This window comes from Canis aureus, chromosome 22, assembly GCF_053574225.1.
Source record: "Canis aureus isolate CA01 chromosome 22, VMU_Caureus_v.1.0, whole genome shotgun sequence".
Taxonomy (NCBI): Eukaryota; Metazoa; Chordata; class Mammalia; order Carnivora; family Canidae; genus Canis; species Canis aureus.
The window spans coordinates 18366191-18438279 of NC_135632.1; the positions used below are offsets into that span (position 1 = coordinate 18366191).

Consider the following 72089-nt stretch of genomic DNA (forward strand, 5'->3'; position numbering starts at 1 on the left):
GACTCGATCCTGAGGCTGCAGGCCCTGGACTGAAGGAGGCGCTAAACCACTGAGCCACCCAGGCTGCCCCCTGTGTTTGATTTTTAAATGTCCTATACAAATATGTTGAACCAGGGTTCCAGGACCGCACTGGGGCACTGAGCATCTTCTGCTTCAGAGTGACTTTTTTTTGTCCATGTAGAGCCCTTTTTTAATTTTGGAGACAAGCTTTCTTCTCTTTTGTTGCTAAAGCCTTTTTTTTTTTTTTTTTTTTTTTTAGAGATTTTATTTATTTATTTGAGACAGAGAAAGAGAGAGAACATGAGTAGGGAGGGGGTTAGAGGAAGAAGCAGGTTCCCTGCGGAGCCCAATGTGGACATGGGGCTAGATCCTAGGACCCTGGGATCATGATCTGAGCAGAAGGCAGGTGCTTACCAGGCTGAGCCACCCAGGCACTCCCTTCTGTTGCTGAAGCCTTAACCTATGTGCCATGATCCAAGTGTTAGTTGTTATACAGACATCTGCAGTCTTCCTCCCAGATCTTCCTGCAAGCAGATCTCCCACATGGTGGTATCTTCTGTTGTGGGTAAATTCCCAAGAGGTGGGCGTATAGCTTCCACTTTTCCTGCCCCACCTCCCTCTTCTCTGTCCCTTCATTTCCCCCAAGGAAAATTTCTATTTTCTTTCTAGACACACAAAATATGGTAATTAATTTATTCCCTTCAAAGTTGTCTGAAATTTTACTTCCCTAAAGAGCTTGCTGTGGGATTGGCACATTTACTGTAGCAAAAAGGTTAAAAGAAGGAATTTAATTTGCTCCTTTTCCCATTCCTTCTGGCTGGTGGGTGGAGTATTCACCTGGGATGGGTATACCAATGGAGAGAGATCTGAGAGGGCTCCAGGTCCCAGCCCCAGCTTGGGCAGGGGAGGGCAAGAGAGGGGAGGGGAGGCGAGGGCAGGTGAGAGGAGGGGAGGGGAGAAAAAGCCCGAAAGCCTGATGATTACATAGGCAGGCATGTCTTGCTGGCTGTTCACCACAGCCCTAGTACAACTTTGCCTCTGTCTGCTCAGTCTTCCTCCTTGTCCCCATTTTTTTTAAACAGCAAAAGAGGAACCAAAATGGGAATGTGTTAGAAAGACAACCACTGCTTTAAACATAGTTAATTCTAGCTATTTCTGATGTCAGAGCCTCTCAAATTTCAATGAGCATACAAATTACTTGAGGATCTTGTTAGAATGCAGATTCTGATTCAATAACTGGGACAGCATGGAGATTCTGCATTTCTAACAAGCTCCCGGTAATACCCAACGCACTGGTCCTTGAGTAGCAAAGGCCTACGGTTTAGACGTATAGCCATGTACTAACATCAAGAGGAGGGCGTCTGGGGCCGGGGGCAGAAGCCATGTGAGATTTTTGTGATGCTTCATGGTCTCTGCCACAGTGGGACAATACCAGTGGAGGCATAGAAGGAATGAGAGGGCATGAGGTCTTCAGTTTGGGGTTGATGTCTTGGCAGCAAAACTGTACTTTTATATACTTTCATAAATCTAGTCTTTGCTTGGGTGTGATTCCCAAGGGGGAAAAGTCCAGACTGAGAAACAGAAATCTCTATGTGACCAGTATGTGTCCTGGAATTTTACCAGTTTTAAATTGATGTATGTACATACTTAGGCCAGTCTTAGGAAACAGTACAATTGCATCTGTTAGGAATACAGCCAACTTCCAGTAACAGAAAATCCAGTAACAGTGGGGTTGATTGGTTTCACATAATGGGAAGTCTGAATCCTTGAGTAGTGTGGCATTACCTCTGAGTTCTTTTTCTATATGCCTCCAGAATGTGGTTCTCAACCCTGGCCAGACCACCTGGGGAGTTTTAAAAGTTCTGATGCCCAGATGACTGCCTAGACCAATTAAATCAAAATTTCCAGGATTAGGACCTGGGCATCAGTATTTACAAAATCTGTCCTCATGCATGTAATGACCGAGAATCTCTGCTCTTGGCCTTGCTGCCACACGGCTTCCTCTAGTACTTTTTCATCATGGTTTTAACAATCTCAGCCTCTGGCATTAGTTTAGTGCCTGACAATGTTACTACCAGCATGTGATTGTTTGGCCTCTCCAGCATGGTTCCTAGATAGCTGCTACAGCCCCACTTGCTCACTGCATCTGCATTCTAGGCAGGAAGAAGGGAAGAGGGCAAAGACAGGGCCCAGACTTCCACTCACATCTCATGGCTGGAACGGTGCCATGTGGCTTCTTTTGCTAGGACAAAAGTGGCTGGAAAAGTGACTATTTGAGCTTTTCCAGCCTCTGTAGCAGAAGCAGGCAAGAGCAAAGAGGGTGGGGAATGCTATGAGGTAACAGAACTTGTGTAGGTCTTTCAAAATGTTTATTTTCAATGCAAACATAAAAACTACAAGTCCCTTACAGAAGATGAAGAAAAGTAGAATAGAAGAAAGTAAACTTACCCAAGTCTCAGCACTTAAAGACCAGGACTGTTTATAGTTTGATGCGTTTCCTTACAGATTCTTGTCTGTTTCCCTCATGATTCAGGTCATAGTGTATTTACAATAATCAATTTTACCCTTTCTTGTAACATGAAATGATGAGAATTTCTCCAACTGTTAATGACGATTTCTTAAGCACAATTTTATTTTCTCCATTATATTTCATTATGCTGGCATGCTATAGTTTAACTTCTCTCTGCTGTTAGGATCGTTTTTGTCCCTTTTCTGGCTTTATAGAATTAAAAACAACAACCCTGCACTGAACTTCTTTGCACCTTCAGCCTTTTGTTTCCTTTGTTCTATGTATATCTTTTTTTTTTTTTAATTTTTGATGGGGGAGGGGAAAAGGTAAAAAAAGTTGGTGTTTGCTTCAAAATGCTTTCCCAAACAGTGACGATTCATTTTTATTCACATCATTGTGGATGAACACTGTACTTCAGGCTTTCATGACAGTTTGAATTCAAGATAATGTGTGTAATATGTGTTTTTCTGAAATCCACCACATTCATTTGCACCTATGAGGTATGTTCCTTGTGCTCTTTTTCTCAGATGAATGGTATTGGCATTTTGGTTTCAAGAACAAATAAAAAAATCACAAATACAAATAACCTGTATTTGATTTGGGTCGGACTAATTTACTAAGGAAACATTCAGCAATAACAGTTTCAAATATTTAAAGACTTAGTGAAACTGCAATGAATTGAGGGACTGTTGGTTCTAAGAACTAGGCAACCATGGGGACTGAGGGAAGAATTTTAAGTCTAGATACCACGTTCAGAGCCAAATGTCAATAATCTCCTCTTCATTTTTGCAATTATCTATAAATAAAGTAGAAGGAGAGGATAATTAGAATTATCTGAATAATGTTAAATAATAAGTACACACAGAAGAGGGAAATTTTTTTTTTCCACTAAGTTTGCCACTCATTCCACTTCAATAAAATCCTTGTAAGGAGAATAACAATTTAAGGCAGAAGACTATATTGCTGCTCTTCAGAACTTCTTAAGAGCAAAAGAATGTAATCTTAGTTCTGGTTAACTTCCCTGGTTTAAACTTAATGGTTTATTTGAAAATGGGTTATTTTGTAACCTGGACCTCTATGTTATACCTTCAAAAGCCAAAGAGGGAAGTAAATCATATAGAAAGTCAGAAACTTCACCAATACATCTAGACAGACATTTGCTGGTGGTTTTTGGTATCTAAAACCTCCCCCCCCCATCACACACATGCCCTTTTTGTAGGCACAGCCCTGGCAGGAGTGGGAACCTGCGTAGTACACAGGATTTTTTTTTTTTTTTAACAAATTCTCCAAGTGGGGAACTTATTCTTTCCATGTGGATTGAATCCTGATTTTTTGAAGTCAAGACTTTATTTTTGTTCAGCTTTCTTCTATCACTTTCCATAGTATTCCTTGGACATGCACAGATATGTGTCTGGAATGATAGCATTATCAAGTTTCTTTTCACATTCTCCGTACCCCAGTCTTCCACCGATGATTCCCTTGGCAGGACCACAGCCAGGCTGACTTTCTCTCAGCAGATTCCCAAGAATGGAACTACTGGGTCCCAGGGAATGAGCCAGGTAGTCTTGCTGTGTGTTGCCATAGAGGCTGTGAGGGTCATCCCGACACCAGCTCTCCAAGAGCCTTCATCAGGTTCTCTCCGTTCTATGGGCTGTGCCCCTCTGCAGCCAGATGGGAGTCTGTCTGCATGACAGCTACTGGTGGGAGGGCTGTACCAGTCCTCACAAGAAGATGGTCACGTGCACTCACCACTGACATTCAAAATATCTCTACTCATATTCTGACCCCTCACTCCCACCCCTCAACATGTTTGCTTGCAGAGGGGCATTTTTGTTTTTCTCTCTCTAAATTATGATTTAACTCCTAAGACTTGGGCAAACACTCCCAGTATCATAAGGGGCTGGCTGGGCAGCCTGTGCCCTGTTAAGGTAGTTTATTCACCCTTCAGCCTCACTCCATCATCCTTTCCAGAGCCATTGCCATGGCAACTGTCCTCCTTCGGCCATTAAGTATGGGTGGCAAAGTCCTACATGCTTAACATGTTTGATATTTCATCTTTCAAAAAATTCTTTGGGGAAATTCAAGTTGGCTTGTTGAATTAAAACAAATAAGCTTTTTAGAGTCAATGAGGACTAAGGGCGGCAGCTTTGATAACAGGGAAAGATTGGAGTGGCCAAAAACCTCAGACCAGCCACATCCAGCTCTACTTGACACAACAGGGGAACAGGAAGTCTCTATAAGGTTAGTGGAGACTGACTCAGACTCCAGTGTTGGGGACTTCAACCTAAGATTAGTGCTGAGATGGCGTTCCTTGGCCCAAACCCAACCTCAAGGACCTCTGAGTGGCTTCAGCTGCCACCACTGAAGGATTTCATCTGCAGACAGGGCACTTTGGGGACCCTGGGGTTTACCTGCCCTTTGGATGGCATCATACCACAGTCTTTTCTGGTTCGGAAGCCCTTAAAGCACACACACGTCTCATAGCACACTAAGAGCTTTCTGAGGTGAATGTGACAGCTCGGAAGGGATCAGTTAGCCTGGTGTTCTCCATTCCCACCAATTGTCCACCATTTACAATAAATTTTCTCTTGTTTGACATTATTTTAAACATGAGAATTAAACATTGAATTTACAGTATATTGTTTTAGGTACTATGCTTCTTGGATTCATAGGCAGATACCTTTTTCTTTAGATTCCTTCCTTCCTTCCTTCCTTCCTTCCTTCCTTCCTTCCTTCCTTCCTTCCTTCCTTCCTTCCTTCCTTCCTTCCTTCCTTCTTCCTTCCTATGTATGTATGTAGTTTGCCTATTTAGTGAGATTCACATTGGCATAGTAGAAAGAGAATGAGATGTGGAGCCAGACAAACCTTGGTTGGAATCCATCCCCAACCAGAAGCAGCCACTTTAAAAATAACTTTGGATTCAGTTTTATTATTCTAAACAATTGGCATATATCTTTGGGCATAAATATTTATGATTATTTCCTTAGGGGAATTACAAAAAAGAGAGATTGCTCCATTAAAGAACAAATATTTTTAGCTTTCTTTTACATTACATAAAAAATTATCTTCACATTCCTCCAAAAATCTAAGTTGACAGAACAAAATATGATGTTTTCTATGAAGGGAGTTGTATGTTTCTTGTCTCCACACAGGACCTAGCTCCCCCTGAAAGGCTCTCTATGGAAGAAGTCTGTTTTCTTCCAGCAACCCCTATGATAGCGGTGGCTAAGAGATTTCATCTTCTTTGGTCATTAGGTAGTAGTTGCTTTTATTATTGAGTATTGTGGTGGTATGCACACTAAAACACATCACTGTCAGAACTTTTTTTTTTTGGTACCTAATTAAATACTTTAGTGGCATTTTGTCTCCATGATACAGTATCTTGCACTCAATATTAAACCAAAAGGAAACTGTTTATCTTCAACATTTAATACTTTTTAATATTCGCTTCATATTAATTTGAGCTATTATAAAGAGAATAATCTCTTTCTTTTTAACCTGTGGATTGGTAGGTATAAAAAATCAGCTTGGCTTCAGCTTGAGGAATGAAATAGTTCAAAAGCAGTTCTGAGGCACCTGCAATGCCTAAGATTTGAAAAATCCAAGAAATTATGGTTCCTGCTGAGGATCCTGAAATATAACTGGATATTTGAGTGTGTGTATCTGTGAGTGTGCATTTGTGTGTGTGTATGTGTGTGTGTGTGTGTGGTTGCTGACGTATGTCTGCAAGATTTGCGCTGCTCACTTTGAAAGGTCGTAGATTGGAGGTTAGTGGAGTGAGATCAAGATTGTTGGAGGATTAGGGATGAAATCAGTAACACCCTAAATGCAGTACTGATGATCACAAGAAGTTAATAAAAAAGTAATGTGAATTATTGTGATTGATCCTTCAAGTTCACATAAGCTGGTTGCCCGTGGAGTCAGGACAAGAATTTCAAGTTTCTGATTCTGAGTCCAGTGTTCTCACCAGTGGAAAGCGTCAGCGTGAGATGCCAGGTCTTTTGGAAAAAACTGTGCCTATTGCTGTGTTTGACCCTGTGTAATGTCCTGTGGAGGCAGGGCAGGGTTGCATATTACTCTAGAAAAAGCTACAAGAATTGGCCACCCCATGGAGACATTGATTAAATTTCCTTTCTTTTGGACATCAAGGTGGTGACAGAGGAATACTCAGTAGTCATCAGCTTGAGATCCCCCAGGTGATTTTTATGGATAATGGCGGTGAGTCATATTTTGAGCACATATGCTATGATTTGATTCATTTATGTCTTTGCATGGGAGTCTTCAAAATGCCCCTAATCTTAAGAAATCTAATTTAAATGACTCAAAAGTCTATAACTGAGGATAGTTTTCTACTAGCCGTTTTTGTAATCCCATTTGTTTAAAATTGAATGTAAAGTTTTTGCCATTTTTAGGTTTAATTATCCATTTTCTGTGAGAACTAGAGTAATCTCTCAGATCCTTCCTCTCTGTACTATAAATACTATGCTATTAGAAAGGTTGAGGTTGTGCCTCTGAAGCTTGTTTCGACATCAGGCAACCAAAGGGGTAATAAATGAGGCAAAGCAATGAATTTGCCCAATTTCTAAGGATTCTGGGTCCATTGTGTGTACAACAAATTTCTATATTTTGGCTGTGGGACCCAGGCTTGGCTAAGCTAAATACCACTGCTCTGGTTGTATGAAGATGTTTAGGAGTGGTTATGTGACTCAAAGAACCCAATAAGTTTTATCAGGATTTTTTTTTTCTCCTACAGTTATCAGGAAAGAGATACTTCCTTTTGGCAAGGTACCCTAGCTGAAAGATGGCATATGCCTAGAACTATGAGCAGCCATCATTATTATCCTGTGGGGACATCCTGCCTGGGAAGGAAACCAACCGAGAGGAAAGCAGAACTGAGGTGCGGACAGAAAAAAGTAGAATCTCAGTCATATCTCTTGATACAGCTATGCCTGAAGCCAATACCCCAATACTTAGGGATGTCCCACTTCCCTAAGTCAATTCCCTGTTTGTCTTAAAGTTATGCAAGTTGAGTGTTCGTCACTTAAATAGGTCCTTTACTTGCATTATTTCATTATGCTTATTATCCCCACTCTGTAGAAACTGAGACTCAGAAAAATTAAATACTTTGCTCAAGCTAACACAGCTGGGAAGTGGTGGCCTGAATTTGAGATTGGGCTGTTCTGACTCTATAGCTCATGTTTTTCCTTAGCTTGATTCATCCTCGGTGAGTACAGCTAATGAAGCCGGTGAAGCCAGACCTTGACAGCCTTAAGAAGACAGGCGTTGGCTCATGGGCAGGCCAATGACATTAAACGCTTCAGGCTGGTACACTGAGGGTCAGACAGGCTAAACATGGTCCTTGGATCCCATGCCCCATGCCTGGCTGCTCTGGAAATCCCCTTTGATTCAGGCTTCCCACCTTGTAGGAACTAAGTGGGTGGGATCAGATCTCCTTGGCCTCCCGGCAACCAGGCTACTGCCGAGTAGACAGATGCTGCAAGCAGAAACATTCCAGATGATGCCCTCAGCTTTGAGGTGCTAAGACCCCCCCCTCTATGTCTTGAAGCTTAGGACAAAAGAGCAGGAGCTGTTCAAATGTGAGATAATAGTAATTTTAATATTTAGTTCACAAAACATGCAGGTCAATAGTCAATGCATATACAATAGGATAGAGAAACAACAACAAAAATTAACGAAGCACAATCTAACTACATGGAGGCTTGCAAACAATGAAGTGCTGGTTAGAGAGTGTGCTAATTAAAAACCCAGCTGAGCCATACCTCAGTGCCTCAGATCTGACCAGGGACTTTCTGGTGGTAGGAAAGAGAGCTCCTTGTGTCCATGGCCTTCAAGTCAGATTGTGAGAACTTTTACAGTCTCCATGTCCTGGATTGCTCTGTTTTATCTTCCCCCATTCCTGCTTTTTCTTTTTTTTCCCTTTTTTTCTTCTTCTTGAATTATCTATTCCTCCTTTGTCCCATCTGAGACAATGAGTTCCATGAATACCCTTATCTGATATAGCCTAGAACCATTGCTGTCTCAGTAAGAAGGGTCTCTCTGAATTTGTTTTGGCTGTTGCTGAATAAAATTCTTCTCAGTTTAATGGGCTGTGATCTGGTTTTTCCCAGACAAACTGTCCAAGCTGAAGACCCCTATGAATAGTCCCCCATCTTCCTGGAGGCCACTTTCATACGTGCTATTGGTGTAAGGACTTTTTTCCCCAAATAATAACCTGATGGTGAGATTCCCGCAGTGTCATTGCTGCTCTCTGATTAGATAGTTTTGAGAGACTGCCCTTATTTTAGTTCTCAGGAGACCTATTCTGGCTCTGGTACTGAGATGGAATTCTGGTGGCCTGGAAGGAGTTTAGCCTTTCTGCAGCGTGATGTGAACACGGGGAAGGTGTGTGGCTGCCAAGAGCTTTCAGTTCTTGAACATCCAATGGTTCAACCACGGTAGGTGAATTTAGTGAAGGGAAGAGCTCTCCAAGTAACAAAGCTGGCCACAGTGTCAGGTAAGTGCTACTGTCAACTGACAGTGACCTCTAGCCATGCAAGTGTGCACCGGGGGTCACGTGATATAACATTATATTTAGGCTCATCACTTTGTTGTTGCTGTTTTTTGAAAGAACTGGTTTCAACTCATTCTCTAGGTTTCATCATTTGGTTTTTGCTGTACTTATCATGTATAGTCACAGTCCTGGAGAGCTCAAAGGGAAACAATTAGGATCAGGGAACATTTCATGGAATTTGAACTGAAGTGTGTTTTTACAAAGTCAATATAGACAATATCAAAGCTATTATTTTTTCATTTTCTCCTATTCGTGTGCAGGGGTGAAGCTAATTCAGAGACAGTGTGTCATTTCACTAATCTATTATTTATTTTAACTACATTTAGGATATCAAATATATTCAGATTACCCACAAATATCCTCTTCTCATTCTTGTAGGGATACTTTCTGGCCCGTGACAGAAAGAGGACCTGCAATGGAGAGCCCAGAAGACCCCTGGGGCGTCTTGCTGGAATTAGCAGAGGCCAACAAAAGCAGAAAGCTTTCCTTAAAATGAAATCGCTTCAGTCCAGGTAATGTCAAGATCACAGTGTAAGAAAACTCAGATAATGAGCTGGAGACATTACAAATATCTTTCCCTATCAGCTCTACTTCAATCAGTGTTTATTAGTAGCCAAGTAGGCTGGGGAGGTTAAAATCAAATAGTAGGAAATGATGTCTTTTGATGGACTCTCCTTTTTTACTTTCAGAATTGTTCTGGGGGATGAGTTGGGAAATAGATCATCGATGAGCTATTGTCTGATAGGAATTCAAACCACATTCTATCATCAGATTAGAAAGGTTAAATTAAAAAAAAAAAACAGAGGATTGGAAACTGTGAACTGTAGCATCTAATTCATATCTGATAACTCAGCTGTTTTTGTGATGGAACATTAGAAACACAGAGACAGTGGCCCAGACCATCTGGCCTCCTTCCGGATGAAATCAAGGTTTTTCTTACTTTCAACTGTGAGTCAAAAGCAATAAGGAGTCGAGGTAAAATTTCCTTGTTTTTCAAGCGAGCTCTAATTGGGGGGTTCTTCTGCCCATGCTGAGGTGCCTTGGAATGCTACACATAGTCGTACTTGGAGGGATGAGATTGCATCTCGTCCTCTGTGCGGGCACCCCCATCGTATATCTTCTTGTTTTTGCTGCTGGGCCCAAAGCCAGTGCTGGCCTTGAAGCCTCCTGGCTTGTAAGCGACATTGTGGCCTGAGGCATGATAAGACACGGCTTTGTAGCTGAGAGAAAAAGAAACATTCCATGACCACAGATGTATTTGGTAAGAAGGCAACCCCCTCCATTTACCCTGGGATGTCTCCTTTTTAGCACTGAAAGTCCAGTGTCCCAGTAAACCCTTAGTCCTGGGCAAACTGAGATGGTTGGTCACCTGAGGCTTTGAGACACTGGTTTTTCTGCTCCTGCACTGGAGCAGAATTTCTTGCCTTGTATTACAACTGATGATTAGCAACTAGTGAGTTCCCTCTGTTAATCAATTAAAATGAAGCTGAACCCAAAACAATGTCCATTCATATCTGATAACTCAGCTGCTATCTAATTTATATCTGGTAACTCAGCTGTTTTTGTGATGGAACATTAGAAACACAGAGACAGTGGCCCAGACCATCTGGCCTCCTTACTGGTGAAATCAAGGTTTTTCTTACTTTCAACTGTGAGTCAAAAGCAATAAGGAGTCAAGGTAAAATTTCCTTGTTTTTCAAGTGAGCTCTAATGCGGGGGTGGGGGTGGGTGGGTGTTCCTCTGCCCATGCTGAGGTACCTACGAGAGCACTATGAGGTACTATGAGAACATAGTTATGCCAAAAAAAAAAAAAAAAAATTCACAGAATTTGTGAGCTGGAAGGTACATACACAGAGCCCATCTCCTCTAACCTGCTCAGTTTATGGATGAGCTAATAGAGGCCCAGAGAAGGGAAATGACTTGCTGGATCAGGATTGGGATTTAGGTCTCCCACCTGCAGGTCCATTTAGGGAGCTATAGTGGGGTTTCTCTGCAGTAGTACTTTGGCATTTTGGAACAGATTCTTTTTTGTTGTGAGGGTCTCTCCTGTGCATTGTGGAAGGTTTAGCAGCATCCCTGGCCCCCACCCACTAGATCCCAGTATCACTTCCCTCCCTGCCCCCACTGCCCCAACCACCCAAAGCTGCAGCAGTCAAGAGCCTTCAGTTGTCAAATATCTCCTGGTGGGCAGACCTGCTTGCAGGTGAGAACCACTGAGTTACAGAATCCTGAAGTCAGAGGGAACCTAGGGGAATATTTTTCTCCTCAAACATGATCATTTCTAAATCTGCTCAGCTAAGATGTTCCTATTCTGTTCTTTAGGTTCCCCCAAAAAGAGAAGGTCCAGGATCCTTTAGTTAATAAATTCTTCCATAAACCTAGACTGATCATTCTGGCTGCAAATTATACTTTAAAATGGACTCGGATGAAATGTCTGATTGCACTGGGATGGGGAGACTCACTTGCTTTCTTCAGGAACCAGGCCCCGGCAGGCGATGCACATCATCACACCCCCAATTAGTGTGAGGCCTCCGGCGACCCAGCCCACGAACAGAGCTGAACCAAAGGTGTACCTGAGAGGGGAAATGAGGCTGTGAATGTGGGCAACTCAACTCTCCAGGCTCCACCCACGGCACTTAGCCACACCCATCCTCTCTGTCCACTCTTTTGGGTTCCACACCCATTCCCACCGGTACCGTTGAGCACACACTCATTGGGGTCACAGGAAACTGAATGAGGTGCCCTAGAGAAGAGAATTGGGACTGAAACTAGTCAGCAAAACAGCAGAGGGATTCTCAGGCCCCTAGCATCACTCAGGCATGGAATTAATTATAAGTCTCTAATCTCAGAGAAACATCTCTGGAAATCCACCTTCCTCCCTACTGGCATTGGGGAGTGTCTTAAAGATTTGGCAAGAGGAATTTGAGAGATGTGGAATCAGTCTGGAGTTATTATTTCTGAAGGAATTTGGCCCTTTGAGTTCTTCCTGTGGGCCAATAAGCTTTCATCTTATGTAATTCAAGTACCCTGGTAGGCATCCATGCAGGTAGGAGCATTATCTTCAGAAAGAACTAATGTGAAGTGACCATTCATTCTTTCATTCATTGTTTACACATTTGTTCAACATGTATTTATTGAGCTCCTACTATGTGCCCAACACTGCCCTGACACTGGGACACAAGGGTGAACAAGACAGACACAGACCCTACTTTCCTGATGCTTCTGTTTCAGCCCACAGTGGAATCTGAACCTGTGATCATCGGACTCCAAAGCTGGTGCCCTTCCCCTAAGATGTATGCCTCCGTGGGACTCGTTACTTCTGAGCAAGACTGCCTGAGAACAAAGTGTCCAGAGAATAAAATAATTCTGATTCCAAATGGACTTTTGTGGATGGTGGAGACCATGACCAAAAACTGATAGAATATCAGTGGGTGTTTCCGTGTTAGCTGGTAACTTTCCCTTCATCTCCAAGAGCCCCGCAGAAAAGGAGAGCTCAGCACAGTGGATACCTGCCCTTAGAGGCTTTCCCCTTGTGCTCATCAAGGAGCGTGGGGCTGTTTGTGGAACACCATGAATCACTGGTATGTTAAAAGTCACAAACTAAGAACACTATACCAGTAATTGAAAGACAGAAACATGTGTGCAGACCTATGCAACCTAGGAAAATAAGATACTTTCGATGTGCTTAAAAAGTGCACACATTTTGGTAGGATCAAAGTCAGTGATATAAGCCTGATGACCAGTGTAATGTACAGGGCAAAGCTAGCACACTGAGCTCAGGGCTTGAAAAAGTTCTGGGAGGGCAGCCTGGGTGGCTCAGTGGTTTAGTGCTGCCTTCAGCCCAGGGTGTGATCCTGGAGACCCGGGATCGAGTCCCATATTGAGCTACCTGCATGGAACCTGCTTCTCCCTCTGTCTGCGTCTCTGCCTCTCTCTCTCTCTCTCTGTGTGTGTGTCTCATGAATAAATAAATGAAATCTTTATTTTATTTTATTTTTAAGATTTATTTATTTATTTATTCATGATAGATATAGAGAAAGAGAGAGGCAGAGACGCAGGCAGAGGGGGAAGCAGGCTCCATGCCTGGAGCCCGACGTGGGATTCGATCCTGGAACTCCAGGATCGTGCCCTGGGCCAAAGGCAGGCACCATACCGCTGAGCCACCCAGCGATCCCCTAAATGAAATATTTTAAAAAATAAAAAGTTCTGGGAGAAAATTTATCTATAGGCTATCTTTATTTCCTTGGACTAGGAAAAGATAAGACATTTGATTTGAGGGCTGTTGGCTTGGGGTGAAGAACCCCATCCCACTCTCTTGGTCCTCCCCAGTGTGGCTAGGGGTTTAACAGCTGACCTCATCCTGGGGCTCCTCCTGAGCGGTCCCTGGGTGAATCTTCTGGGGGGGGAGTCCTGGCCCTTCTGCCCTGGCACAGAACCCCTGTCCTTGATACTCCTCTACATGGTTGAGTGACTGCATAATGTTAATGACAACAATCACTACCATTTATTGAGCCCTTACTGACATTGTGATGGACACTTTTACCACAATTCTATTTAGCTCTTCCATCAGCTCCATTTGGTGGGATTTATCACTCCCATTTTATAGATGAGGAGAGTGAGGCTCAGAGAGGCTAAGGAGCTTTTTCAAAGACCCAGGAAGGAACTGCTGGAATTCAAATACAGATCCCTTTGCCTCCAGAGGCCTCATTGTTAGTCATTAAGCTAATACTATCTTCTGTGCATGGGGAATGAGGTCCCCTCCTTTTACTTAGATCCTTTTGGTCAAGGTTAGCAAACCTAAATACCTAACTGGGACAGCTATGAAATTTAAATGAGTGAAGTGGGCTGGGTATGAGAAAATATTTCACTCTCTTAATTCTATTATATGGGGAAAAAGCCCCACAAGCATAATGATAAATGACCTCAGATTTGGGACATTTGAGTGGTTGGGGCTGTGATGAACTAGAGAGGGTGAGTCCTTGTATCTGTGTCAGCTAGAGACTGTTGCCATAGAGGGCCCATTACTGTCAGATTGGATTTTTTTTTCTTTTTTTACAAGAAACTGGAAAAACAGATTGTGTACATAGGTGTGCGCACATGCACATGTGTAGTGTGAAATATCCTTGTAGCAAACACTAATGATGTTCCTCCCAGGTTCCCTAGGTTCCTTTACCCATTTCTTCTTCAGCTCCTGAGGTCTTTGCTTTGCCTGCAGTCTCCACATCTCCCCTGGAACTTCTGCTTTGGTATAGCTACTGGAGCCATTTTGCCTGGTGCACAGAAGCTGACTGGTGCTAAAGTGTGAAAGTTTGGAGTCAAGTCATCTCTGAGGTGTGCTTCATGCCCCACAGCTCCTCAGGATTGGGCTGAGTCCCAGCCTTCATTGCACCCGCTTCTCTATCCTGGGTGCCCCACCCCCTTCCCAGTCTCCCCTTCCGTAATAAATCACTTGCACAAGGAGTCTTGGATCTGTTCCTGAGTAATCCAACCTATGACACTTCCTATTTTTAAAAGTTGATGATTAATTCAAGATATAAAATGAAATGTTTAGGCTAATATAAAACACTTCGCAAGCTGTGTATAACCTGAAGGCAGGCAGTTTGTAGCTCAGGTTCTCAGTATCGCAATAGCAGAGGAGGGGATACCAGAAAGTGCCTTCAATTGACTGCCAAGAAATATCTTTCTTGGCAGCTGTGCTGTTCTGTGTGATTTCTGGGTAGAGAGGATGAGAAGACAGAAAGAAAGGAAAAACTGCTGCCCATCCATGGAGGAAGACATTCAGGAGGTCTCTCAGAATCCTATAGTCTTGATCTAAGGACTGAAGTTAGCTGTTCAAGGGACAGGGTAGTTTCTAGGGAGATGATGTGGGATAATGATGCAGGGCATTAGTGCTGGGTGCCAATGGGATGGGTGACTCCTCTGGGCAGGGACAGTGATACTAAGCATCCAGATACTCCAGATAAGATAGCTCTTCTGAGTAGGCTGACCAACCATCCTGATTTGCCTATGAAGCAAGAGTTTCCCAGGATATGGGACTGTCAGTGCTAAAACTGGTAAAGTCCCAAGAGAAGCAAAATGAGTTGGCCAGCATACTTCTAAGTTACCCTAGTAACCAAGAGACCATGGGAACATCACAAAGGAGGATGAGGGGAGATGATGGGAATCACTTCCTTTCATTCTTGAAACAAAGCAAGAACATGGATGGGGACTGGAGTCCCAGGGAGCCAGAGAGTAACGGATTCATTGCATCCTCACCTCCTTTTGTATCCCTCGATGGTGTGGCTGGAGAAATACCAAGTGTATCCACTCCAGAGATGTTGGGTCACTTAGATATTATATTTAGATCATTCACAGAACAAGATTTTTCTTCTTCAAAAACTCACTGCTGTTTCTTACAAATATGTCCTTTTGAAATGGCTAAATGAATATGGATGTTAGAATTGCTCTTCAATCATTTAAAAGTTCTACTCTCCTTCAGATACCAAATTATAGTGTGGTTTCATCTCCCTCAGTTAGACCAAAACCTCCATGAGGATGGGGACTTAGTCTTATTCCAAGTACTCAGAACATTTCCAGACCCACCGCAGGTTCTCCATACATTTGTAGAATGAATGCATGTATGAATGAGAGGAAGAAGCAGTTATACAAGGAAGAAACATAACATCACTCTTCTCACATATATTGCACCTTGCTCAATTCCACTCAACCTTTCACCTATCCCTAGCCAGGGTCCCATCATGGCCTGGAGATGCAGGTTGATGCTCATTTACATGCCTGGCCTAATAGTGCCTGTTTCACTGCCTCCACAATGGGGCCTGTGTAAGCGTGTTAGATAAATACTGTGAACTGTCGCTGTATTTCAATGCAAATGTCAGCTCAGCCTCAAGTCATAGTACCAAGGATATTTCACTGAAATGAAGTTTATGAATTTACGGATCATTGTTGATTTATGATATGGCATGGTTGCCTCTGATAAATTTTTGCTATTTCAGGCACTGACAGTCACATTAGGCATATGTGTTTAATAGGATTTTTACAACAATATTCACTACAGAATACTAAGATTAGATTAGGAGGTTACCTGGTCTGAACGGTCTGCACCATCCCACCCAGGCCAGTGTACATGTTAGCTGTAGACATCCAGAAGTTAGTAACCAGCATGTTGGCAAATACAGATACTCCAACGATTGCACAGAGACCTGTTGGCCAAGAACAAGAAAGCTCCATAGTCAACTTTAAAGGGATCACGATGTTTGAGGCAATGTGTGCTTAAATGAGTTTAGATGAGCAAGCTGAAGAATATTCCCTTTCTTTTTTTTTTTTTTTTAAGATTTTATTTATTTATTCATGAGAAACACAGAGAGGAGAGAGAGAGAGGCAGAGACATAGGCAGAGGGAGAAGTAGGCTCCGTGCAGGGAGCCCGACGTGGGACTCGATCCCGGGTCCCCAGGATCACGCCCTGGGCCGAAGGCAGTGCTAAACTGCTGAGCCACCCGGGCTGCCTGAATATTCCTTTTCTATAACAGAATGGCTAATCCAAGCACTGATTATTGAATTCCCACTATGTGCTAGACATTATGTTAAGTGCTTAGACTCTCTTATCTTTCTAATTGTGGAAGGATTTGTATGTGTGCAGAAAGAGATTTTCCAGCATCTTGGGACAAGGGATTAATAATACAAATATTTTGGGCCTGGTCCTTTGATGGTGTCAAGTGCTCTTCCCTTAAAATCATTTTCTAGAGTCTTACCAAAATAATGCCTTTAGAGACTGAGTCACGTGACTACCTTAGGATTGAGAATCTCTTCTAATAAAGTGGTGTGGCAGCTGAGGGGGACCTTAACACTCATGGTAATTTTGTAGAGCACAATTGGGCCCTAATCTCAGATCTTGAATCCTAGTGTATAAAGCTCTGATCCATGTTCAAACTATGCTCAGTAGGGAGAAGCCATATTTTCTTTGCCAGAATGATTTTGCTTTGACATTCCCACAAGCACATTTGAGAGAGGGAACCCGGGCTCCTTGTTTACCTGAGATGATGAACATGATCCCAGAGGTCAGTGTCATGTTGGCTTTGGCGGAGTCCTCCATGCTGCCAATGCGGATGCACTTCAGGGCAAAGATGGATACTAGGAGGCCGATGGCACCCAGAACAATGCCCACGATCATCAGGGCTCGCACTGCCTGCAGCATGGCTGTGGGACAATGGACAAGACACAGGCTGACAGATAAGACCATCTCCACATGACTGATTAAGTTTTGGTTTAATGAAATAAAGCAACCATAATCAACCAGAACCAAATTGCTGAGAAATAGCAAGTCCATAAACTATGAACCTTGTCACTGCTAGGGGATGTGGAATTGTGAGAAATGCAAAACCACCATGTATAATCCTCTGATTGTTGAAGGACCTGCACACAGTTGTCTGTAGAATAAGAAAATTGTGGTGCTGGGACAGCCAATGAAATTTAGCTATTTCATTTCCTCATATTAAAGCTTGATAATCTGAGGTCTAGGTAGAGGAAATGGCTTGACAAAGGAGACATGAAAAATTATTGATAGAACTTACAGTAAAACTGTGTGGCTTTGACTTCTAACCCAAACATCTTTCTCCTCCAGTCTTTTCATATAGGCTTAATGCTTCATATCATTGTGTCCACTTTAGGAAAACCCAGTATTCATTTATAGCATGTGATGGAGCAAGGTTACTAGGGGATATAAGAAGGACACCATATTTTTGCCTCTTTCCAAAGGGACTACTAGGGTCAGGGTGAGCTGTAGGTTTTGGGTGTGTATAAAAGGACTGCTAGATCAATCAGAGGCCTTTCAACACAATCAGTTTATCAGCTATTCCTATCTCAGGAAGCAATGGAGACTGTAGGTCCAGCTAGGACTCTCCAGCCATGACCTCCCTTCCAGATATATCCAAAGTGGTTTTAGTGTATCCTTAATATGCAGTGACTCATTTCAACACTTTTTCTAAGCCCCTATGACTATTGCACAGGGATCACAGTAATTAATAGGTTAAACATGGTCTTTGCACTCATGGATCATGTGCCAAAGTAGGAAAAGACAGTCATTAAACATGCCCATAATGCATTTTTCAAAAGAAAGGCAAATGAATCCTTGGTGTTCTCCAGAGGGAAAGACCTCAAGCATGGGTATTTCTGGTAGAGAAGAACTGAAGAATTATGTGAAGTAAAGCAGAAAGCTCTGTCCTACCCTAGTTATCATGGCCAATTGCTATTTTTTGACTGAAAACTATTAGTGGCTTTTCAGGCGTGAGAAAATTTAATCCACAGAAAAAAACCCCTGCAATGTAGGTGATATGATTACCTCCATTTTATAGTTGAAGAAACTGAGAGAAGTTAAGGATCTTGCCCAAGGACACATATCAAGTGACAAGTAAGAGCCAGGGGTCAAACCTAGAACTATCTCAAAATGGGGTTACTTTTTCCATTACAGTACATTGCTGAGGTACCTAATCCTGGAAAAAACAAGCTGCCATCAATGTAAGGGGATCTGTAAGCACCTAAGAGAATGTATCCTCCAAACTTGGAGACTCAGCCATGAAATACCATCCTTTAAAATGGATGCTAAAAATGTATAAAGACATATTCTCTAAATATCATCTCAGGAATAGCCTGTCCCAGGAGATTATTTCTAAATGTGACTCTCAAGACAAGGAATCTCCTGGGAGGAATTTCTCTCTAATCTCTTCAGGAAGATTTCCATCTCAAATATGGCCAATATCACTGGAGCTGCCAGCTTATTCACTCTAAGGTGTGTGTCACAAAGCAACTAGTCATGATGGAAGAATTGGCAATCAATGAAGCATATTGAAAAAGGAGCAGTAGAGCATGCAGACCTCATTTAAGAGCCTTCTGTGTTGTCTGAGAAATGGAGGCCCTGGCAACTCTCTCCCTGTGTGGAGATGATGGTATCCAGCCACTCTAGTTCTATGCCACTTGATTCCAATTCTCTTCTCCCTGAAGAAACTTCTCTAGTGAAAAAAGAATTCTACATGCAGCCATCATCAGTCTTGGTCTTACTGCAACTATATTGGCAGGGTTAATATGTTGGCTTATGGTGTGGATCAATCTTCCATTCTTTCCTGGGAGAATTGAACTGATTAACATTGATATGTTGGGTTGCAGTTAAGTTTTCACGCTAGAGCCATGGTGTCCCCATTAGAGTGAAGAGAACTCAGGAAGGCCTTGGAGTGGCCCTTGGATCCACTCCTAATATAGGAGGGCTCTGGAGGGTCACCTACATTCCCTAAAGCTTTGCCCAGTGGCTTTGCTGGCCCTACAGGATACAGGGAGCAAACACTCTGTTCAGTCTCTTATTAACAAATGCAAGTGTACAACATCTAGTTGTATATTCATTTACATTTTTGTGTTTACATCCAGCACATTTTGGCATATGCTCATAATCATATGTTACATAACCATACAACTCATCCATGAAGTCAGTCATTCATTCGTCAATACTTTAAAGCTCAAATTCTCTGCAAAACCCTTTGTCAGATGCTGTAGGAGGTATAAAGTTTCATGAAAAATAATCACTGCCTTCAAGGAGTTTACAACCTGAGAAGATCATATTTCTACTGGAAATTCTGAACCTCAAATTTCTTTTCACTTTGGGAGTACTTGGCTAAGTAATAATAGAACCACTTTCTCATAGTTGCTCATGATGTGGTTTTAATTCTCTTTAACACATATAATTACACTACAAGCCTGGTTCAGGACTGCTATGGAAAGGACATTTGTGGGGCAGTCCCAGACTTCAGGAAATATCCTCCAGGCTATACTAATATGTATGTTACTATCAGAAAACTGGACATATGGGAAAAGGAAGGAACTTGACTTTCTCTCTATCTTGTCCCCATGGGCCTCTTGCGAACTTCAAATCCACCCAGAAGCCCACTGGAGGTTTTAAACATTGCTCTCATTCTGACATTTTAAGCCTTAAGCTATTTAGAGAACAAAATCATTTATCCCTTTTGAGAAGCACCTGGCAAGGCATCTGGTTAAAACAACCAAAAACCAATCAACCAACCAGCCAACCAAACAAACAAAAACCAAATAAACAATATTAATTAAGCAGGATAAAGGATGTCCCTTCCTCATTATACAAAAACATTACATTTCTCCTGGACTCTTGGCGAGGATGGGGTTATTGACTTTTCTGACTGAGTAGTTTTAATGTTTATTCCTGAAAACATATCACCAGGTGGCTGTGGCTGAGGCACATGGTCTTGCCTGACATTGCTGGATTAGAAAGGCTGTGGGCAGTTGCTGCTGCTGTGCCACGGCAGCCCCTGGGTATGGGAGCCCCTGCCAGCCTATCTTAGTCAGCCTTCGCCTCAGGCTCTCAGAGGCCTTCTTGCCTCTGCTGGGTCAGGTTTGCATGACAAGGCCCATTTTTTCCTGCTCTTTCTTGATCTCTGGATTTCTGATAAACACTGGTACCTACTTGGAACCAGGGGTCCACCTTCACCCTGAGTAGCTTTTTATTTCTTAGAATCTGTTTCTAGCTTACTCCTGCCCCTTTCTTTTAGCCTGTGGTTGGAAAAGACACAATACTGTTTTATATCTTGTGGGACCACTGTCCAAGTCCCAACCCTGAGCCTGGATGGATGGATCAAAGTCTTCCTTGCGCTGGAGATTCCTTGAGGGGTTCTTTTGAGAGTGGGAGCTATGATGGGGGTAAGTTCCAGGAAGTGGGAGGAAATATTATCCACCACTCATTGCCAGAAACTCCCTATGTCTAGTAATGACCATGGAGATACATGGAGGTGATCTCAACTTCCTTTCCAGCTGGAAGATTCTATCATATGAAGTTCTAATCCTTCATAGATGGGTATCCAGAGAAACTGCTCCCAAAGGAAGTAGGTTTCTCTTTTAGCCACTTTGTCCCTTATTTGCTATTCCAAGCAAGAGGCATATAGGCTTATCAGCTGATAACAGGTGAGTCAACGGCTTTTTAGACTGATTCCCCCCACCAAAGGTGTGACTACCGCATTCTTTCCAATGAACAATGAGGCATTATCGGGCTTGGAAGGGTGGGCAGGATTCAGGGCTGGCAGAAGCAAACAGAAAAAAGGGGAACTCCATGTTCCCTCCCTATTGCAAAATAGCGAATTCCCCCAAAGCAGCTATGCACTGACAGGCAAGGTGCCTTTGGATCTGGTTCCCACCCCTGGTTATACCTTAGCATCTCCTGGGGGAACTGTAAAGAAATGTTAGATTTTGCCTCCACCCTTAGAGATTTTCATTTAATTGTTTAATAACATAAAATTTCAAGGAATAATCTGGGAAAACTGCCCTCAAGAGGGCTCAGGAGGAGGTACTTAGAGTGACTCCACTCTTAGAGATTTTCATTTAATTGTTTAATAACATAAAATTTCAAGGAATAATCTGAGAAAACTGCCCTCAAGAGGGCTCAGGAGGAGGTACTTAGAGTGACGTGTTGAGAGGAAAGAGTTCCCAGTGGCTGACATCCCTGAGCTAGCTGGGGTGCGGGGATGGGACTTACGAGACAAGGGCCTGAACTTGGGGCTTTGTTGGTGGGGTTAGAGAGGACCCATACCTCAAGGTACAGTGTGACTTCAGATTGGAGGCAGGGAGGGCTGATGGAAAAGCATGATGGGGTCAGTTTCTTCCACCAGACATTGGGAAAAGACAAAAGCTGGTCTCACAAGATCATGAACATTGGATTTAATGTGAAACACTTAGCCACTAGTAAGGGAAAATAAACCAGCTGGCTCCTTTAGAAAAGATGCTGAAAAGCAATTTCATATTTTTTCCTTTATGGTTTTTTGTTTTAGATTTTGTAGAATTGTTTTCTGGGTTAAATATCATTTTGTTAAAACTCCCCATTTCCATGTATGTAAATATGATCGACAGGTTGATGGGAAACTCCTAGCTCTCCAGGAGCTGTTGTTTTTTCACATTGCAATCAAAAGGGGCAATGTGGCCAGTTGTATTAAAAAAGAAAAAGCAAGACCCTCAGTGCCTGCAAAGAGGTTGGAAACCAATGATGTGTCCAGAACACAGGTGGAATGGCGGATTGAAAGGAGAAAAAAGAGGGCCCTAAATAATCCTTACCTTGGGTATTTGGATTCATAAAAGATGCTTGATTTTGGAGAGGAAAAAAACCCTGGAGGATCAAATTTCCTGTTTGGGAGCTTTGGATGGTGTAGACAGGGCAGTAATGATTTATTGACAAGAGTCAGATCTTGTAAATGGGTTGCCGAGAATTTTCATACAGATACCTTATTGAGGCGCATTTCACAGATGGGGAAAGCAAGGTCAAGAGGTATAGCTAGCCAAGCTACGCTTTTGGTCCCAACTCACTTACCTCTAACCGTTAACAGGGCCTTGCCATGGCACCAAATTCAATCCAAATATTTGCAAACACGTTAGAAAAAAAATATTACTTGGGGTGCCTGCATGGCTCAGTCCGTTGGGTGTCTGACTTTTGATTTTGGCTCAGGTCATGATCTCGATCTGCTTGGGATGCTCTCTCCCTCTCCCTCTGCCCTTCCCTCTGCTCTTTCTTTATCTCAAATAGACAAATAAATAAATCTTAAAAAAATTACTTGACTATGATGTCATCATGGGACCAGGGACATGGTCTTTGCCAGATCTTTGCCTCTTCTCCACTCTGTTCATTAATTGCCCTTCCCCTCCCCCAACTCCACTGTCTCTAGGTTAGGGGAAAGGGAATGACATACAAGTCATCCACTTTTTAAACTTGGTACTCTGAATTGTTCATTGTGATGATATGGCTATAAATGGGTCAAGGTACTTGTACCTTCTACTTTTATTGTGCTCAAGTGCAGACAAATCTCTTCAATTCTAAAGGCGGCCCCTTCTAGCTGGAATGCAGAAGCAGGGACTGAGCACCAGGAGGAGAAGACACAGACCTGGAAGCTTTATGGCCTCATGTTCGTTTCTCTCTTTTGCCATCTTCTGTCCATGGGAGCTGGGGCACCTACTTTGTCTCCCTCTCTGAACCTCAGTTTCCACTTTTGTAAACAAAGCTAATACATATTTCCCTGTATTGCTGTGAAGATTAAACTGGAATGTCTATGTGCAGTTCAATAAATGGTAGCTGTTTTTATTTCTGGGCACTGTCCTTGGAGGACTGCATGCTGCATTAACTGTTTGGAAGACAATGAGAGGAAATCTTGGACTATTCATTGTACAGAGCTGGTCGTATACAGGTAAACAGTCCTGCTACTACCACCATTTACGTCATTAATCCATCTGTAGATTACATAATACAGCTAGTTGAATGGAATTAAATTATTCTATGGCTGTAAGTTCCAACTAAATGTGATACATTTTTATCTGATGAATGAAAGGTTATGTGAGATTTTGCAAGAAAAGAGCTTATCCTTAGGAAGAATTGAATAATTGGTAGTGATATTATGATTGTTAACAGAAGTATTACAATGATATCTGCCTCATGCTTTTATAGTACTTTAAAGCTTATTTCTCTGCTGGCGGGTGGTACTCCCCTGAGTTCTAGGTCAAAATGAAACCCTCTGCAATCTTCCATTTCTGTTTTTAGGCATTTCACCTCGATCCTCTGCTTCAAGTCTCTCTTCCCTACGTCCCTTGACATGCTCAAGAAGATGCTCTCAGCAGTGGTTCTTTCCTTTTTTTTTTTTTTTAAAAGATTTTATTTATTTATTCATGAGAGACATAGAGAGAGAGGCAGAGACATAGACAGAGGGAGAAGCCGGCTCCAGGCAGGGCGCCTGATGTGGGACTCGATCCTGGGACTCCAGGATCATGCCCTGAGCTGAAGGCAGATGCTCAACCGCTGAGCCACCCACGCGTTCCTCAGCAGTTGTTCCTGATGGCCAAGTCTCTGCTAGGTGCTAGGTCCTGGGTGGTTAATGTGTGACCCCTTTCTGCTTCCTCAGGAGCCCCACAAATATCCACCAGCCACCCACTGGCCCCTTCTCTGGCTGCTCCATCTTCTCATATGTCTGCCTTTAGTTTTGGAGTGTATTTTTAGCCTTTTCTTTCTGGAAATCATCCCACCCATCCCTTACTTTAGTCAGTCAAATCTTTTATTTATTTTATTTTATTTTTGAGAGAAAGAGAGTATGCCTATGGGAGGCAGAGAGAGGCAGAGGGAGAGAGAGAATCTTAAGCAGGCTCCACCCCCAGTGGGGAGCCCAACACCAGGCTCCTGATCTCACCACCCCGAAATCATGACCTGAGCCAAAATTAAGAGTCAGATACTTAACTGACTGAGCTGCCCAGGTGCCCCAAGTCAGCCAAATCTTAAGTCACCAAACAAATATTTGCATTTTGGGATGCCAATTTACACTGTAGTCACTTTTGCTGCACAAGGCCTGGCTATTCTTAAATCCGCACTGTTCTCCATAGCCTTACATTATCAGTGATTTAAAGTATCTCCTTTTTGGCAATTCAAGTCCAAGAAATGTCTTTCCTGGATTTTGGTGGAATCCTATTCCCCTGACCCAGACAGGCAGGACTGGGATATGCCTCTGTGATGACTGCCTGAAACTTTTCAGCTTTTCAAACTTGTGAGCAGTGTAATGAGGGTGGGTATGTTCAATGCTATCAGAGCGCTCTGGGTTTGGCACAGAGATCCATGGGATCCTATTCAATTTAGGGATGTGAAGAGGCCTCACAGAGGAGGTCATATTTGAGCTGGACCTTGCACATGAGAAGATTTGTGGAGATGGCAGTGAGGTGGTGGAGGGGGCATTGGGCACTGGGGGCAATGGGTATCCAGGACCAAGCTCAGGGTATAGCAAATGGACAGGGAGAAGCATAGGCTGGGGACAGAGGAATACTGAAAGATAAACCAGGCAAGGTGAAGGATATAGGAGGGCGTGGGTATCAGGTGTCATGTCTCCACCTAATTAAGCTGTGAGTGGGGGAACCATGAGGGGGTTTGAGTTTTAAAATATCTAAGGAGGGGCAGTCTGGGTGGCTCAGTGGTTCAGCACCTGCCTTCAGCCCAGGGCCTGATCCTGGAGACCCGGGATCAAGTCCCACGTCGGGCTCCCTGCATGGAGCCTGCTTCTCCCTCTGCCTGTGTCTTTGCTTCTCTCTCTCTGTGTCTCTCATGAATAAATAAATAAAATATTAAAAAAAATATCTAAGGAGATGAGAGCTGAGAACTAGGAGTTGGTGACTGAAAGATTCTACCCGACCTTCTGCCACAGTCCAAGGAGTCAATACTCTAAAGAGATGAAGGATGAAAACCAGACTGAGAAAGCCTAAGAGTGAGAGGCGGTAGTAAAATTAGTTCTTTTAATTTGGTTGTCAGTGACCCACGGAGGGACAGAACTTGACAATGATCAGAATCAGGAGACCTTCTAAGAAAGGAGAATATAAGCCTAATTGAGGAAGGGAGATGAAAGAGGCAAGAAGGACAGGGGCTGATCAGCAGTTTTGACCAGAGAGGACGGCATGGGGGCCCATGTGTGGAAAGAGACAGGATGAGCCAGAGACTGGTAATGCATGGTGGGGCCCTGGGTATGACGTCATGGGCTGTTATCCCTTAATTTCGAATATGAGGTCAATCTTTTCCCTTCATTTAATAGTTAAAATGTAGTGCAGCAAGCAGCTCCACACTCCACGCTTGCACCTCCGGCCTTCTGACCACTCCCTCACCCCAGAACCCCTCCTCGCTGGCTGTCTTCCCTGAGGCCAGGTCCCAGCCGCCTTGTTTCTCTAAGCAGCGTCTCAGTCAGATCCTGCAGGGCCTGCAATACAAGAGGCTTCCAAAAAATACAGTAAATACCCTGATTCTACTCTGTCACCCATCTTCTACTTCTTCCCCAAAAATGAAGATATATTAGTTGAATTACTTTCCATAATTCAATTTCAAGTACAAGGCTCTTAACAGTGCTGTGCACATTTATTTCCATCTTCTATTCACAAGGTGCTTGTTTCAGAGTGGCAAACCCAACACTATTCCCTTCCTCACCAAACTCAATATCTTGGCCACTCCTTGGAGCCACTAATAAGACTGGCCTTTTGTTTTCTTTTTTGCCCACCCTTGTTCTTTAAATACAAGTAGCTCCCGTAATATCTAGAGTTTGTATATGTATGTTTGAAATAATCTGCGTTAAAAGCAGGAGCTTGGGCAGCCCGGGTGGCTCAGCGGCTTAGCGCTGTCTTCAGCCCAGGGTGTGACCCTGGAGACCCAGACCCAGGATCAAGTCCCACATGGGGCTCCCTGCTAGGAGCCTGCTTCTCCCTCTGCCTGTGTCTCTGCCTCTCTTTCTCTCTGTGTCTCTCATGAATAAATAAATAAAGTCTTAAAAAAAATAAAAAAAGCAGGGGCTTAACCTACTTCATCTTCAGGGGTGCAAAGATGTCAGAGTTATAATTATATTTATATTATGAGATTATTATAAATTATATTTATGAGTATGACTTTATAATATCCTGGCATACATTGTTTTTTAGGAGTGCATACTAGAACTTCTCAATGCAAAGCAAGAAAAGGAATAGTTCTAATTTAATGGCAATATATATCTTCTGGCACTTACAGAGACTCCAACTTTTCAAAGAAAAATCTAATTGAATCGAAAATGCAATGAAACGAGCTCTCCTTAAACGTTTCTGGCTGGACGAAGACATTCACCATCCTGCTTCCTCACTCCCATGGATGCACAGGCAAGTCACACGCACATGCATGCACACGACTACTCCAAGTATCCCGAGCATGCAGGCTCTGACAATAGAGCCCTTCTTTTCATGACCTCGCGCTTCCTTTGACTGGAGTAGGAATTCTCCGATTTTCTCAGGTACGACTCTAGCCCTCTTTGTCACGGGGCCAACGTCTCTAATTCACACCTTTTCTTCAGAGCCAACACTGCAAGGGTCACACGCAGAGGTGGGGGGCGCGGCCGGCCCCTCCCGGGGCCTCACCTGCGCGGCTCCCGGGGCCTCACCTGCGCGGCTCCCGGGGCCTCACCTGCGCGGCTCCCGCGGCCTCACCTGCGCAGCTGCCAGGGCCTCACCTGCGCGGCTCCCGGGGCCTCACCTGCGCGGCTCCCGCGGCCTCACCTGCGGGCTCCCGCGGCCTCACCTGCGCGGCTCCCGCGGCCTACCTGGAAGGCCCAGGATGGTGAAGTAGGGCCGGCACTCGGTGAACCCTGAGCTCTGCCTCACGCAGCTCCGCCAGAGCCCCTCGTACTGGAACACGGCGGTAACGGGGTTGTCGTACAGGTCCTGGGTGCTCCACATGTCCATCCCGGTGGCGGCGATGCAGCCCGCCAGGCCCAGGAGGGACAGGAGGAAGCCCACCACCTGGCACGTGGTGGTGGACATGGCCTTGGCCTGCGCGCCTCCGGCCGCGGGCCCAGGGAGCAGCGGCGCCTTCCTCCCGGCGGCGTGTGGGTGGCTGCCCCGATCAGATGGTTTCCCTCAGCCCCGGGTGTTTGCTCACACTGTTTTCCTTAGATAGTTCAGTTTCACTCTTGGTTCAAGGGCATTATTTTTTCATTTGTTAGGGTAGTGGCCCCAAGAGGCACTTGTCCTGCCCAGCTGCGCAGGCTGCGCCGGCTTGAGAGCACAGAGATCTGAAGGGACACCCTTCCCAAAGGCCACGACGACGAGTCCGGTACCTCTGACAACCCCCGCAAGCTTTTCTTTTAGGCTCTGCTCATCCCAGGAAACCCCTTGGGCTGACCTCACTTACAGACCCCAGGAGTCCGTGTCTTAACCCAGACCGTCCCATTTTTATCCTCACAACTCATACACTCACTATTTTTCATGTACATCTTTCCATTTTGCTCTTACAGAAATGGGTAGAGTAGGTATTAGTATCCCACACCCATATATTTTGAGGCAAATGAGGGGGGAATCGATTCAGGAACTTGTCCAAGTGCTATGAATCACAGATGCAATAGAGTCAGCGAAGGTGGAGCTCCAGTCCCTGCTTCTCTAAGGTCCGGTGCCCCTTCCCTATTTCCCTGTGGAGTGGGAGAGGCAGGCAATGTGTTCTCACTTTTGAGAACAGGAAGTCAAATCCTAGAGATTTGCTTTTGTTTTACAGTATTGGAGATAGGATGAGAAGAAGGGAGATACCTGCTGACCTCCACCTCACCCTTTCACTCATGCCATGAGAACCACATGGAGACCACATGGCAGACGCAGAAGGTTCTGGAAAGGCCAGAGAAGGGATCAGGGCTGGCTGAGCCTAAGCCCCTAATCTGGTTGTTGAGCATCCCGGGATCTGCTCCTGACACCGTCACTAACACACTGGGTGCTGGGTGATTTTGAACAAACTGTTCGGCCCCTGTAGGTCACAGTTTCTTCATCTGTAACATTTGCAGACTAAAGTAGAATACTTCGGGGCCCTTTTAGATCTCACACACTGTCTTCCACATTTCGCAGAAAAGTTTTCACTATAATTGGTCAAAATATCAGGAATTATGTAATGACAAAAAAGAGAAACTTGGCCAGAAATTAACCATTGCATTTTGCCTAACCTGTTCAATTTTGTTAGAGAATTGGTTGACCTGCCACTTCCTGGGGGTCATGTGTATCTGGCCTTTGAATTCAGAACCATCTTTTTTTTTTTTTTTTTTTTTTAAAGTAGGCTCCATGCCCAGTGTGGAGCCCATAGTAGAGCTTGAACTCCCAACTCTGAGGTTGAGATTGAACTGAAATCAAGAGTTGGACACCTAACAGCCTGAGCCACTCAGGTGCCCCCAGAGCCATTTTAATTATAGTTTCCCCACCTCTAGATTTCCAGGCCTGGAAACACACCCAACATACAACTTTCTAACCCACACAGGTTCTCCAGGAAACAAGCTTTTGCATCGGACATTTCAATGTTATCTTGAGTGCACCCGGCCACTGCTCCTATTCCTTTTTTCCCAGCAAACACAGAAAGCAAATATGGAAGGTCTCCCCCTAGTTTGAATGGAGGCCACACTCCCCTCAATTGCTTATCTTGCTTTGGGTTCTGTGATCACTGTAGAGAGTGAATCATGAGCCAGAAAACTAAAAAAAAAAAAAAAAAAGTAAGCAAGAGTTCTATCACTTATGATGCAACAGCGTTGGTGTCTGTTTTCCCTGAACTGAGTTACAAGGCCAAGCCCAAAGGGTGAAGAAGAAGCAACTAGAAAAAGCACCTCTGGTCTCTGCTGCTGGATGGGGATTGATTTATGAGACTGGAAAATATTGGAATAGTTCAAGAGTGATTCATTGTTTCATTTTGCTTTTGCTTCAACTAAGACACAGGATTTTTATTTATAAAGAGTTTGGTTTCCAGTTGTTCATTTTATGACATTTGTCTAATACCCACCTTGTACCTTGACTATGATACTATGGATTGAAAATGGAAAAAAGAAAAGAAATAGGTTATTACAAGTTATCTATTCTCACTCATGGCAGTTTCCCTCTCCTTTCCCTATGCAAATGTTCTTATGCAAAATTTCAAGATCAGGGAAAAATAGTTATTCAGGCAATAATGAATTAGCTTCCTTTTTTGTTGGAAATGGTGCCAGTGACTTTATTTTTTGGAAGAAGGTAACGTTAATTTTAAAGGATAAACTAAAGCTACTTCTCCCTAGCAGAATGCTAAATGAATAAAGGGAAAATGTGAGTCCACATATTTTTTAAAAAAATGTAAGTCTATGTACTTTTTTTTGATTTTTAAGTTTGTTTTAGATTTTATTTATTTTTTTATGAGAGACACAGAAAGAGAGGCAGAGACACAGGCAGAGGGAGAAGCAGGCTCCATGCAGGGAGCCTGATGTGGGACTCCCTGCAATCCTGGGGCTCTGGGATCATGCTGTGAGCTGAAGGCAGATGCTCAACTACTGAGCCACCCAGGCGTTCCTATGTATTTTTTAAATGTGAAATACATATTGATAGGTTTTAAAACATCTGGAAGATGGAATTTGTCACTTTTTGGGTGGGTTTTCTGTGTCATAAAATGAACGACCACTGCTTTAAGTTTACTGCCAAAGAGTGAATGGGTGTTCACAGAGGAAAATCCAACTTCCTTGTTCATGCAAGAGGCTTTGTTAAAATACATTACATGTATCTCTAATAATAATAACAATTCATGGCCTGATTTTCATAATATATAATAATAATTCATGGTTAGATTCTATTTAACAATAATGGGGTTGGTATAACTTTGCTTAAAAATCTTTAAAATGGTGGATCCCTGGGTGGCGCAGCGGTTTGGCGCCTGCCTTTGGCCCAGGGCGCGATCCTGGAGACCCGGGATCGAGTCCCACATCAGGCTCCCTTGCATGGAGCCTGCTTCTCCCTCTGCCTGTGTCTCTGCCTCTCTCTCTCTCTCTCTCTCTCTCTGTGACTATCATAAATAAATAAAAATTAAAAAAAAATCTTTAAAATGAAGCAAAATCTCTTGCTGATTTCTTCAGGGAAATCATACCCTTATTCAGGTTTAAATATGGTATGGTAGTGCCATTCAAGTTATAAATGTTCAGTGGTTTATATTATTTTATGATATTGGAGAAAAATTTCTCCCATCTTTTCCTTATGTCTTCTTAGGAATATTAATATGCATAATGTCTTCTATGGTAATTAGACAAAAATGGTGGTCAAATAGCAATATAAAATATCATAGCTAGAAATACGAGGAGTAAAATGAGTATTCTAGCAAGACAAATCATTGATACATCTGTTAATTTTTTTCTTTTAAAAAATTACCACACTGTATAACTCTAATTTCTGATTTCACTTTTGGGTGCTCATAATAGGAAATTTGAAGTAGAGAAAATTTTAACAAATCACTTATAATTTTAAATCCTGAACAAAATATTTGACATATTTCCTTTTCATCTTTTCTCCATATCTATATTTTCACATGATTAAGAAATTATATAACTTGATCTTTTGCTCTTTTTACCTAATTGCATATATAGACAATTAAAGCTTCTTGTAAACATCATTTAATATGTTTACTATTAAAAATTTAATTTGATATGAGCAAATTAGTATTTTAATACTAACAGATTAATATTCCATTAGATAGAGATGCTGTTATTCAGCTAAACAGCACCTATTCTTATACAGTTGGATTACACCTTCCCCCAGTTTGTTTTTTTTTTTTTGTGTGTGTGTGTGTATGTGTGTGTAAAAAACAATGTTATGATGAACATTTTTGCATAACTATTTGCTGGAACTTCTGATTAGTTAAAATAGATTCCGAAGAATCTAGAATTAAGATGTCAAAGGGTGTGAAGTTTAAAAAAAATCTTTTTGGGATCCCTGGGTGGCACAGCGGTTTGGCGCCTGCCTTTGGCCCAGGGCGCGATCCTGGAGACCCGGGATGGAATCCCACGTCGGGCTCCCAGTGCATGGAGCCTGCTTCTCCCTCTGCCTGTGTCTCTGCCCGCCCCCCGCCTCTCTCTGTGACTATCATAAAAAAAAAAAAACTTTTTTACATGGAATCAGATTTTTTTTCTATGAATTTTATTCCAACGGCAGTATTTGAGAGATCTTGTCTCACTGCATGCTCATCTCATTTGTGAATTTGGTAAGTTATACATGATCATTTGTTTTAATTTGCATCATTTTGATTACTGAGTTTGAAGCTTTGTTTTAAAAACAAATATTTATGATGATCTATTTTTTCCCTTTTCCTACATTGTCAGTTTGTGCTTCTTTCTATTTACTGTAATTTTAGCACTTTGCCTATTGATTTATTGAATAGATTATTTGTTTAAGATCTTAATATACTGTTATAATTACTAAAAAGATCTTCTCTCATCGATTATTTGTTTTTTAAATTTTTCATGGTTTTACATATTCCATTTATTGCTTCATAGTACCTGGTGCATAATACATACTTAATAAATACTTGAATGATGTAGTCATTCACAAAGCAAATGAGTTTGCTTTTGAGTTTCTTTCATCATTTCTGTGCTTAGGAATTTATTTTCTATTTAAGGGAAGAAAACATTATTAGAATCATTTTAGAATTTTAGAAGATTTAAAAGTATTTTGTGTATTTTTACATTACCTAATCTGGAACCTATTTTGGTATACATGTTGATTGCTACTATAATCCTTTTTTCTCTTGAAAAATCTAATCAATAATTTCTGCAGTTTCTGCAATTTCTTATTGAATAACCTTTCCTTTCCCCATTGCTTTGTAAATCCTCCTCTATCTACATGAAATTCACAATATGTACTTCTAATTTTAGATTTTGTTCCATTGACCAGTCTGTCCATCTTTGGGCCAAAGTGCACTTTTAATTACTACACCTTTAGAATGTGGTTAAGTATCTGGTGGAGTTAGCTCACTATTTATATTTTATTCTGAAAAAAACTATGAAAGGTTAATTTCATCTGCTTCTTCTTACAGATTAATGACTTTGTCAAGTTCCCAAAGGAAAACTCTTGCTGATATTTTGATTAGAATTCTTGGTATGCAGCTTAGGCTCTGGAGAAAGTCTGCCTGAGTTTGAATCTTCCCCTTGCCACTTACTATTAAAATGTCATCAGGCAAATTCTTTAATCTTTCTGTGCTTCAGTTTCTTCATCTATAAAATGGAGATACTATTACTACTTACTTCATAGGGTTGTTGTGACAATTACAGTATGCATAGGTAATTTATGTAAACGTATATAATTATGTAATTTATGAAATTAATATATGCTAATTTATTAAACAAATACCTAGCACACAGTAAGGTCTCAATAAATTTTATTAATAATAATAAAATAATATTTATTACTATACATTAATTAGGGACAAATCCACATCTTCATAAATTCATATCTTTATAATATTATTATCTAGGAACCTTAATTAAGACTTAACTTTTCCTTAGTAGAGCTTGTTTTTCATTTTGATTCTTGCAAAATATTTAAAATTATCATTCCTAAGTGTTTAACGCATGTCGTTGTACTATATCACCCCCTCCTCCAGCTCATATCACATAAAACTAAGTTATTTTATTTCTATTAATACACTATGCTCTCTCATGCTTTTCCAGATGATATTCTCTCTTTCTGGAAAACCCTTTACCTTTTTACTTCCTTGAGTAACTCATATGCTTCCCTAGTAATTTGGCCTCACTGGCATTTCCTTTAGAAAGCCTTCTTTTCCTCATGTCTATACCCCATACCATACAAGACACTTACTATACTTTCTTGCACTGATTCTTAACGGGGTCTGATTTTGCCCTCCAGGGACAGGGCACAATGTTTGGAGATGTTTGGTTATCACAACTGGGTAGAGGGTGCTGCTACTCCTGTCTAGTGGGTAGAGACTAGGGATGCTGCTAACTATCCTACAAGGCACAGAACAGAAAAAAGAATTATATGGTCCAGAATGTAAATAATGCTGAGGCTGAGAACACTTGCATTACAATGGTCTGTTTACTCTTTGTCTCCTTCTAGATTTGTGATACCTATGTTCCTTAGGTGTAGACAGCCTGGGACATAATAGGTGTTCAACAAATATTTGTTGAATAATTAAGGATTCCTTCTAATGCCACAATTTCTGTGTTATTTATTTTCCTATTATTTCTGTGTGTGGGAGAGGCCCTTGCTTTTTCTTCCTTATCCCTGCCAAGACGGGCACTTGTCCAAATCTGGCCAGCCCAGACAAGTTGGCTGCTAGTTATGGGCCTAGTGAAATGATTTTACCTAGGAAGGTGACTGCCAGTCCTATGCCTAGAGTTCCTCTGGAAGGTTTGGTTGTGCCTGACTTCTTCCCTCTGAGCCTGAGAGTCTTCTGGGAAGTGTATAGCTTCTCAATAGAAATTTTAGAATTCTGTACTTTCATTTCAATGACAATGGAAGGGAAATTAAGACAAGTACATTCCAGATCCTCAGGCTGGCCTCTTATGGTTCAGGTTTTTTTTTTTTTAATTTTTATTTATTTATGATAGTCACACACAGAGAGAGAGAGGCAGAGACATAGGCAGAGGGAGAAGCAGGCTCCATGCACCGGGAGCCTGACGTGGGATTCGATCCCGGGTCTCCAGGATCGCGCCCTGGGCCAAAGGCAGGCGCCAAAACGCTGCGCCACCCAGGGATCCCCCCCCTTTTTTTTAAAAAATGTGTTTTTGTTAATGATCATGTTTATACCAGAGGACAGTGAAGTAATCTCAACTCCTACATGAAGACAAGGTTCATTCTTCCTCAAACCGAAGTTGCAATCAGGGCAATTTCTCTCTACTTTGTGGTGCTGACACTCTAAGCTAGGGCACCAATGCCTTGTGGTCAACACCACACTAGCTTCACCAGCAGCATTGCACTGTCCTGTCTTTCCACATACTTGATTGCAATAATCAGTGGTGGTAAATGTATGGCAGAGAACTTTCCCTTCCAAGTTCCAGAAATAATTGGGTTGATAACCTTAGAGCCACATTTCAATACAACTTAAACCTAAATGAACAAGACCACTGCAAAGAGCTATCAAGCCACAGACACCTTATTACCACAAGAAAGATGAGGCTGGTGTGAGATGTAAGTACCTTGAACTTATTAACACCATTTTGTAAAACAAACCTATGCAAATAAAGAATCTGCATTAATAATATTGAAGTCAAAACACTGAAACAGGGAAAATGCAAAATTGGATTTGAGGTTATATCTTTGTCTGTTAAACTCCCAATGCACATGAACACTATCCCCAACACCAACCTAATTTTGAAATTTAGATTAGTTTTTCAGCGTTACTTACATTACATTTGCAAATGTGCTTTTTGTACTTGTATAAAACTTATATGCATTAAGAATTTAAATCTACTGTTATACTTGAATAAATTCAAGTAACATTAAAATAAGTATAAGTTAAGTGAACATTGAGGGTCTGTAAGATTTTTTTTTCCTTTAAAAGGGATTCCTACAAAACTCTTTAAAAAAATAGTTCTCTAAACTAGTGACAGGATTTACACATGCGTGTGCGCACACACACACACACACACACACACATAACACTTGAAGGTTCTGAGAGAAGTCCTAAGGGGCAGTTTCAATCTGGCCCAATGTTAACTCTGTAAGCTTGGGCAAGTTGCTGGGCCCCTCTCAGGCTCCATCTGTAAGATAAATATGGGGTGTGTTGACAGATGTTGTTAATCCAGGATAGCTGCCCAAGGAGAAGTCTGTGTGGGGTTGGGGCACCAGGCTTAGCCAGGAGGTGAGGCTAGGAAGGTCCCTCCACCTTGGCGATTTTTGCTTTGGGTCGGTAGAGATTTCTGTTTGGAGCCGGAGAGTCTCAGGGCTCCATGTTAGGACAACCAGCTGGGTATCCATGAAGGCAGAACAGGGTCTGAGCCCTGACTCCATCTGTATATGACTTTGGGGAAGTTACTCCTTGTTTCTAAAAGGGTGTTAATAATAACCCCAAGCCTACAGGGCGGTTTGCAGAGGTTACATAAAGTGTTGCAAGCCAAGTGTTTACTCAAGTCCTAGTCCATGATCCGCCATTGTTATCCTCCCTTTGTGGAGCAGCACAAACTCCTCAGCAGTCACATGGGTGCTCTGTGCAGCAAGAGGTCAGCTCCAGGCTGATTTCCTCCACTAACGCCTCTAGCTCTGCATTGACCCAGGTCCTAGTCTCTGGAGAGATCTTGAGTTTTTGTATTTGAGGTGGAGGAGAATCCCAAGGACAACTGGTTAGATCAGAGCCAAGGCTGGGTCAGCAAGATACCCGGATGTGGGAGTGGCTCATCTTTGCTCCAGTAGCGGAGGGAGGCCCCACTGAATCCGCAGCTGGTCACTCACTGATCTGATTCATGTCCTATTGTTTATACCCAGTCCTGACCTCTTTAACAATGGCAATCAATGCCCTCCATTATCGTGCCTACACAAACCCTCTCCTTCAGCAAAGGTCATTCTTTGATTTTGCCCCAAGTAAGACCCAAGTGGTAGCACCCTTCTGCCCTTGCTTGTGCTGCTGCCCTTTTCAAACTCTACCTGCCTTTTGAGGGTTACTTGTGGTTTTTCCTCCTCATTGGAACCTTTCCTGAGCAGTTCCATCCTCATCTCATCTCTATAGCACTGGCCCTCTGGCCTCACTTGGTACCTTGTCATACCCAGACTGGGGTGCACTTTCATATTTTTGAGGGTACTAGCCCCAGTAATCCTGAGAGTGCAGTGAGCTCTCCATCAGTAGGTGTGGAGTGTATTAAAGAATGATTCACTCTGTGACTTAAATCTTTACTTGTCACCTTCTGTGTGTGTCTGAATCTTAACCCTACAGTCAGATGGCAAAGTTCCTGGAGGGGAGAGCCCCACTTTTTTATTTCCTGTGCTCCCTACAATGCCCATCTTGTATCAGTGTCCTTCTCAAGATTTTGATGTATATTTATGGAAGGAATGAAGCACTAAAAAATAAAAAATGACAAGTTTATTCATTGTCTTACTCTGTTACATGGGTGAAAGACACTTTTAACATCTACTCCTTTAAAAAAAAAAAAACACTTTTAATACCTACTCTTGAAACCTGATTTTTTTTTCAAGTTAAAATGACAATCACACAATCCTTGTGTGGTTAATACCAGTCTGGGGCAGTGGGCATCACAGCCCACACACCTTGCCTGTGGGGCAGATATCACTTGCCACAAAAGGCCTCTGTGCAGAGAGCACCCTGAATCTGATTCCACATGGCCAATATTATCTGGAGTTCAGGAGCGTAGAGCCACAGAGAAGGGGCCCATCTGGCGCACCCCAAAGAAACACAGCAGTCAGTTGTTTTTCTGCATGCCTTTCCTCTGCCCCTTCCTGTTGCAGCTGCCACATGCTTAGGCTTCCCTGGAAGTCCGGCCCAGGCACAAGAGGTCCTGGGATGAAACTGTTTATGAGATTCACAGACTCCATTTCAGGGAGGGGGAATCTGGGGGCTAAAGTTGGTCCCTTGAGTCCTGTTCCTGTGTGTGACTGGATCTCAATGACATTGCTCACATAGGAGTTGTTTAAACGATGTGCCCCTTGGGAGAAATTGGGCACCATCACTAGGGGAACGGGAGCCCTGACAGCTCAGAAAGCTCCTCTCCCTAAGGCTCCTGCATTCCTGTTCTGACTCTGGTGGTGGGAGCTGGGGCTTCTCATTCCCCAGCAGCCCCTCTCCGGTGCCCCAGGCAGCGGCCTCCATCTCCCTGCCAGCCCGCTGCACCCGGCCCTTACCTGGCAGCCCCAGCAGGGTGAAGTAGCCCCGGCACTCGGTGAAGCCAGAGCTCTCGCGGACACAGGAGCGCCACAGGCCTTGGTAGTTGAACACAGCTGTCACCGGGTTGTTGTACAAGTCCTGGGTGCTCCACTGGTCCATGCAGGTGGCGGCAATGATGCCTGCAATCCCGATCAGTGAAACTATGAACCCCAAGCCCTGGCAGGCAGTGACAGCCATGGTGGGGTGCAGTGTTGACACAGAGCACCACACAACAGAGGGATAGCCCAGTTTTGAGCGTGCAGAGTGTAGCGATAGAGTTTTCTCCGAGAGGTTGGTGCACACGTCACAAATGGGCCGTGTATTGGAGGAGGGGACTCAACGGTGCCACCTGAGCGTGTCCTCCTCCTTTATCTGCCCAAGTGAGATAATTTCCACAACATGGTACCAAGAGCCATTTGTTTTCTACCATATGTACACTCTACTCACTGTTTACCTTTGGAGGGAGTTTCTTCCCTGATTAGCCAGGTTCCCCTCTAAAGGGTAAAGCAGGTGCAGAGGGCACTGCCTGGAAGGGCCCACAGGTTGGTCATACCTCAAAAATACTTGGAGATGAAAGGGCTGCATCTGTGAGACCCTGCCGAAGTATCGCTGCTGCTTTAGTTCAATAAATTAAATAGAACAAAAGCATAGAACTATGAAAATTATGCAAAATGTAGACCGAAATAAAGAGATAGAAAACATGACACTGCCAATAAGAAGCATGGAGGATAGAATGAGAAGCTCCCACATATATCTACTAGGAGTTCTAGAACAAGAGAATAAAGAGACTGAGAGAAAGACACTATTTGGTAAGTGATTGCCTAAGAATTCTCTAGGATTGATGAAAAGCATTATCCCTTATTAAAGATGTCCAATAGTTCCACCAAAATAATAAATCAACATGTGGGTACATTATAGTATTGTAAGGTACAAAAGATAAAGGGGAAAAACCTTGAGAAAACCCAAAAGAAGGGAATTATAGTCAGTAATCGATTATAGTAGTAGAAACAAAAAGAGGACAGGATTCTATCTTCAAAAATTATGAATAAAAATAACTATCAACCTCAAAACAATGAGAAAACAAGCCACAGATAGAAAATGTTTGCAAAAGGAAAATATTTTCAAAGAAATATTTTGTATCCAAAAAACATGCTTGGATAAAGGACTCCTATCCAAAATCTACAAAGACCTTAAAACTCAGCAATAGGAAAATGAAGAGCCTGATTAAAAAATAAGCAAAATACCTGAACAGTACCTCCTCAAAGAAGATATACAGATGACAGATAAGCGTAGGAAAAGATGCTAAACATCATATGTCATTAGGGAATTACAAATTAAAACAATAAGATACTACTACATACCTATTAGAATGGCCAATTCTGAACACCAAATTCTGATGAGGATGTGGAACAACAGGAACTCTCACTCACTACTGGTGGAAATGCAAAGGTACAGCCACTTTGGAAGACAGTTGGGCAGTTTCTAACAAAAATACATTCTCTTAGCATATGATCCAACAGTTGTGCTCCTTAGTGTTTACTCAGATGAATTGAAAACTTACATCCTTACAAAAACCTGCAACAGATGTTTATAAAGACTTTATTCATAATTGCCCAAACTCTAAAATAACAAGATATTTTTCAGTAGGTGAATGGTTAAATAAATTGGTATATCCAGACAATGGAATATTATCCAAAGCTCAAAGAAAGGATCTATCAAGCCATGAAAAGACATGGAGGAACCTTTTTTTTTTTTCTGTTTAAAGATTTTATTTATTTACTTATGAGAGACACAGAGAGAGAGGCAGAGGGAGAAGCAGGCTCCATGCAGGGAGCCCAATGTGGGACCCGATCCTGGGTCTCCAGGATCATACCGTGGGCCAAAGGGGGTGCTAAAGCGCTGAGCCACCCAGGCTACCCAACATGGAAGAAACTTAAATGCGTATTACTAAGTGAAAGAAGCCAATCTGAAAAGGTTTCTGTATGATTCCAACTATATGATATTCTGGAAATGGCAAAACTATGGAGGCAATAAAAAAAGATCAGTGATTATAAGGGGCTCAGAGCTCTGGGAGGATTAATCAAAGGAGCATAGAAGATTCTTAAGGCAGTGAAGCTATTTTGTATGATACTACAATGGGTGGACATATGTCATTATATACTTATCAAAATCCATGAATATGCAACACCAAGAGCATATGCTAATGTAAACTATGGACTTTGGGTGATGATGAGGTAGTGTCAGTTCACCGACTGTGACAGATGTAGAACTCCAGTGCTGGACATTGATAGTCGGGGGGAGACTATGCGTGTGTGGGGGCTGGAGTATGTGGAACTCTCTGTCTGTGCTTTCCATTCAATATTGCTGTGAACTTGAAACCACTCTAACAAATAACATCTGAAGGCTGAGTTCCATATTTGGGTTGATACTGAAGTGGAGAGGGAAGAAGAGCTCTGGAAGGGCACACCAGAGAACAAGCCTTCAGTGTGGGCCGGGAGTTGGAATCAGCAGTGGGAATGAAATGTAAAATTCTGAGAAATCACGGAGTGGGCAGTAGACTTTCCCAAAGTGGAATGAGGGCTCAAAGCAATCTCATTTAGATCTTCAGGAGGAGGGGAACCACCTAGGAGAAATTTCAGGCCTAGTAGAAAAAGTGGAGACTGTATCTCGGTGATGTACTCAGTAATTGGGCAATTGTGAGGCCTTCACTGGGGAGAGAGAATTCTGACGGAATATGCCCTTCAGTGATTGTGAGGCTTGTTCCTTATAGCTGCCTTCCTGGATGCTGGATGTTCACATTAGTCCTGCAGCCAAGAGAACATTTCTTATATCTAACCTTCTTTCCAGATGATCAGAGGTCAAGGATTCTTGGAAACTTGTAGGATTGTTTTAAAATGTTCTTTTTTTTTTTTTTTTTTTTATCAAATCTGGGACTCAGAAGCAAAGCTATCTTGGTATGAATGATAATGTGTGAAGAAGTTCATGTCTTAACTCCAACATTGTTTTACCATTTCACCAAAACTGGGCCTCTGTTTCTCAGAGAAATAAGGAATATTTTTTACCTACTGTATAGGAATATTTTGAAAATAACTGGCTGAATGCCACTATGTCCAGAGGTCCCTAGCATTGAGTGTGGGCTCTGAAAAAACAAATTAAAATTTCCAGAAGTGAGAGAGTCAACCTACTATTTCCAGGTGAAATGTCCATTCCAGAATCTGGCAGGAGAAACTCAGCATGTTCTTGCCATGAGCTCATGCTGCCAAGTCAGATATGACTCAGAAAAATGACCCCTAAGCGCTGAGTTTCAGCCTAATGTGAGTGTTCCGAGGACAGGATTCAGTCACTTAGTGACTCATTTACATTTGGTTTGGCTTGTGGGAGTAGCAAGATAATAATTCCCAGATTGTGGATAGGGGGTATAAATGACCTAAGTGCCTCATGCCATTTCAGTTTTGAGACTTAATTCTAAAGCCTATAAGCATGGCTATCTAATACTGCTCAGTGTTCATTGGTTCTCTAGATCTGGCCATATTTTTGAGTCTCAGTTTGAGTGACTAATAGTACCTGAATTTTTAGTAAAAATATACCTAGCATATTTGGAAAAGAATTTGAATATTCTGCATCTTTTCAGGCTAGACAAGAATTAGGTCCCTATTTGTTTGCTGGAGTTTCAGTTGGGAAACCCAAACACTGCCCCCTTTGGTGATAAAGCAAGATGCAGCAGGAATGCACAGGATTGGACAGGATCCACAATATTTGGGTTTTTACTGTTGCCAGTACCTGTCAATATCAAGGAATACCTGAAATATAGGAGGCCCCTTTAGGGCAAAAGTTTTAAGACAGAATCAGCCCTTGGCACTAGTGCAATGATATCACAGATGAGCCTGACTGCCCTCACCAGTTTATCTTTCTTTGAGAGCATCCCTTCCTCACTGCTGCTCAGTGTTCCAGGTGCCTCATGTTCCCCAATCCCCCAGCTCTAAACTCTGCTATTAGGAAAGAGATGTGCTAAGACCTGATGAACTCCGAATAGCCCGGGGAATATTAAAAAAGAAAACCATAGTTGGGGGCATCACAATGCCAGATTTCAAGTTGTACTACAAAGCTGTGGTCATCAAGACAGTGTGGTACTGGCACAAAAACAGACACATAGATCAATGGAACAGAATAGAGAACCCAGAAGTGGACCCTGAACTTTATGGTCAACTAATATTCGACAAAGCAGGAAATACTATCCACTGGAAAAAGGACAGTCTCTTTAATAAATGGTGTGGGGAAAATTGGGCATCCACATGCAGAAGAATGAAACTAGACCATTCTCTTATGCCATACACAAAGATAAACTCAAAATGGATGAAATATCTAAATGTGAGACAAGAATCCATCAGAATCCTAGAGGAGAACACAGGCATCACTCTTTTTGAACTTGACCACAGCAACTTCTTACAAGATACATCCATAAAGGCAAGGGAAACAAAAGCAAAAATGAATTATTGGGACTTGATCAAGATAGAAAGCTTCTGCACAGCAAAAGAAACAGTCAACAAAACTAAAAGACAACCTACAGAATGGGAGAAGTTATTTGCAAATGATGTATCAGATAAAGGGCTAGTATCCAAGATCTATAAAGAACTTATTAAATTCAACAGCCAAGAAACAAACAATCCAATCATGAAATGGGCAAAAGACATGAACAGCAATTTCACAGAGGAAGACATAAACATGGCCAACAAGCACATGAGAAAATGCTCTGCATCTCTGGCCATCAGGGAAATACAAATCAAAACACAGTGAGATACCACCTCCCACCAGTGAGAATGGTGAAAATTAATAAGACAGGAAACAACAAGTGTTGGAGAGGATGTGGAGAAAGGGGAACCCTCTTGCACTGTTGCTGGGAATGTGAACTGGGGCAGCCACTCTGGAAAACTGTGTGGAGGTTCCTCAAAGAGTTAAAAATAGACCTGCCCTACGACCCAGCAACTGCACTGCTGGGGATTTACCTGAAAGATACAGATGCAGTGAAAGACCGAGACACCTGCACCCCAATGTTTATAGCAGCAATGTCCACAATAGCCAAACTGTGGAAGGAGCTTCAGTGTCCATTGAAGGATGAAAAGATAAAGAAGATGTGGTCTATGTATACAATGGAATATGACTCAGCCATTAGAAATGATAAATACCCACCATTTGCTTCAACATGGATGGAACTGGAGGGTATTATGCTGAGTGAAATAAGTCAATCAGAGAAGGACAAACATTATATGGTCTCATTCATTTGGAGAATATAAGAATTACTGAAAGGGAATAAAGGGGAAAGGGGAGAAAATTAGTGAAAATATCAGTGAGGGTGACAAAACATGAGAGACACCCAACTCTGGGAAACGAACAAGGGGTAGTGGAAAGGGAGGTGGGTGGGAGGTTGGGGTGACTGGGTGATGGGCACTGAGGGCGGCACTTGGTGGGATGAGCACTGGGTGTTATGCTATATGTTGGCAAATTGAACTCCAATAAAAATAAATAAACAAAACAAAACAAAAATAAAAAAAATAATAAAATAAGACCTGATGATTGAATGTCATTGCTTAGTTTGTAACCTCTTCTGAACTATTTGGATTTCACCCTATGAATCAACTTCTTTTCTCTCTATCTTAAAAACAAATCAAACAAAACCTTTTCTGTTTACTGATGGTGTGGTAATCTCCAGACTTTTGAATTGTATGAATAAGAAAATTTTTGTATTAAAGATTCCAGAACCCAAGATGACACCAAATTTTGATTTTGCCCAGCAAGGTGATAATTAATTATAACAATCACTCTCATTTACAAGAAAAAGAATATTTTAATAGAAAAATGTAGAAAAACCACAATCTGAGAATAAAGCATAGTCATGGATAGCTAGGACATATATATTTGTATTTATGTTCCATAGTATCCTCATCTTTTCCCTCATTTATTTTCAGATGGGAAAACCATTACCAGAGCTGGAGTCTTATAGCCAGTCAGATGCTCACCACTACGATTGTTGAAGGGGAACAATGCCAAGATACAGGGGTAGAGACATGGCTCTTGAGCTGAAGGTGACTGGAAATTTTGGTGATCCTGAGGGTGGGGGGTGGTGCTCATTTTGGGAGGAGATTAGATGGACAAAGATAGGAGATCTTGAAGCCTCAGGATGATCTGGTTGAGAGGCAGAGGCTGAGGTGGGTGGAAGAGGGTTGGTGTGTTTGGTGAAAAACATGGAAGATATGCAAGACAGGGTGAGCAATGAAAAGTCCCTATGGACAGAGACTATGACTTTATAAGGGACTCATCTAGAATGTTTTAGGGACAGAGACTAAGAAACATCACTGATTGATTGGACTCATTAATGAATGCATTTGTCTAAAAAAGCTGTTATTGAGGCAGGCAGTACATGGAAATGAAAGGAAGATAATACAAAAGTGATTGTAAATAGAAGTTCTGAAATTATCTTTCTGTACCCTAGTGGGTTGTTTGGCCCATCCCTGAGCTGCGTACATTCCCTGTTTGAAAATTATTGGCCAAGGCAGTTGTAAGTAAGTTGAGAGAGACTGGCAAATATGAGTGAGGTGAGAGAACCATTACTATAAGCCTGAGGAATAGACATGGGCTCAAAGGGACAGTGACCTTCATTCTTTAGGGTCAAGGAGAAAAGAGGGAAAAAGTGAAGAGAGAATGCCTGGGTGGCTCAGCCGTTGAGCTCCTGCCTTCGGCCCAGGGCATGATCCCGGAGTCCCAGGATGGAGTCCCACATCGGGCTTCCTGCATGGAGCCTGATTCTCTCTCTGCCTATGTCTCTGCCTCTCTCTCTGTGTCTCTCATAAATAAATAAATAAAATCTTAAACAAATGAAGAGAAGTGAAATGAATCAGGAGAAGAGAGAGGAATTTAGACATGGGCCTGGGGGAAGTACAGTAATCAAGAAACTAGTGAGTGACCCTCAAGGCAGAGCTTACCAACAGAAAGGGCACTGGAAACTCTGGTTGGAGTGGTTCAGGCTCATTTGGATCTAGCTAAGTGAGCAGCTTGAGACTGAGTCTGCAATTCACCTATCTATCCCACACTGTAGTGCACTGATGACTGACAGTGAGTGCCCAACCACAGAGGACAGGGCAGGAAGGACTTACATAAGACCTGAAAGAGGGAAAAACCATAGATTTCCAGGGAGAATCTTGTACTGCTTCAGCTATTAGGTCACAGGGCATTGGGTCTCAGTGTTAGCTTTTTGAATCATTTGATACCAGCACTAGGTGACCAGTCATCCTGGTTTGCTCAGGATCATCCCTGTTATATCACCGAAAGTCATAAGACCTGGGAAACCCCTCAGTTTCAGGCAGACTGGGTTAGTTATCGCCTAAGTTATAGCACTTTGCCTGCTCTTTTGAGTTATCACCTAAGTTATAGCACTTTTGCCTGCTCTTGTATCCTTCTCAATCTACTAGGTTCCAGTGGACTGGTTTCCTCTCTAGAGGCAGACATGTGACTGAGTGCTGGCCAACCACCAACTTTCACCTCCTTGGTCATAGTGGTTGGATCACAGATGGGCACATGAGGCAAACCAGGTCATTGAGACTCAAGTCTGGACATTTTGACAGGACTGTTGGGAAAGAAGAGGGGATTGATTGTTTGCTAGGACTTCTGGCATCGAGTCTGATGAATGCTTATAGATTCTGGAGCCTCCTATTGGAATCTGGAATAAAGCCAATTTTAGAGAAAAAGAGAAAGGAGAGATAAAAAGATACTAATTCTTGATGGTGTCTGAGTCCCTCTACTAGACCTTGCCTAAAGAGAGCTTTACTCTTAAATGTTTTCAGTTATGTGAGCCAACAAATCTCTTTCTAGCTCCACTGTCCCACTTCACCCTTTGCTTGAGCCATTTTGGATTTTTTTTTTCTAACTTTAACTGATAGAGTCCCGACAAATGTAGCTGTGCTGATCACATAGAGGCAAGGAAATACGTGTTATCCTACCCAGAAGCCATCTTTCATAGATGCATCTTTCTGCTTCTTGATGCCTGGGTATAGTGTTCCTAAGATAAAGGAAATAATCAGTAGTTGCATGGAGTTTAATGGTCAAGAATAAAAGTAAAGAACTGATATCTAATGGCACTTGGTTATTATTTCAGAAAGTAGTAAGGAGTGGTAATGTAGGACTAATGGTATAAGAGGGTTGGAAAATTTCAGAGTTTTTACTTCTATTCCTTTATTTTTATAAAGGAACTCTAGTTCCTTTGCCTAGAGTGATTAGCAGCAAAATTTTGAAAAACTACATTAAAAGCGAATTTGTGAGTATCTTTTGGGGATCACCTAAGCTAGGGGAAGACAAAATCAAGAAACATTTAGGTGAACTGACAATTTAGAGCTCTCTGTCCAATGTAAAATCTTTACATATTTGTTCAACATTTATTTAGAAGTGGCAAGAACAACTTATTTTTATGAATAATTCACTTCCATTGATTAAAGCTGCCCTAAAAATATTCCATAAAATGTTCTCACTTTTTTGGGGATCCCTGGGTGGCGCAGCGGTTTGGTGCCTGCCTTTGGCCCAGGGCGCGATCCTGGAGACCCGGGATCGAGTCCCATGTCGGGCTCCCGGTGCATGGAGCCTGCTTCTTCCTCTGCCTGTGTCTCTGCCTCTCTCTCTCTCTCTCTCTGTGACTATCATAAATAAATAAAAATTTAAAAAAATGTTCTCACTTTTTTGTAGTTCTCATTCTCCCCTATAATTTTATTATTTTCTGAAGTAGACATTTCCTTGGTAGCCTTATTAAAAAGTTTAAAAATTTAAAAATAAATATCAGAAAATGGCCTATGCCATGCATGATTCATTTTTGTAATTTCAATTCTCTGTAACAGAGTTTCAGCAACCATTAGCAGGCTGACTCTGAGTTGGAGAAGTTCAGAGAAAAGTATAGCTACTGAAGAGATGTTTTAAAATTTTTACCACAGGGCATATTCTACTTTGGAGGGAGTGGGTCTATTTAACTTTCCACAAACGGGGTAAGGCATTGTATAAGGAAACCTCAGTTAATTGACATATTTCCAATGTATTCAGTGATGGTTTAATATCCTATATGGACTGTCACACAGTCTGTTGCCTGGTTAGCCTGGCCCTAATCCAGTTCTGGAAAGAAAAAGTGGTAGCACTGACAACCACTGTACAGGAGAAGAAGCTGGATCTCTGAATCTTCAGGAATGGATGCTTTGAAAAGTATAGGGAACACCAATCTATTATCTTTAGGATGGGCAGTAGAAATGGTAGAAATGTCATTCAGGTGGAGAGGTTTCCTATTTTTAGGAATGGTGGGCTAGGTAATTTGATCAAACCTTCTAGTAGGAACTATTTAAAAAGCTGGAAAAAATTAAGAAAAAGCTTCTTGAAAACATAATTAAATAACAAGATAATAAAGAATTACCAGGCCAAAGTGAAGGAAAAATAGAACCCTGAGATATAGTGAGCATGGAAATCACTTTTAATTGAGGACATTTGCTGACACTTCAAAATTAGGACCTTTGTTTTGACAGCTTGGTAGGATATGTGCGGAAGATAAAAATCAAAGTTCCAAAAAAAAAAAAAAAAAACCCAAACAAAAAAACAAAGTTCCATGAGAACTAAATGTGGACAGATAAGACAGTATCTCACATTAAACTGGTACCCAATAGTGTAAATGCTCAAGATAAGGATTATTCAGAAGTTTAGAATTAGAACTTCTAAAAAATCCCTAGTATTATGGATAATTTGATTTATACAAAGCAACAACACTGAGCACTTGACATAAAGGAAATTAAAATTCTCCTTTGAACACTGTCTCTTTATTGTGGACCTCAAATTATTCCTTCAAATAATTTAAAAAAAACCATAATATATAACATAGGCAAAGATAACCAGGCATACACATAAATAAGACTCTATGAGGGATGCTTGGGTGGCTCAGTGGTTGAGTGTCTGCCTTCAGCTCAGGGAGTGATCCTAGGGTCCAGAATCGAGTCCCACAACCGGCTTCCTGCAGGGAGCCTACTTCTCCTTCTGCCTATGTCTCTGCCTCTCTCTGTGTCTCTCAAGAATAAATAAATAAAATTGAAAAAAAAAGACTCCTTGAAGAAAAGCCAGCAAAAGTAAAACCTAACACAATAGCAGCTTAGACAAACTCAAAGAAGGAATTAATGAACTGATAGATCCTTCAGAAGAAATTATCTAGAATATGGTATGGGGTTAAATGAGAGAGGAGGTGAGAGGAAGAAAAGAAGGAAGGGACTAGGGGAGGGAGGGAGAAAAGGAGGAAGGGAGAAAGGGAGGAAAGAAAGAAGGAAGGAAGAAAGGAGATAAGAGTCATAGAAGACACAGTGATAAGATACAAACATATATTTAACACAATCCACAAAGAAGGAGTGGGAAAGAAGGCAGCAGATGCTGTATTTGAAGACATAATCACTGAAAAATTTTCAGAACTGATGAAAGACACCAATGTACATATTAAGAAGCCCCAATTTCCCAAGCAATATAAATCAAAAGAACTATACTCCTAGACATATCATGACATTGCTGAAAATCAAAGATAAGGAGAATTTTTAATAGCAGCCAGTGAAAAAGAGATTACTTTCAAAGGAGCAGCAGCTGGATTGTCAGCAACAATGGAAAACAGGAGAAAGTGGGATGATATCTTCAAGGTGTAGCAAGGAAATAGCTCCGGGCCTATAATTTTACATATTTGGCAAATGTGTCTTCCAAGAAAGAAGTTAAAAAAAAAAAAAACATTAAAAAAGATGAGTGAGTTCTCCATCAGCAGATGTATAAAAAAGAAAATTCTAAAGGAATTTTTTGGGGGAAGTAAAAATATGACTCTGAAAGTCCTAGGTCTGATATGGGCATTCACGAAAACCCTGCAAATAACATTCTATGTAATGGTGAATGACTGAATAGTTTCACCCTAAGATCAGGAACTCGACAAGGATTTCTACCTACTTTCATCATTCCTTCAACATTTTACTGGAGGTCTAGGCAGAACAGTTAGTCAAGAACATGTAATAAAAGTCATCCAGATTGAAAAGGAAGAAGTAAAACTATTGCTATTTGCAGATGGCACAATCATTTATAGAAAATATTAATAATACTAAATCCATGAAAAAACGAATAGAGTTAATAATGAGTTGGGCAGGTTGCAGAATACAAGATCAATATACAAAAATTAATTGCATTTCTATATTCTTGCAATGAAAAATCTGAAAATGACGTTAAGAAAATAATTCCATCTAAAGTAGCATCCAGGGCAGCCCAGGTGGCTCAGTGGTTTAGCACCGCCTTCAGCCCAGGGCTGATCCTGGAGACCAGGGATGGAGCCCCATGCCGGGCTCCCTGCATGGAGCCTGCTTCTCCCTCTGCCTGTGTCTCTGCCTCTCTCTCTCTGTGTATCTCTCATGAATAAATAAATAAAATCTTTAAAAAAAAAGGCATCCAAAAGAACAAAACACTTAGGAATACATTTAATGGAAGAATTAGAAAAATTATTTCCTAAAAACGATAAGACATTATTGAAATAAATTAAAGGGACTGAAATAAATGGAAAAATATCTCCTGCTTATAGATTGGAAGACTTAATATTGTTAAGATGGCAATATTCCTCAAATTGACCTTCAGAATCAGTGCAATATCCATAAAAGTTCCAGCAAACTGCTTTGTAGAAATGATAAGCTTATCCTAAAATTCATATGGAAATTCAAAAGACCCAAACTAGCCAAAACAATCCTGAAAAAGAACAAAAGGGACAGCTCATTTTCCAATTTCAAGACTTATTAGAATCTTCATACAATGTGAGACAGGCAGAAGAATAGACATATAGATCAATAGAATGGAACTGAGTCCAGAAATAAATGCGCACATTATGGTCAACGGATTTTTGACAGAGGTATCGGAACAATTCAACAGGAGAAAGAATAGTGGTGCTGGACAACTGTATATCCATACCCAAGAGCATGAGATTGGAATTCTAACTTCCACCACTTACAGAAACTAACTCAGAGTCAACCCAAGATCTAAATGTAAGAGCTGAAAGTATGAAATTCTTAGAATAAAACACGGAAATACATCTTTATGATCTTGAAGTCAGGTAACAGTTTCTTAGATAAGATACCAAAAGCACAAGCAACAAAAAGAAAATGAGGAAATTAGATTTTATCAGAATTAAAATTTTTATGTGTCAAAACATATCTTGAAGGAAGTGAAAAGACATCGGAGAGAATGTGGTGTTGTGAGAAATCATCTTTTTAAAAAAAGATTTTACTTATTTATTTGAGAGAGAGAGATAGAACATGCACAACTGGGGGGAGGGATAGAGGGAGGGGGAAAAGCAGGCTCCCCTCTGAGCAGGGAGCCAGACATGGGGCTGGATCCCAGGATGCCTGAGAGCAGGACCTGAGCTGAAAGCAGACACTTGACTGAGTCACCCAGGCACCCCAAGAAATCATTTTATTTAAGGATTTGAAATCAAAATATCACTTTGGTCAAAACCACAATGAGACACCAGTGAGAATGGCGAAAATTAACAAGGCAGGAAACCACAAATGTTGGAGAGGATGCGGAGAAAAGGGAACCCTCTTACACTGTTGGTGGGAATGTGAACTGGGGCAGCCACTCTGGAAAACTGTGTGGAGGTTCCTCAAAGAGTTAAAAATAGATCTGCCCTACGATCCAGCAACTGCACTGCTGGGGATTTACCCCAAAGATACAGATGCAGTGAAAAACCGAGACACCTGCACCCCGATGTTTCTAGCAGCAATGTCCACAATAGCCAGCCTGTAGAGGGAGCCTCGGTGTCCATCGAAAGATGAATGGATAAAGAAGATGTGGTTTATGTATACAATGGAATATTCCTCAGCCATTAGAAACGACAAATACCCACCATTTGCTTCAACATGGATGGAACTGGAGGGTATTATGCTGAGTGAAGTAAGTCAATCGGAGAAGGACAAATCATCATATCACTCATATGAGGAATATAAGAAATAGTGAAAGTGATTATAAGAGAAAAGAGGGGAACTGAGTGGGGAAAAATTAGAGAGGGAGACAAACCATGAGAGACTCCTAACTCTGGGAAACAAAGAGTTATGGAAGGGGAGGTGGGCGGGGGGATGGGTAACTGGCTGATGGGTGCTGAGGAGGGCACTTGATGGGATGAGCACAGGGTGTTATATGTTGGCAAATGGAACTTCAATACAAACAAATAAAAAAACAAAACAAAACAAAAATCGCACTTTGGAGAGTGGAGGTATGCTGAAAGAAAATACGCTGCCAGTCCTCCTGGGCTGATTAAAGGGAGTTCAGTGCTTCACAACATTCCTGAAAGGTCCTTTGTAGTGATAGTTTTCCTAAAGAGTTTGTGTGCATAAACCGGGGAGGATTGTTTTCTTCCAGACTTTTGGTTAATGGAAATAAAAAATACTAAAATATAAAATTAAATCATCTTTAGTTAATGTACGCAACAATCCCCTATTTGGGAAGTGGTTGGGGTAAGGATCACTGAAGTTTGCATTTACCCACCAGCACGTTCCTTATCTGACCCGCCACTCAGAATCAGAAAGCAGTAGTACTTTATGTCTCCTGGTCTCAGGAGAGAATGAGGCAAGAGAGTAAACAAGGTGTGGACTGGCTGGTTTCTGTTTGCCTAATTCTAAGTCCTCAAGCCTCCCTGCCTCCTCCTGATACTCAACACACAAACTGCAGGTTCACCTTTGGGTGCTTTTGTTCAGGGTAGCTGAACAGACACCCAGAGCTTCTGAGTCACGGGGAAACAGAGCTTCAATCTGTATTTACCTTCACAAAAGGATTTCTTTCAATGTCTGTTCGTGTTTTTTTTTTTTTCTTATCATAACAGTAATATAAAATGGTAAAAAATGTTAAAGGATAAAAAAAGTTTAAAGGTCCTAAAGATGGGGCAGCCCGGGTGGCTCAGCGGTTTAGCGCCGCCTTCAGCCCAGGGCGTGATCCTGGAGACCCGGAATTGAGTCCCACATCAGGCTCCCTGCATGGAGCCTGCTTCTCCCTCTGCCTGTGTCTCTGCCTCTCTCTCTCTCTCTCTCTCTGTGTGTGTGTGTGTGTGTGTCTTATGAGTAAATAAATAAAATCCTTAAAAAAAGTCCTAAAGATGGTTAAATAGGTAGAGCATAGGATTTTTAGGGCAGTGAAACTACTCTGTATGGTACTATAATGGTGGGTACATATTATTATATATTTTCTAAACCCATAGAGTATACAGCACCATGTGTCAATGTAGGTTCGTCATCTGTAACAAATGCACCACTCTGGTGGAAATGTTGATAGCTCGAGGGGCGGGGAAGAGGCTGTGCACCTGTGGGGGCAGGAGATACACGGGGAAATCTCTGTATTTTCCCCTCAGTTTTGCTGCGAACCTATAACTTCTTTTTAAAAAGTCCAATAAAAATCTTTTAAAATAATAAAAGTTTTTTATTATTTTTTTATTTTTTTAAAGTTTTTTTTTTTTTAATCTGAGGAACAAAAGCATAGAGAATAAAATGATAAACTGTGATTCTACCTCTAAGAAGTAGCATGACTAATATTTTGGCTTTATTTCTTTCTCGTCTTCTTTCTTTAAATACATATCCTTTTTTACATAGTTGCGATCATACTACAAACACAGTTTTCATCATGCTTTTTCATTTAATTTAATATTTATCAAAAATACTTATTTCATCAAAAATTCACCACAAGCATAAATTTTAACATTTGACTATATGTAGACGTATCATGTCTGTTTAATCTTTCCTTCACTGTTGAATATTTAGGCTATTTGCAAGATCTACTTTTATGTGTAGTATGACTTTTGAGAAACCAGAACTTCTGAATTTTGGAAACTTGAGAAGTCGAAAAAATTGGCATCTAGGCTATAAGCGGTTTTCTATTTCATTAGAGATAAGGGCTATACTACTTCTTCAAGACACGTTGTGCCTGGAATGAACACTAAGTTACATCCATGTAGATTACTTACCTACTTACTATTCTTGGGGAAAGTGTGGTGTCACCACCAACCATAATAGAGATGTTTGTAGATTGAGAATCCAAGTATCCTGATGGCTAAGGTACATTGTTTGGTGTTTGCTTGAGTAGGAATTGGGTCTGCAGATTTTTTTTTTTTTTTTTTTGTAAGGAGAAGTGAATAGAATAAAAAATAAAGAAAAAGAAAAAGTTTTTTTTTTTCTCAGTTTGAAATGAAACCTTTTGCCCAAAGGCTTGTTCTCCTGGTTATGGATATACATGTCCCCTGGGTATGGATATACATGATTACCCAGGACACGCAGCCTCTTGAGATCTAAATAAGACTAGTTTTATTACTCATTCTGTAGCTCATGGGTCTCCAAAGCCCGGCTCAAGAGTTCTGCGATTTTCTAAGGGTCTTATGATCTCATTGCTTTTGCCTCTGGGATCCTGTGTCCCTGTAGCTGTTTCTGTTCTGTACCCTCTACATCCAGTGTCAAACAGAGCTGCTTCCTCAATTTCCATAATACAAACTCACAGAGAGTATCCCTATATGGAAAAAACCACTGACATTTATTGAGCATGTACAGTGTACCAGGCATTATTATAATAACTTTAGAAATACTGCCCAATTTATCTTTGTAACAACTCTATGAGATAGGAACTTAAATATCCTAACTTTACAGAAGCAAGAACTGAAGCACTGAGAGATTAGGTACAATATATGTTCAAGTATGTTCATTAAAGCATTTAATTATTTAAAAAATTATTAAGCATCCTAATAATTCTGTGAAATGCTGGGGATTCATTCAATGGTGAATGACACAGAAATAATCTTGGTCCTCAGGGACCTCATAGTCTAGAGGCAGGAAACAGACAGTTAAGAAGTTACCAAAAACACAAAGTAAATGAACTACAGAGTGATACTCTAGAGAATTTTTTTTACCTCTGTAGTTATGGAAATTCCCAGAAAAAAGTGACAACTAATAAACACCTGCAGGATGATTGGAAGTGAGCCACAAAAAGGTGGGAAGAATCATGTAAAGAATATTCCAGGTAGAGAGCAGTTTGTGCAAAGCCTGGGAATAAAGAGTAAGCATGGTGGGGTACTAAGGGGGGTTTGGAATGGCTGCAGGACAGAGTGAGGAAGGGTGGATGATGAGAGAGGGCTGGGGACTTGGGCAGAAGCCAGGACATGGAGGCTTGTAGGCCATAGAGGGTCTTGAAGGCTCATTAGGAATTTTAGACTCCAACCCAATGGTAAATAAAGGCAAGCCAGTGAAAGGTTCAAGCAGAAGAGGAACATGATCATATCTACATCTTAGAGGGTTACTTTGGTTCATTATGGAGAATGTAATTGACTGGTGCATGATGACTAAGAGCAGGAAATCCAGCAGGCTTTGGAGTGGGCCATTCAAGAACTCATGATGGCCTGGACCCAAGGAGTGGCAATACCAGTGGAGAGAAGCAAATGGATTTGAGATTTACTTATAAGATTGTATTAGTCTGGGCTCTTAGTTGCAGAAAATAGGATATAATCCAGATGATATAAACACAAAGGGATTTATTATTGGATATTTAAGATATTGTAATATGTTTATAATGGTAAGGAAAAATCAAGAAAGAAATTTTCATTTTGGAAAAAGAAATAATTAATTAAAATCTGACCCGCTTTACAAAATTAAAGGAAATCTAAAACATTTCCTGTGATTTTTGGCTGTGCTCTTAGGGGACACCAGTTTGGTCAGTTAGATCAGAGAGGTCCCCCTGGGTGAGCAAGGGGTTATGTGTTTAGGTCCCACAAAAGTTCCAAGTGGCTAGCTTGGAGAGAAAAGGAAATGCTTCCCACCCTTCTTAGGCTGCAGATGGTGGGTCTTGAGCCAGGAAGATTGCACTTCCTTTCATGGAGTCATCTTGGGTCAGGGAAGGGATAGCCCTTTGGGTAGGTTTTCTTTCTAAGCCAATCTACCTCCATTTGCCTCAAAAGTCCAGAGTCCACAGTTTACTATGTATTTTGCCATTCAACCATCCTAGTTGCTCTGGAATTTATTCATTATCTCAAACATACACTCACTATTTACCCACTCAGCCACTCATTCATTCATTCATTCATTCATGTGAATATGTGTTCATTTTGAATATGTATTCACACTTACCATGTTTACTCAACAGACCTTTTTTTAAAAAAATATTTTATTTATTTATTTATTTGAGAGAGCGTGAGAGAGAGAGAGAGAGAGAGAGAGTGCACAGAGGGAGAGGTAGAAGCAGAGCAGGGAGCCTGATGCAGGGCTCAGTTCTAGGACCCTGAGATCATGACCTGAGCCAAAGGCAGATGCTTAACTGACTAAGCCACCCAGGTGCCCCAATTCAACAGAACTTTTATATGTTAGATATTGTGGGGATAGAGGAGAGAGATGGGTCGGTTCAGAGTTTGAAATCCAGGACTGTCCTGCCTTGGCTGAGGGCTGGGCAGACCCACCTTCCTTTTCCTGTACCCCTCCACTTCACTGGTGGCTCTTAAGCTCAGTGCTTTTAAAACACTGATGTCCTCATGAATCACTTGTGATCTTGTTAAATTGGAGATTCTGGTTCAGTAGCTATGGGTGACACCCAGGATGCTGCATTTCTGACAGGTAAGACCAATGCTGCTGGTCCTCAGACCACATTCTGAGTAGCAGGAGTCTAGACTGGTGCTGTCCAATAGACATACTAGGGAGCCACATATATATAAGACACCCAGTTAAATCTGAAGTTCAGATGAACAATGAATTTGATTTATTGCATGTTCCAATATTCGTCCCAAATATTGCATGGAACATATTTAAACTAAAAATTACTAAATATATACAAAAAAACTTTATTTGTGTTTATATGAAATTCAAACTTAACTGGGCATCCAGTATTTTTATTTGTTAAATTTGGCGATCTTACATATGCTCTGAGCCACAAATGTGAGCCACATATGTAATTTTACATTTTCTTGTAGCTACATTTTAAAGTAAAAAGCAGGTGAATTAAGTAACATACTTTATTTAGCCCAGTATATCCAAAATACCATTTTAGTTTACAATTAATGTAAAATTATTAATGAGATATTTCACATTGTCTTTTTTGTTCTAAGTGTGTGAAATCCAGTGTGTATTTTACACTCAAATCTCAATTCGAACTAGCTGCATTTCAGGTGCTCAGTAGCTGCACATGGGTAGTGGCTACTATGTTGGACAGGGTAGGTCTAGATCTCCCCCAATATTTTCACTTCATTGGCCTGGGCCATAGGTATATTTTAATAGCTTCCTGGTGATTCGAATGTGTAGTCAGGTCACCACCGGTGCTACCAGGTTGTCTGGTCCCAGATCATTCAGTGATGAGCGACAGCTGCCACAAGAGGGAGCCAGCTTCTTGGAATAAAGACTTCTCAAAGCCACCTGGTCCTCACTAGGCAGGGGCTGGGGAGATGCTGGGCGAATCCACAGGCACAGCACCTGGACCTGTTCTTGTTTCCTTCCCACTTGCTTTCCCGGCCAAGGTCTCTCTCAGTCTGGCTCTCTACAGCAGATCCCTCTGTTAAGTTGCTCTGTAATTATCCCTTTCATCTGCAGTGTCTCTCCTCCCTCCTTCCCCACCACAGCAGAGTGGAAAGGCACCAAGACTGGGAAGCAGGGGTCCACAGATTGAGGTCTGAGCCCCAGCTCTGCAACTTATGGGTTAAGGGCTCTTTCAACCTTAACATAAGGTCACATAACCTCTACTGGCCTCCTCACTGTTGTGAGATCGTACCAATCTCATCACCACATCAAGGAAAGACAATGTGTGATCATATATTTAAAGCAGTACCCAGGAAATGCTCATAAGTAGGTAAAGAAGCAGGTGCTCAGGAAATCATGGATCATTCCCCCTGCTCCCTGCCTTACAGATATATATTGGAGGTAATGCGGTACACCTAATATATTAGTTCCCCAACTCGGCAGCACCGCTGGGTCTCCCAAGGAGCTTATGAATATATCCTATTTCTTGATCCTCTCTCCAAGAGATTCTGATTCTGTAGGTCTGGGATGAGGCCAGGGTTATGGATTGTGAATTTTAAAGAAGTTCTCCAGGTGATTCTGAGCAGCCAGCCTGATACTGGTTTTGTGGGTTGTTTGGGAACCATTGACATATGGAAGGAACAGAGGATTTGGAATCAGGAGTCCTGGGCATAACTTCTTGCTTTGCTGTTGGCTCAACTTCTCTGAGCCTCAATGATACCATTTGTTATAGGACAAATAAGACAGCCTACCCAGGAGGTGGTCATACATATAAGACAGAGTAAGGGCTGGGTGGTTATGGTCTTTTTCTTCCTCACTCTCTCTCTATGTTCCCTCTTTCCTAATTCCCTGAGCTACCTACTGTTTCTAGCACAGGCCATTCATTCTCACCTCCTGACGGTTGTTCGTTCTTTGCTTGCCCACTTGGGCTCTCCTCTGCTTGGTCTGTTCCTCTATCAGAGCTGGGCCAGCTATACCAATAGCCCCACACTTCCCTTGGACTTCAGATTAGATTCTCTTTGGTGTTGCATTGCTCTGTTGTTTCTGATTCAATGTCTTTGAGCAATGAGTTTACCATTGGACCAGTTCAAATAAGGCTTTCTCTATCCCCTTATCACTCCTCCCATCTTACCCTAAGGAGTCAGACTTAGCTGACAGTTCTTCCTGGGAGCAGATAGGTGCTGGAGGGGCAGGCAGAGGAGAAGTTCTGTGGGGGGTAGGGGGAACAAAGAAGACTACCCCATCTGCCTTTGCAATCATAGGCTTCTGACCTGAAACAAACTTACTTTATAGCAAAACAAGAGTGAAGCTAAAAGACAAATGGCTAATATCTTAATAGGTATTATACATGAATGATATTAAATCAAATTTGGAGTTTTGATTGATATCATGGATGCCTATTTAAAGTACTGTTCACATCCAGTATTCTGTAACCTATTTTTAATTTAATATATCATGGAATAGTTTTTTATGCCATGACATAAAAATTTTCCTCAATGTTTTAAAAGACTGCATAGGATTCCAGCATGTGACTATATTATAATTTATTTCATCAATTCCATGTCAATATATGTTCAGTTTCCAATGCTTTTTATTATAAAGAACAATGATATCTTAGAACATCAATCTTTTACCACTTTGCATTATTTCCTTAGGACAAACTCTCTGAAGTGAAATATGTAGTATAAATATAAAAAATGTACATCTAAAATTTTGATATATTGTTCTCTCAAAAAGTTAAATCGGCTTATACATTTGTTAAAAAACATTATGTTTGCATGACAATTTTCCATATCCTTGAAAACTGAGGATTATCAATATTTTTATTACTTTCAAGAAAGAATAGATGGATGTGATGTACCATTTTAACCTGTAGTGCTTTGATTATCTCCCAATGAGTAACTTTTCCCGTGTTTGTGAATATTTTTTTCTTCTCCTTTGATTTGCTTATTCATGGTGGTGAGTAAGATTTTTATCAGATTAATAATTCCATTACAAGGTTGTGTTTTAATATCTTCTTTTCATGAAATTAGTGTCAGTTTGGTGAGCAGAGGTCTTTACCCTCCAATTATATGTAAGATTAACGCCTCCAATTAGAGTACTCAGATTAGAGTACTCTTCAGATTCTTATCTTCTGTGTAACTCAAGGTTTTATGGTGTTTCTGTTTTTTAAGAAGAGTTTGAGTATAACATGAGAGTATCTCATTCAGATTGAAATAAGTTTATTAACACAGCCTTTAACCTAGGGGCAGGTACTGCTTACCTAGTTTACCTCTCGGCAGGACCCACTCATTAATTCTGGAAGTCAGGCAGTTCGGATCTACTTGAAACAATCTTGAAAATGTTTAGAAAGACTAAAAGGGGGTTTGTGAGACTGAACACAATTTTTTATTGGACTGTTAAATTTAAATATAGATGGGTTCAATGATCAATTTCAATGTTCTCTTCACTAAGGGGCTCTTTGAAAGTCTTCACCTGGGATAATGACAGCTATTTCTGGCCTGTTGGGAGTGACCAGGTTTCTGGGGACCAGCTCTCTGTGTCTCAATAGCTCTTGTTATGTCCAGGCACATCCCTACAGGAGGTGCAATAGTGCTAGAACGGCAGGTAAGCCAGTGACTGCCAAAGTCTTCTTTCTGAAAAAGCACTGATCTGAGTATCTGTGACAGAGAGGGAGGGCCTGCAACTGTAGAGAAGGAACATTTTCTCTCTCTCTCTTTTTTTAAGATTTTATTTATTTATTTATTTATTTATTTATTTATTTATTTATTTATGAGAGACACACAGAGACATAGGCAGAGGGAGAAGCAGGCCCCCCACGGGGAGCCGGATGTGGGACTGGATCTCAGGACCCCGGGATCAGAACCTGAGCCAAAGGCAGACTCTCAACCACTGAGCCACCCAGGTGCCCCAAGAAGGGGCTCTCTTGTAGAGCACAGAAATGTCTCTGAATAGCGAGACCCAATGTGGCTTTACTAATGACCACTGACTGGTGAGTGAGTCTTCAATCAGGATGCTTCTTCCATGGTGTTTCAACTAGCAATTATCTCCAGAGTCCTCAGGGGGAAGCGCAATTAGTGTGGTCCCTCATCAGGCCTGATAACTCTCCAAAGCCTCCCTGGGGGTGTGATGCCCATGCCAAGAAGGCGCTGCAGCAATTAAAGAAGGCTTTCTCCCTGAGCTCTGAGGTATATTTATCTTCAAGCTAATGGTACAGTTGGTGCTTTCTTTTGCCAAGCTTCATAGCAACTGGGCCTCCTACCCTTTCACAGCCTCAGTGTGAGAGGAGGGTTCAAAACAGCAAACCATCTTCCTTCTAGAGAGTGAGGCAGAGCGCTAGTTGAATATCCATTAGCTTCAGTGAGTCAGCTTCATTTCAAAGGCATCTTGCTGACCCATCTCTGGTCCTGCTGAAAGCTGTGACCTAGAAGAGGCGTTGGGCCTTTTGTCCCCAAGGGCTGCTGGGAGGGAGGCTGGGCAGCCCAGGATGATGCCCTGCCGGACAATGGGGAGCATTGACGAAGTGCTCGCATTTATTGGTTGAGCGGCCATATCAGTCATTCATTCACAGGCACAAGGTCTAAATTGCAGAACCAATTAACAGCACTAATAGCCCTTGCCTGAATTAATCTTTGAGACAAAAGGGAGGAGAAGTGGAAGTGCTATTAGCAAATCAAGCTGTACCATCCCTGCTTTATTGCGGAAATCTCAATGTCTGTATGTGGCTATTGTGCGCTGACTGCAATTACAGCCCTCATTTAAAAATGATTAAGTGGTTATAATTATTTTTCAATTAAAACTTGTATCTTCCATTTATGCAACATTTCAGACTTCAATTAAACTTCTTTTTAAAAGTGCCACCAAACCAAAAGATTCCTGTTTCCTCTTTTACCAGGAAGCCCTAAACTCAACCCAGACAGGATTTTGATTTCCAGCCTTCAGAAATGGTTTCGTGAAATTTAGACATCGTGTTGAGGGTTACCAAGCAACACAATAATGTGTGGTGCCTGCTGGCAGTGACCAGCATGACCATGGGTATAGGGGAGAGAGTAAGCTCCTGGATATTTGGGACTGCTGGGAAGAGAAGTGTTCTTGCCAGGGGAAGGTGATGCTACTAGAAGAGCCGACTCCAGAGGCTATATATTTAGATCAGCCCTCAGCTTTGCTCTTATGATCGTAATGATTACCATAAGAAAAGTGTGAAGTCTTTAACAATTTAATTCATTTAAAAATTAGAGTGGTTTCAGGGTTTTCCCTTCAAAATCTACCTTGTTTGCCTATAATGTGCTTTTTTTGAGGGCGGAGGAAGGAATTGCTAGAGGTTACACATAAACCATAGCCTGTTTCATCTTGCTGCTGCTTCTGATTATAGAAACAGAGCATATTCTTGGAGTATGACCCTCATGTGTGTGGTGGTGGAAAAAAGCGTTCAGGACCTCTGGGGTCTAGAGGTTCCAACCTGGATGGTTTTGTAGAGCCCTGCTTACCACCGTTGGTGAGACCCAGAGCTAGAAAAAGCAATCTTGACCTCAGAGAGGCAGTGGAAAATGTTAGTTGTTGCCCAAATACTGGCCGATATTGGCCTCCAATTTTAACTGATATTCTGAATTAATAACCTCAGTTTTATTCTGTGCTTTTGAAGGCATGCATGCCCCATGTAATAAGTTTTCTACTCACACAATTTTAAAAAATCCTTTATAATTCTTGTTCCTTAGTAATAAAGTCTTGGGTTCTCTGAAGTAATTCTAACTCTGGTGAGGAAAATTATGTCTCAAGAACTGAAAGGCAATGGCAGTAATGAAATCTGGAGCCTGGGCTGTGGACCAGACCCTGCCCACAAAACTCAGACAAAACTGATGGCCTCTTCCTGCAAGGAAGACATGTACTACTGCAATATATTTTTCCCTTAAAATATATATATATACATATATAAATATGTACAAATATGTATATGTCTATAAATAGGTATATGTATATAATCTGATATTGTTGATACCTCCAAAGTATCTTAGGTTTTTATGCTTTTGAAATAAGATGTTAACTGTAACAAATAGGAGATTTGGAAAACACATGTAGGCCCCCCCCCCCAAAAAATCAAATCAAATAACCTCTTATCACTGTTGAGTTTTATGCAATATCTTGTAATGTTACAAAAGTTATTTCTATTTAAAGTTAAATAGCAATATCCATATTAACCTGAGCATTTTATTGACCCATAGCTGGGGAAAGATGGGTTTTGTGATTCCCCCTCTGTGACAGCTTTATCTCCAGGGTCCTGGGAAAGGAGCAAGGATTTTACTGAGCCCTCTGTTTTTGTGCCCAGGGCAAAGAAACCTCTGAGAATTTCTTGATTCAGAGGAGAATGAAGAGTTGTGCTTGGTGCAGACTAGCATCAGAAATAAAATGGTGGTTAAGACCTTGTAGCAAGTGAGTAGCTGGCTCAGGAATGTTTAAATTTTTTTTTTTTTTTAAATATAGGACACCCAGGGCTTAACAGTAGAGCAAAGAGGGACCATGAAGACTAGATGAAGCTAAAACATGTGGAAGTATAATTTTCCTAATTAATGTTTTGTTAAGCTGACTTACTATTTTTGGGTTTTGGATGTTTTTCTAATTACCCTTTAGTATGTCCTACTGAACTGACCATTTCACATCAGTTCCTTATAGTTTATATAACCAACCTATGATGCAGATGTTCTAAAACTAAATTTCCAGATGGGATTAAATAATTTATTCAAAGATGGTAAGAATTTTGCACCTGAAAGACACTTATCATATGGTTTCACTCATATGTGGAATATAAGAAAAGGTGCAGAGGATCATAGGGTAAGGGAGGGAAAATTGAATGCAAAGTTATCTTATCAGAGAGGATGAAAATCCATGAGAGATTTTTTTTTTTTTTGAGCGATTCTTAACTACAGGAAACAAGCTGAGGGTTGAAGGTGGGGGTTGGGGTGATTTGGTGATGGGCATTAAGGAGGGAATGTGATGTGATGAGTACTGGGTGTTATATGCAACTGATAAATCATTGAACACTACATCTTAAACTATGTTCTTTATGTTGACTAATTGAAAATTAAAAAAAAGAATTTTGCTCCTGGTCACATAGCTAATAAGTGGCAGAGTTGGATTTACTTGTCCATCTTGGCACAGTACCACTCTTTCTTAATTACAATGGCATTATGGAAAATCTGATATCTGGCAGGGCAAGAGCCTGCCTCCTTTGCCCCTCTGTTATCCTATAGTCCTACCTTCTCCCTTTCTACCCACCTTGTTCCTCTTCTTCAAAAGAGACATTGATTTTCTTGGCCCTTTACTCTTCCAAGTGAATTTAAGGATGAGCTTGTCACATTCCATAAATAAAGCCCCTGTTGGGATATTGATTGGAATTACATTAAATTTATAGGTTACTTTGGGGGAAGACTTGACATCTTTATGAGATTAAGTCGTCCTATCTATGAACGTGGAGTATCTCTGTTTATTCAGATCTCCTTTCACCTACTTCAATAATATTTTATAATTGTTTTTTCCATAAAGCACATCTACTTATTTCAAGATTCCTTACAGAGTTTAATACTTTGGTATCATGAATGGAATCTTTTCCTATTATCTTTTCTATTTGATTATTACTATTGTATGGGATTTCAATTGATTTTTTATATATAAATCTTGTCTCTAGCAAGCTTACTGAATTCTTTTATTTGCAAATAAAGACAGTTTTGTTTCTTCTTAATTCTTACGTTTGTGTTAGAACTGAATTGCTTATATTCAATACAATGTGGATAGATGAGGTAACTGTTCGTGCCTTGATCTTGATTTTAAAGGGACAACCTCTAATGTTTCACTATGTTTTAGGTTTTGATAAGTGGTCTGTCTCAGGTTAAAGGAATTATTTTCTGTTTCAATTTTATCAGAAGTTATTTTTAACCTGACTACCACCCAATCTTTTTTGCATGTATTGAGATTATCACATAGTTTTTCATTTAATCTGTATTGTGGTATGTATATCATATTAACAGACTTCCTTGCATTCCTGGGGTATACCCTATCTTATTGTAATATACTGTTGTATTCAATTTAGTTCTATTTTGCATAAGAATTTTCCATCTGGTTTTATAGGTGAGATTGATCTATAATCTCCTTCCTTCCTTCATACTGAGAGTATTCTTACCCTGCTCCATAAGTTAACTTATATCATTCTATGTTTTTTCCATTCTTTGAGACAGTTTATGTTTGAGGAAGGTTGTTTACATAGCACATAGTGCCAGACCCTCTTCTAGTCCTAGGGACTACAGACAACTTAAAGTCTTGTTTCACACATTCCTTAACGTTTGGGCCAAATGCCCCTGGCTCTGGGTCCTTGGGAGTAAGTAGGGGGTTTTTCAACTTCCAATTCAATTTCTTTCATGGGTTTTGGTTTATTCAGGTTCCCTATTCTTCATTTTTTTTTTTTTTTTTAGATTTTTCCTAGGAACTTTTCTAATATATCTGTTTACCAATACATTGAGTTGAATTATTTATAATACTAAATTATAATTTTTAGCTGATTGTCGATGCAGCTTTGTCTTTTTCTTTCCTCCACAATATTGCTTATTTCTGCCCTTTCATTCTTGCTCAGTCTGGTTAAGGTTCTGGTTAAAAGTGTGTTTATTTTATTATTATTATTACACTAATTTGATTAGATTTTGCAAGTAGCCATCTTTTAGTTCCTAATTTCTGCCCTTAACTTTACTATTTTCTCCCATTTCTTTCTAAAGCAATTTTTACTTCTAGCTTCTTGAAATAACCACATAACTAATTTATTTCCAATCTGTCCATTAAAAAATGCATTTCTCTAAATATCATTCCCTCTGAAAGGAATCAGGGCTTCTTGAAGAATGGCTGAATCCAGATCTGGGGCAGAAAATGTACAAAATTAGCCTGGAACATCTGTCACAATAGATAACAAAGAAGCTATCAAAGACTACCAGGGTCATAACAATAGGACCCTGAAGCCTAATTAAAGGGGTTCATTCCTACTGGCCAAAGATGGGACAATATGACCATCAAAAAGAATAATATCTGCAGTGGATTGAAATACATCATGTATATTAAAATCCATGAACTCATGATGATGCTAAAAATATCCTTCATGGTAACCTTTGATGTTAGGATATCAACTCATTATTCTGAAAACCCTTTAAAAAGGGAAGGTATCAGTGTTTATCCTGCCTTTCCTATACAAATTATTCCTCAGGGTAATGAAATAGTTGATGAGGGAAAGCTCTTTTTAGAATAATTTTAGTTAATAAATAAAGGATATCAACCACCACTTTGCAGAACTTAATGATCAAATAGAGGTGGGCAATGATGCTCAGTGCCTTCTAAAGTCTCCTGAATTGAAGTTTGGGAGTACACACCTCCATCGATGATGTATTTTTGCCCCAAATCCAAACCTTGATTGAATTAGATCTCAACATGTAACTAATAGCTTATAGGAAGCACAGGGAAACAAGGAATGTGGTAAATGATCTCATGGAGAGAGAATTAAAATCTAGACTGTGGGAAATTCTGCATGAAAAATACCAGGATTCATTGTGAAATAACTAGCAAAGAGAGAGAGAGAGAGAGAGAAAATTGAATTTATAGAACAAGATACCTAAGAGACACGTAATTTTAATGTAACATATGGACAAAATATAAGGACCTTGCTTAGAATTGTGTTTCAACCTAATTAACTATATAAAAGATTATTAAGGGGTTGTTATTAGTTTTCAGTGTGATAATGGAATTGTGGTTTGCTTAAAAAAGAGAGATGCGGGCAGCCAGGGTGGCTCAGCAGTTTAGCGCCTGCCTTTGGCCCAGGGTGTGATCCTGGAGTCCCGGGATCAAGTCCCATGTCGGGCTCCCTTTGTGGAGCCTGCTTCTCCCTCTGCCTGTGTCTCTGCCTCTCTCTCTTTCTGTGTCTCTCATGAATAAATAAATAAAATCTTAAAAAAAAAAAGAGAGAGATGCTTATCTTTTAGAGATACAGACTGAAGGATTTATGGATGGAATGAGATGATATATTTTTCTCCAAAATAATCAAGATGGCCAAATGCTAATAATGGTTGAATCTGGAGAATGGGCACATAGAGGTTCATTATACTCCTCTCTCCTTGTGTTTGAATTTTTCCATAATTAAAAAGAATGCATCTCAAGTTTTAAATTTGCTGTCAAGTAGTACTTCAGTTTCTTCCTACAAGTTCTCTAGGTAGCACTTTCATTATGATTAGTTTCTAAACATTTCATAGTTTCCATTGTCCTTTCCTCTTTAAGCAATGAATTACTTATGAACATATTTCCTTTTTTTATAATAAATTTATTTTTTATTTGTTTTCAATTTGCCAACATACAGAAAAACACCCAGTGCTCATCCCGTCAAGTGCCCCCCTCAGTGCCTGTCACCCATTCACCCCCACCCGCCCTCCTCCCCTTCCACCACCCCTAGTTCATTTCCCAGAGTTAGGAGTCTTTATGTTCTGTCTCCCTTTCTGATATTTCCCACACATTTCTTCTCCCTTCCCTTATATTCCCTTTCACTATTATTTATATTCCCCACATGAATGAGAACATATAATGTTTGTCCTTCTCTGATTGACTTATTTCACTCAGCATAATACCCTCCAGTTCCATCCACGTTGAAGCAAATGGTGGGTATTTGTCATTTCTAATGGCTGAGTAATATTTATAGACATATTTCCATATATATAAACATACATATGCATTTTATAGATATAATATTTATTTTATATTTTATCAACTTGTTATTATTCCTAATTTAATGGTATTATATCAAGAAATTTTGTATTATATCGGTTTTATTCTTTGAGATTATTTGAGACTTCTCTTGTGACCTAATACAAGGTTAGAGTCAATTTTTATTTAATTTTTTATTTTTTAAAAAAGATTTTATTTATTTATTTATTCTTGAGAGACAGAGACATAGGCAGAGGCAGAGGGAGAAGTAGGCTCCAGGCAGGGAGCCTGACGTGGGACTCGATCCCAGGTCCCCAGGATCACGCTCTGGGCTGAAGGCAGGCGCTAAGCCGCTGAGCCACCCGGGCTGCCCCTAGGGTCAATTTTTAAAAAGTAATTTAAAAAATAAAGATTGCATTTGGATTTGTAAAAAGAATGTATTATTTCTTTTGTGGATTCAGAATTTTCCTTTTCTCTGTTAGATCAACTTGCTAATTGGGTTGTTCTTTATTTTTACAGTTTTTAAAATTTATTTTATCTATTTTTTTAAAAGATTTTATTTATTTATTCATGAGAGATACACACACACAGAGGCAGAGACACAGGAAGAGGGAGCAGGCTCTATGCCGGGAGCCCAATGTGGGACTTGATCCCCGGTCTCTAGGATCATGCCCTGAGGCAAAGTAGACGCTCAACTGCTGAGCCACCCAGGAGTCCCTGATCTATTGTTTTTTATTGTTTTTTTTATTTTTCTTTAAGATTTATTATTTATTTATTCAGAGAGAGCGAGAGACACAGGCAGAGGGAGAAGCAGGCTCCATGCAGGGAGCCGGATGTGGGACTCGATCCTTAGTCTCTAGGATCACACCCTGGGCTGAAGGCAGAGCTAAATCGCCGAGCCACCTGGGCTGCCCTCTATTGTTTTTTAATAGTTATTTTAACATTTCCTACTGTGATTAGAAATTCTTTAATTTTCTTTGTACTTCTGTAACTTTTTACTTTATACATATTGAGCCTATGTAGTTTATTTTTACTTGATTTAATCTTTGAGCTTATTCTGGTTATCGATCACTAAAACAGAGCATGCTTAGTGGCATAACATAATAACCTTTTTTATTATGCTCATGGGTTCTACATCAGGGATCTGAGCAGGGAACATTAGGGATGGCTTGTCTTTGCTCTACAACCTGTGGAGCATCAGTAGGGAGGATGCAAGTGGATGCAGGTGACTTCATTGGCTGAGTGTTGGAATCACCTGGAGACTTCTTCACTTGAATGTCTAGGGCCTGAGTGGTGGTGACTCAAAAGCTGTGTGCGGTTTCTGTCTGGGGCACTTACTCATGGCCCCTCCATGAGCTTGGCTTTCTCATTGCATGGCCTTCAGCTGGGTTCTGAGAGGGAGCTCCCCAAGGAGGAGTGTTTGGAGAACCAAATTCCAGGAAATCAAGGTGAAAGCTGCAAGGCTTCTTCTGACCTTGACCCTTAAAAATCTCATAGAGTCACTTCTGTTGAGTCTTACTTGTTTCAACCCAATGACTAAAGCCAACTTAGATTTAAGGGCACGGAAATCAGCCTCTACCTTTTGATAAGGGTCACACTGCAAAAGAGCTTGTGGAGTGGGAGGGATTTCTGTAACCAGTTTTGGAAAATATATTCTGCCTCAGAGCCCATGTTGTTAGGTGCATATTTGAGGCCTTTATTATCATTTATTTTTTTGTTTGAATGTTTCTTTTATTATTATGTTGTTCCTCTTTACTTTTGTTAATCTTAAAATCTTTTTTGATGCAATTAATATTGCTTGCCTTTTTTTCTTTTGGTAATATTTTCATGCTATATCTTTTTTGATTCCTTTATTTTCCATTTTTCTTGTGGTTTTACTTTATGTTGGTCTTTAAAAAAATTATAATCTCCATCAGTTAATTGATAAATGTAATGATATAATTTGTTTACATGAATTGTGATTCCTAATATACTGGCATTAATTTCACTATCTTAGGAGAATGCCTGGCATATAATAAGTCCTCATTGTTAATTCCTACTACCTACTTCTGTGATGTTGTTTCTGAGTTCCATTCTAGAGCTCTCAGTCATGAAACCAAAGAGAAACACTTCCTTACCTTCTACTTACTCATTTTCCAAACTGTTTTTTTTTTTTTTTTATGATAGTCAGAGAGAGAGAGCGAGGCAGAGACATAGGCAGAGGGAGAAGCAGGCTCCATGCACCAGGAGCCCGACATGGGATTTGATCCTGGGTCTCCAAGATCACGCCCTGGGCCAAAGGCAGGCGCCAAACCGCTGCGCCACCCAGGGATCCCTCATTTTCCAAACTTTTCTACTGAAAAATGCTCTGTCTGCATCTCTGTAAGGTAAGGGTGTTCTTCCAAAACTTTCAGAGCTTCCTAGCATTTGTCTGGGGAAAGACCGTTTCTTTTCTGGACCCATAACTACGGGGAATTTTCAGCACAGGCTCAATTTCAGATACTATTAAATACATTAGTTTAGAATCACTTTCCCACTCACTAGCTGTTTGATTTGGACAAGTTACTTAACCTTTTAGAAGCTCAGTTTTTACATCTGGAAGATGACCATGCCAAGTGCAGTGAGAATTAAATGGCGTAATGCAAAGTGCTGAGCACAGTGATTTTAAATGAAGACATGGTTATTATTCTCATTTCCAAGGATACTCTCTGAAGGCCAATTCTAAGTCAGGACCAAAGCTGAGCCCTGGGGGTACTATATCTAAGCACTTGTTAGTGGGCAGGGGAGCAAGCCTCTGATCCCATCTTCTGCACGGGGACACACACCTTGGCAGAGTTCCTCCTCACCTGGCCTGCAAGTAGACATTACTATCTTAGTTTCATGGCATGAAGTTGATCCAAACAGCTTTTTCCAGCAATGGATTTAGGGTGTGAGCTACTCAGTGTGAGGTCTCTAATCACCTTTTTTGAAAGTGGGGATGGTGGTCAGATGTGTGTAAGGACCTCTATAGATAACAGAAGAGCCAACATATTTACTTTAAAATTGAATTTTGTGTTGCCACTTGTTCTTTCTGCCTTCAGATGCTAGTGAGTTTCTTCTCCTGGACTGGGGGCACTGAGTTACCACCTCCCAGGACCCCTTCTTAATAGGACTTAATGGAAGTCCTATTATGTGCTGGGGGCATTGCAGGTAGTCAGAAATTCTTTGTCAGATGAATGAATAATTGAATAAAATCCTCCCCCAGACACTCATGTCCCATACTTTTTGGACTTTGTCCTGCCTGATTTTATCTGCTGTTCCATTTCAACTTGAACCTTATGCTGTAGCCAGCCTGGTCTTTTTCCCTACCAGAAGGCTCTTTGTTCCTCCCATTATCCGTGTTTCTTATGCTGTTAGCTATGCTTGATAAACCCTTTCCATGATCCACTAACGTAAATATATTTTCTCCACCAGTGCTGATTGCTCCTCCAGCCCTCCCATAAAGTCTTCTTTGAATAATCAGGCCATCACAGACCACCAGCTTCCCTTTTTTATGGCTATTTACTTTTATTTACCTTTTCAAGTAAAATGGCAGCCTCCTTGATTAATAACATGTAGTATTAGTTTTGTGCATTCCTCTCCAACCCATGCAGAGAATGGCTAATAACAGGCAAGTGATAAATGATGATTGAATGTACTTTGCATGTTCTACAACTCAGCAGCTGGGGGACTAAGTCAGGTTGTGCGGTGTCCCCAAGGCTACATACCCAACTATAAAACAGGGATAATAATATCTACCTTGCAATATTTTGACAATTTTAAGTGAGATAACCTATGTAAAGAACTTAGCACCTTGATTGCATTTGTTACATTGTTTACTCAGGGACAAGGCTGACAGAGGTTCATCTTGACATGTGTTTCCTTGATCACCTGGGAAGGGGGAAGACTGCTGTAAATTATACATTGATTCTTAGAGCTTATGCCTGGAAGTGACGTGTCACTTCCACTCACATTTCATTGGGCTAAGCAAGTCATGAGGTCATACCTAACTTCAGGAGTAAGTGCAATCCTACTTGAAGCCTGCACAGGTTCCCTTATTTGCATAAAGTAATGATAATCATTGTATCTATGTCATACAATTGTCATGAAAACTGAATAAGGAATGCATGTTAAGTGCTTACAAATGTGCCCAGCACACAGCTAAGTGCTTGTTGAATATTGGTGGTTAATGTTCTGCTTATGGGATGAGGCATTTAATATATGTAATTATGTGGACTCATTTACCCATTTCAAAAAACTTGACTGAGTGCCTCCTAAATATTAGAATATGTGCTAGGTGGTGGGGATAGTGGAAATGGATAACAGGCACTGCTATAGAGTAAGGATATGTTGAAAACTATTTTAGTTCTGATCCAAATCTTGACTTATGCTAAGATATACTAAAGAGGATTCTGAAATATTGCAAAGAACATAGGGTCTATCTACTAATTGGGCTTATTTTATGTCACTAATGTATTTGAGGTATTACCAAGTTTTGATGGCAGTTATGAGATTTATTTGTTCTGTTTTAAATTATCCAGGTATTTGTCTCACATTTTACCCACTGTCTGCACTTTTCCTCCGGCATTCTAGCAGTATGTGACAATAAAGCTCACTGGTTATGTGGTTGAGAGACCTAAGGACTGCTCTTTTTTTGGAGGAAAACTAATCATCTTGTAACCACCAGAGGGCAGTAGTAAATCATTGATGCAACAGGACAATCCTCCCATGATCAAGTGGGATTTATCCCTGAGATGCAAGGAGAGTTTACATTTGCAAATCAATATACATGATACACCGCATTACCAGAATGGGAGATAGAATCATGTGATCATCTCATAGATACAGAAAATGCATTTGACGAAATTCAACATCCTTTCATAATGGAAACTCTCAAAAAATTAGGTATAGAAGGAATGTACCTCAACATAGTAAAGACCGTATTTGATAAACTAACAGCTAACATCACACTCAATGGTAAAACGCTAACAGTTTTTACTTTAAGATCAAGAATAAGACAAAGGTGCCCACCCTCACCACCCCTACTCATTGTAGTACTGGAAGTCTTAGCCAGAGCAATCAGGCAAGAAAAAGAATTAAGTCACCCAAATCATAAAGGAAGAAGTAAATTTCTCTTGCTAGAGAGCCATGTTGTCTTGGGTCAAAACTTTATGGGACACCCTGACCCTGATGACTGAGCAAAGCCAGGATATAAAACTTTGACCTGACGTGGGCAATAATGACCAGCATTATTTATTCTAGATCTCTTCATTGAATTGGCTAAGATTTTTTTAGAGCTGCATTTCAGGTTGATTTCTGCCAAATCCTACTTCCTCCCTTTGAATCCTTTTATGTGGATTCAAAAACATTTTGTACCTCTACTCCATCTCAGATGTCTGTGACATCTGGACAACCCAACTAGTAATATTTTGCCTCTCATCTTTACATGTACCAGTTGTATTACAATTCCAGGTCTTACCACCATTGCAAGAAAAATTATTTTAGCAAATATCAAAATAATTAAAGATTTACAAAAAGTAAAAGTAAGTATAGTGACCTTCTTGGCTTATTGCTTCTGCTCTTCTTTAAGCCTGTCAACTAGCACCATTAATTTGGTCCCAGTTAGGAGTCTGGGCCCAGTCCTTGTACTCCAGATCTAAGTAGCTAGGTTCTCATATTCATTTATGACTAACTCCCCCCCCCCCCACTTTGTATCTTATATCCAGTAACTACTCAGTTTTGTGCCTCATACGGGTTGTTTACCCCAAGTGGTTTGGGCTGCTGTGCTAAATCACTAAGCACAGAGAAGAATCCACCTGTTTCATATAGGTTTTTTGTTTGTTTGTTTGCTGTCCCTGTTCTCTTCTATCTCTGCCTATATTGGCACATACTTTTCTATAATGTGATACTCTATTTTCAGATAACCTGAAATTGGTTCTGCTTTTTCTTTGTGTGAACTCTTCTTTCCTTCTCCTCCTCTCCCACCACTTCCTCCTCCTCTCTTCTCTTCCTGCAATTATGGACTCCTTCTCCATGTCAAGAGTGCAGGTTTAGGCAAAGAGATAAAAGACATGGTCCTTCTTTTTCAGAGAGTTCTCAGTTCCCTACTGGGAATCCAGGAAAATAAGCATCTGATCTCCAAGGGAATAAGTTCTCAGCACATGCTAGGATGGGCCAATGGCTCTCTGGGAGGAGAGTGTACAGCTTCTGGGAGAAGGTGAGGCTTGGTCTGGAGGATGGGAGGGGTGTGGTCATGTTCACTTCTAGATTCTTGGCTACATTTGTGCTTGAAGTTTTGGGGAGTTTAACCTTCAGATAAGTGACATGCAAACATAATTAGCTAATTGTTTCTTTTATATAAATGACTGCTTCTGATGTGTTTGAAGAGTATTTTTAAATAGTTACTAAAAAATTAAATAAATGTTACTCAGTATGAAATTTTCATCTGAAATCTTATATTGTGTTGTTAATTTGCCTTACAATTTCATTCCAGGTGACATAAAAACTAACTTCATCCTAAGTTTGAGAACTCCCCAAAAGAGCTATGGCAATCAAGGAAGCTTAGTAGTACATTGAGTGTCTCCATATTTCCTTCTGGC

At 41.0% G+C, this 72089-nt stretch overlaps 1 protein-coding gene and 1 pseudogene across 3 annotated transcripts; both read right to left on the reverse strand.

Moving 5' to 3' along the window:
* Positions 1-3328: 3328 nt before the first annotated feature.
* Positions 3329-4492, reverse strand: LOC144294239 (cysteine-rich PDZ-binding protein pseudogene; annotated as a pseudogene).
* A 3613-nt stretch (positions 4493-8105) lies between these two features.
* CLDN18 (claudin 18) lies at positions 8106-37554 on the reverse strand. 3 transcript variants are annotated; one of them, XM_077865013.1, is made up of 5 exons: positions 37222-37554; positions 17110-17274; positions 16162-16279; positions 11543-11653; positions 8106-10300 (listed from the first exon to the last, which is right to left on the reverse strand). In XM_077865013.1, exons 1-5 carry the CDS (start codon positions 37439-37441, stop codon positions 10129-10131), a joined length of 786 nt encoding a protein of 261 aa, XP_077721139.1. In that variant the 5' UTR covers positions 37442-37554; the 3' UTR covers positions 8106-10128. The 3 variants fall into 3 exon arrangements, with proteins under 3 accessions (XP_077721139.1, XP_077721138.1, XP_077721137.1); XM_077865012.1 differs by lacking the exon at positions 37222-37554 and adding an exon at positions 27201-27558; XM_077865011.1 differs by lacking the exons at positions 8106-10300; positions 11543-11653; positions 37222-37554 and adding exons at positions 14056-14374; positions 27201-27569.
* Between the last annotated feature and the right edge of the window lie 34535 nt (positions 37555-72089).

What these genes read in the sequence shown, in the direction of transcription:
- CLDN18 (XM_077865011.1), bottom strand. Translation starts at nt 27,420, where the DNA reads ATGTCCACCACCACGTGCCAGGTGGTGGGCTTCCTCCTGTCCCTCCTG. An exon ending in CACCATCCTGGGCCTTCCAG is followed by an intron (nt 17,275 to 27,200) that starts GTAGGCCGCGGG and finishes ATTGTCCCACAG; the next exon opens with CCATGCTGCAGGCAGTGCGA. An exon ending in GTGCAGACCGTTCAGACCAG is followed by an intron (nt 14,375 to 16,161) that starts GTAACCTCCTAA and finishes TTCACACTTTAG; the next exon opens with CACCAGTCAGCTTCTGTGCA.